The sequence below is a fragment of the Ixodes scapularis genome, unplaced genomic scaffold (genome assembly GCF_016920785.2).
Source record: "Ixodes scapularis isolate PalLabHiFi unplaced genomic scaffold, ASM1692078v2 PGA_scaffold4__175_contigs__length_147842914, whole genome shotgun sequence".
In the NCBI taxonomy this organism is placed as follows: domain Eukaryota; kingdom Metazoa; phylum Arthropoda; class Arachnida; order Ixodida; family Ixodidae; genus Ixodes; species Ixodes scapularis.
The window spans coordinates 68,080,921-68,153,009 of record NW_024609879.1 but is presented as its reverse complement, the minus strand read 5'-3'; the positions used below and the strand labels follow the sequence as shown (position 1 = coordinate 68,153,009).

General features: G+C 43.9%; 1 protein-coding gene across 1 annotated transcript; it reads right to left on the bottom strand.

The window, feature by feature from the left end:
• Positions 1-20,819: 20,819 nt before the first annotated feature.
• LOC8038530 (mite allergen Der p 3) lies at positions 20,820-69,132 on the bottom strand. Its single transcript, XM_040216660.3, has 7 exons — positions 68,986-69,132; positions 44,844-44,871; positions 34,250-34,341; positions 29,425-29,531; positions 25,941-26,212; positions 23,420-23,556; positions 20,820-21,545 (listed from the first exon to the last, which is right to left on the bottom strand). The coding sequence occupies exons 1-7, from the start codon at positions 69,085-69,087 to the stop codon at positions 21,282-21,284; spliced, it is 1,002 nt and encodes a 333-aa protein (XP_040072594.2). The 5' UTR covers positions 69,088-69,132; the 3' UTR covers positions 20,820-21,281.
• Positions 69,133-72,089: the final 2,957 nt, after the last annotated feature.

The window sequence follows — 72,089 nt, the reverse complement described above, 5'->3', positions numbered from 1 at the left end:
GTTCTTCACGTTTAGACTAGAAGACGGAATTACAGGCAACCTTCGCTGCCCCTGAAGCTCAATCAATTCAACAACTATTTATTAAACAACGTGCGCGACCTGCAAGAAAAACGAAACCGAATGAAGACGAGTCGGGAGGGCGAAAGCTTTCTCCCGTCTGCCTGGAGAAGGAGAAAAACATTTCGTTCCTCCCCTTTTCTCGTGTCCGCCTGGGGGCGCGTCAGTAGAAGGGAGGAAGACGCGCCGTTGCTACTTTCTTCCTTCATTTTTTCTTAGAGTGTATTTACTCGAGTAATAGCCGCACTATTTATGAATAAGGCCCTTGCGTTTACTTTTCCACAGAACACATATACAGCGAATCACTGCGTTGCGCATAAATAACATAGCGAATAACCAGATCGAGAACACGATTCTCCAAACAAGTGCAATATTCACACATCGAATCTTAGAGCGAAGACGTTATCTCTGTACTCTAAACAGCTGGAATCACGCTGTCGATCGCGGTGATTGGCAATCTGCGTCTTCCGCGGAAACGCGAACCCTCAGGGTTTTTTTTTTTTTTTTTTATATATATATAAGCAGTGCGGCGATTACTTGAGTAAAGGCGGAACCCTGCCTTGGTGTAACTTGGCAAAGGGTGAACAAAAAGCCTTACATTGCGCGCGTACGACTTCAATATCCGCTACGTATGCGAGTGGAACGCCCACATATTGCAGCATGGCATAGCCAAAAGCCTGAGAGTTCTTCGCAGTAAAAGCGCGCTCCGGTGATAAGTAGTCAGGTTCCGATTGGCCCACCAGGCCACAGCTTCCGCCGTACATGCATGGTATGCGATCACGGTTTCCTGGCCTACCCAGTATTTCTTGCTTCAGACATTAGGCTAAGCGGCGCCGCCAGAGTAATAGCTCACGTTTAAACAATGCAGCTGCCACTCCCAGGCATACCCAATGTTTCTTGTTTCAGTCGCTAGTTAGCGCCAAACCAAACAGCATTGCAGGTTGCCTATAAACCAGTGTCCGAAATCCTAAAGCGATGAAAATGTGAGATGATAATCTCAACCGCAGGCTCTTGTGAAGAGAGGGCTTGCCCATAAAACAAGTTTTTTTCTTTTTTTATTTCTACAGTCCCTGTGGCATTAGTGTTGTTGTTAGAGCCTCGTGACTATGCCTTTCCGACGTTTTTGTAATACGATATGTGCGAAGGTTAAAAAAAGAAACGGAGTCTCGCAAAAAACGCAGCCCCCCCCCCCCCCCCCCCCCCTTTGCTGTGCAATGGTGCCAACACAAACAAACATGACGGCGCCCTTGGAACAGAGCAGACACTGGTCTATAGCTATCCTTGTGTTTTGCCTAAACTTCACGCGTTGGTAATGCAGTGCTAGCTCAAAAAGCGGGGGAGTTGTGTGCTGCGAAAACAATTTTAAAGTTGGTGGGCCGCAACTACGGCGACAGTAGAACAATGCGCCACAACGCCCGCATTCCTGTAAATGAAGGCTTCTCCGTTTTCAAAAATGACAATGCAGCTTTACCCGTTTTATTTGAACAGCTCCTCGCTAATTTTTGTTCGTGCGTCTGTACCACCGAGATGACCCTGCTTTGTCTTGGGGAGGGGGGGGGGGGGGGGTTAATGCATTTAACCTTCCCCCGAAATAAAGTCCTGGATACGCCTCCGATTTCTCCTGTGAAGCCATGCAGTCGGCATCAAATACTGAAAAGAGCGTCATCACCCCAAACGAAAGGACGTTGAGGCACCGTAGTTCGTTTAGCTGTGAACGTATCCGACGCAAATGTGCGCGTCAGAAGTTAGTGTGTTGCCTAGATCGTGTTGAACAGAATCTAAATATTCACGTGAACCTTACATTGTGCGTTTATCAACGTTAATCTACGCGGCAGAAGGACAATAGGTCGCTCTCAGATCGCTTCCTCAAAGAACGCTAAGCCTCTGGAACCTCACTTGCGTCAAACTTGCCGCAGGTTTTGAACGCAGTAAGTAAAAATTGGGGCAAACATTGTTGAACCCAATACTTGTCTGCTTGAGAAAATATCACAGTAGAACAGCCCATGCATTTTCTATGGCAATTTTTTTTTGTCTTTTTTTATCAGAAACTACTGAGTCTATTGGCGTCGGAGCGGTTGTATTTCAAAGATCAAACAAATCTGAACAGCTTTGCGGAATTTTATTTTACGGTTTGGCGTTTACAGGGCCTTGAATTTTGAGGAGAAATGGACATTTTATTGGCTTCGTTTATAAACGTCCTAGAAGTTAAATTATAGGACAAATTCAAACTGTAGTGTTGCGTTGGAGTGGTATGTAACTACTACATATATCTAAATGTAGATTAACTACAACACATATGCAATTGTAGATTTAAATCTGCTAATAAAGTTCCTCATTGCCTTATCGATACAAAATTAATTGACGAAGTTCGCGCTTCCGCGAAATAAAACAAAATCGTTTGCTGAACACTCTTTTTTTAAGGGGGGGGGGGGGGGGGGGGGGGCGAAGGGCGGGGGGTTTGCGCACTGGCACTATCTCGTAATCGTGCTCGCCTAATTTCAAGTGGAAGGGATGAATGAGTCCGTGCAGTGCTGTATTAATTCGCCGCGGGAAATTCCGTGCGTCCGGGAGTGTGGTGCAATCATATTCAACAGCCTATGGTGTACATTTTCTATAGGTGTCTTTCTCTGCTTTCCGTTACAGGCAGGGCGAGCTCTGGGGTTTCCACGCCATCTCACGAACATCTGCAGTGATGACAAAGGCACGGGCGCTAGCGTGTGGCCTTGGAAAGTGTCTTTTATGAGCAAATTCTCGTACAAAGAAAAGGTTATCAAATCTAGGCTTATGCGCCTATTTCCTCCACCGTAGAGATTACTGTGGCTTTTTTTTTTTCTCAATTTATATGGAAGCGAAGTAGGAGCCACGAGCACAAGTATGTTGACCTGAACAATGCTCGCACTCCTCGGCAGGCAGGTTCATGTAGCCCCTGCTACGCTGATTACACTCGTTGCGCTCCCTTTTTTGGTTTTCTGAAGACGCATAGGATAACGTCGAGGACGACTTCCTAGATATCGACGCCAAGTACGGCGTCTACGACGACCACTAGGACGACGTCAAGGACAGCTTGAGGACGACCTCTTTAGTTGACCTCTAGGACGACGTGTAGTACGTCGTCGTGGACGACTTGTAGGATGACTTCTAGGACGTACGACCTCTAGAACGACCTTAAGGATGGCGTCTAGGACATCGTCGAGACCCACCCCTAGAGGACGACATATAGGACGACCTCTAGGACGACGTCAAGAACGACGCCAAGGACGACTTCTGGGACAACCTGAAGGACGACGTCAAGAATGACGTCTGGGACGACTTCTAGGACGAACCTCTAAGACGACCTCGAGGACGATGTCTAGGACAACGTCGAAAACGATGCATAGAGCACGACGCCTAGGACTACGTCGACAATGGCGCCTAGAGGAGGACGCTTAAGGAGGCTGTGGCGTATTTTCGTGGGCGGCTACGTTTTCATGTTAAAGCCGCCATAGATGTAGACGCTGTTGCCGATGTCAAGGCCGTAAATGTAGACTCGGTCGCCTCACTGGCCATTGCACGAAGCACACAACGAGCACAGATAAAGTCAGAGGTGTACCTTTTGCGCACGGCGCTCCCGCGGTGACATCACGCTGAGACGAGCTATGACGCTTGATGACTTCACGTTAATCACGGATGATAACGTATTTTTATTGCCATCTTTCGGTCACAACGCCGACGGACATCGCTTGTTTTTCACGTACTGTGAGAAGTGAGGCCGTCCTAGAGGTCTAAAACGATTTATAGAAAGACAGCAAGGACGATGGTCGTCTTTGAGCACACGATTGAGCGGAGCGAGCCGCTCAATCGTACTTTTAAGGACATTTACTCCGATTTGTCACTCAACAGGACAAGTAAATGCCTGTTATAACTCAGAGCGAAAATAAAAGTTTTCTCTCTCTCTCTCTCTCTCATGTAGCGCTGCTCACGTGTCGTTAGGTACTCACCGTATGCTATGAGCAACAGTTTTGACGGTGTGATAGAAAGCTGGTAAACGCTCCCGTCAGCATGCGCCCGGCACGAGGTCGCTGCTACGCTTCTAGCGCTCCGCTGCATGTGTGAACAGCCCTTAAAGCTTTCACCTTAAAATGGCATTTTGCACTTGCGTTCGTCAACACTTTATTTTGGTTATTTACTTCGTTATGCGGGTGTACCTTCATTCCCAGTATTCTCCTCGGTGCTTGGGTATTTTAGCAATAGGTATATTTCCAAACAAGATGTCCATGCTTCTGGCAAGGACGCACTATACTCCATTCACTGTTCAGCTGAGACTAGATGTTCCGCCTTCAGCGCGAGGTTTCTGCCCTTGGTAACACAAGTGTGTTACCCTTGGTAACACGCGCTACCAAAGCACTGCGGAAGCCAGCGAGTTCGCGCTGAAAGCTGAGCTTATAGTATCATCTTAGGAGTTAAAAGAGTATAGGTTGTCTTCGTGTGCGCTTTGCTTAGGGTGACGATATCTCAACATTTTGTACCCGACGCTTTTGTTTCTAGTTTGTTTTCGAGCGCAATGAAGCGCGTCATCCGGGCTGAGTTCATGGCCTTGAAAGTGCTACGGCGGTATTTCATTACCGGCTCTTACTTTTAAATTTTTTTCTTTTGAAAGCGCGTGCCGACCAGCATCGGTTGCTAGCAAGAATGTTATCACGCTAGACAAAACCCACATGAAGGCACCCTACTCCGTTTTCCCCCTTAAGCTGATACGTCAGCCAATGCCACAGGCACGAGAGCTCGAGGTCGCTGCTTGGAAGCGTTCATCCGTATAAATAGCACACGCGCTGGAAATGAACGTCTTAAAGCCATGAGCGCGGGCTATCGTGCGCTTGTAGCTTTGGCTGAAGTCTCAGCATAAAAGTATACAGAGTTTAGGACACACATTTGACGCAGCTTCTAAAGCCACATTTTCGTTTCTTTCCAGGCTCCCAATGGACTTGCACTGGAGTATCAACAACAGAAAACGTCTAACTTCCTGTTTTCTTTTTTAGTGCAAACACGTGTGAATTGCCTAATGCATCATAGCAAATCGGAAATAAGAGGAATTTTGTTCCCACAATACTACGTATGGCGCCCGATGTCAACGTAGCCGATAATAATTGGGCGACGGAATGAAGCACGACGTTTTGGTTACCCCCTCGTTCCGGGCTTGTAGAGCCAAAGTATCCGTTTGATTTAGATACATGTTCATATTTTAAAATTCTTAGTCGCTAATTTTTCTGTAAGTAGGCGGAACCAAAAAGACCGCAGTCTGCTTCTTAATATAGTTTTACTCATCGATACAAAACTCCCCAACGGTTGCCTCGGAAAAAGAATTTTTGGTCAGGTGTAAAAATGAAAACAAAAAAGGAAAATGTGCGGCAGTTTTTTTACTAAACAGTGCTGTAACACGTGCCAGTCATGGCACAAATAACATGAAATACCTACTATTAGTAAACTATACTCCATTTCACGTTATGTTCGACTTCAGCGGGCACAACGAGCCTTCCTAGCCAATCTAACTGTTTGAACATAGCATGTGATGCCCTCCGCATATCACTGCGCCCCCTATCCAAGGTCACCTGCCCCTCACACGACCTTGTATTCGCTTGAATGGCCTGAAGTATCCGCAGCGGCCGCACGTAAGATGGTAAGGCGTATAAAGCACCCTCACACAATCAAATTCTATTTAGTATGTATGGTTTATTTGATTAAAATCAAATTTGTTTTAAAAGGTAGCTGAAGTACTTTTCAAGAAATCTGTCTTAGAAGCGGAGTCCTATACCTTTTTGTCCCATGAATTCAGTTGGTGCACTTGTCGTGGACAGATATTAGCCTAAACCGCATTTATTTGTAGCAAGGTGGGAAGTGATTGCCGCCGGACATGGGGCAATCCATGCTTCCTGCAATCATTGAGAGACGTTAGGACTCACCACACCCTCGAACTAATGATGACTCGATCTCCTGTGCCAGAACCCGTTATTGAGAGAGTAAAGGATGTTGTTCTAGCATTTTACTGTTGTTCGAACATTTCATTTCGATATTTGAAACAATAAAATCCACCGATATACTACTATATTGCTGAGCTTTGAGCTTTCTGTATGTACATACGTGCATATCTTGCCTTGCTCGCTTTATGTTCAGTCGCTCCTTTCAAGGCCCTTTCACACACTTCCGTTCGACTGCGACCGACTTCGTCACGACCGGTTTTAGTCCTCTTCTGACGGCCTACGACCAGCTCCGCGGCAGTGCAGCCGTCACTAAGGGCTTAAAAACTGTTCTTTAACCTCTACAGACCTAAGAGGTCGCAAGTGTGTGAGCCAGCCTTTACGCCACCCTATACTTGTCCACTACGGGACAGCGAACTCCCGACTCGTCGCAGCATTTCTCTTCATTGACGAAGGAAAACATACCCGGATGTTAGCTCGAGCAGGCTCCAGTCTGCAGCCTCTATGGTGCTCTATTTGCGCAAGCTCATCCATGACCGGAGCAAGTGTGTTAATGCCAAATCGGCTAATCCCGCGATTATACTCACCCGACGTACAATCGACGCAAAGAGCTGCTAAACGTATGGACCCCGCGTCAGAACCAGCGAGTGACAATTCGGTTTGGCGACGCAAAGCGACATGCATATTCCGCGTTGGCTCAAAAGGCCGCTGTTTCTTCCGCTCGTGAAACGGGAAAGCGTGGAGAACTCACAGCAGCGACCGGCAAGAGATCCGAGCTCACCGCCTACAACATACTCCGTTTGACCTTACGATGAACCCGGAGAGCGCTCCGTAATCCGCCTCAAGACCTTGAACTATGCAGAGAAGGCTGGCGGCGCGCATGCGCAGCTGCGGTGTTTTCTTCGGGGGTACCGTAGCGGAGGAGAAAAACGATCTACTACAACTCCCTAATCTCATGCCGCGTTAGCGTCACGTTATCTTCGGAAGCGGCGCAGCAACGAACAGTGCGTGTAGTCACGTGATAGTTGGTGTTGGCTTGTAGCGCCCACTGTTTGCCACCGTAAAGTGAAAGGGTGCATAGTATGATCAAGGTTTGTGGGAGCCGAGGGTGAAAGACGAGGCAGAGGGCACGTGACAGGCGGCTGGCGGAGAAGACTCGAGCTGGCGCGAGACAGTGCGTGCGGAGCGAGGCTGGTTGCTCGAGAAGGAACGTCAAGGCCAAGCTGGCCTGGCCTGGCTTATGACGAACCCCGGAGCGGTCCACCAGCGAGGTCTGGAGCAAGACTGGTGGAAACGGCGAGCCCGGGCCATATGACCTGGGCTATGACGATCCCGGGGTGGTTCCAGAGCGAGACTCTGGCACTGATAGCCCGGGACAGCCAGCCTACGCAGCGCTGGCGTGCGAAAAGCGATCCGCAGGCCTGGACACTGACCCCGACTGTGAGCTCTGATCGACGGGCGACAACAAGGGTTGGCGGGCCCGGACTACCGGCTCTCGACGACGGGCAACCGGGAGGTACAGTAAACCCATTCGCTCTCTTCTCGTTGTGTTATGTCACTCCCTGGGTGACGGGCGGAGCGCATACCGATCGAGCGGTGATTATTAGTAGAGGGATCTCCGTAAAGAAACCCACATTAAAATGCATCACCCCTTTAAAATTAAAATAAAAAAAAAAAAAAACATTAAAACGTTGGGCGCCATTTTAATGTGGGTTTCTTTACGGAGATCCCTCTACTAATAATCGCCGCCCGATCGGTATGCGCTCCGCCCATCACCCATCACTCTAAAACCGGTCTCGCATAAAAAACGCTGTCCCTCTGATTTTAAAGGGGACAACGATGCATTCAGGGGGAAAGTTCTTTTTAAGAGGGAAATGGAAAAATAAAACAGCAACATTCAGAAGGACACCACCATATTAAGAGAGACCAAGGAATTCGTTTCCTTTGTCCCTCTGAGTAGGAAAGACGGACAGAAAAATGCATGCTTGTCTTTTCGTATTAAGAGGGGACTTGTCCCTCTTAACTGGACCAATGTAGTTCGGTCAAGAGGAGAGGTGCCGGCGCACTAATCCACGACAAAGAATTCAGACGGTGCTAAGGTTTGGCGCCAATTGACGGAGCTGGAAACGGTCGCGGCCGGAGAGTCGCAAGCGTCATGATGGTCATTTGACTTCCTTCGGGTGAGTAATCCTGTTATATTGACGCTTTGTTTTGAGTACATTGTGGGTGGGAATAACGAGCCATCAATATTTTCACTCTGGCTGTGAAATGCACGAGCTTTGCATGTAGAGTGAGAGTTTTCAGCTTGACTGCAGCAGTCCGCGGTTGCTTCCTGCATGGATCTGCTCGTTCAGCTAGGACAAAGCGTCGCCCGTAGTTGACCCTGCCGTGAGCCGCATGGCTGTCTTTCGCACAAAACACTTGTAGCGGTACTGTTCGGGCTAGGTTGTCCCAATGTGTATGCTTCCGCCTTAGGCTGATGGTAGCAGACCATTTTGTGTCCCACGCTTTTGTCTAGTTTTTTAATGTCGAGCGCGCGTTCGATCTTCTCCTAGCTCGAGCTGCAAGTTTTGGGACTGCTACCCCGCCATTTTATAACCGGCAATTTCTTTGCACTATCCGTGAGTGTGCACTGTCGGCATCGGGTACTACAAAGGATGGTATCAACCTCCCGAAGGCAAAGTGGAGATAAAAGTTACCCGCTCGTCGGGCAGTCAGTGTAGACATCGTTAGCGTTGAAGAGGGTATCAACTTTTGCTTCAAGTGGGAGGCGAGCCATAGTTTGTGTCTGCGTGTGCAAAGGGGGGGGGGGGGGGGGAGGTAAGAGGAAGAATGTAATTCAAATAAAAACAAAGAAAAGTTCTTTCGCGCGTTCGTCTTGCGTTGCCATGAGCGTCTAGCCGTCTAGTCCACAACGACGCGACCGTCTACGGAAAGAGGGGAAGAGGGCAGCGGTGGCCCGGGAGTCCACTTGTTTTTTTTTTTTTTTTCTTGGCGTGTTTTTCTGTTCGTTATATTTTGACGGTCGCGGCAGCAAAGCTACCGGTCTCTTTTTTTTTTTTTTTGGCGTTGACCATGCTTTTGTTTTTGGAGATTTTATGCATGTTATTTGTTTTCGGCTTTGTTTTCTGTGGCTGGTTGAATTTCTTTTTTCTGTGTTGCAGACGTGCGAAAAATATAGACGAGAGATTTCTTTTTTTTTTCTTCTTCTTCTTTTCTTTGTATTTCCCAGCGCTTTAGGGCTAGGTTGACAACGGCCGTTAAGTAACAGTTACAAATCTTGTTTTCAGATTGGGGCCATGACTGCGAACGTTGACATGAGGGGAATAAGTCGGGGGTTCTGCACGGAATGCTCGTGTAAAGAGTTTTACCGCGACCCTGTGCACTGTGGAACGCACCACCCGGAGTGGTGTGCTTATTGCGGCCACCCGCCCACCGCTCACAACGAACTCGGTGAGTATGAACCTTTTGTATTCTGGTGTGTAGGTCGGCTCCATTCACGTTCTGTTGGCATAAACGTTCTTTCTGAAAAAAAAAAAAAAGAATAAACGAATAAATTATTTAGTTGATTATGTTGCTTTCTAAAAAAATGCATCAGATCTTTTCTGCAGCTTCAAGCCGCAAATGAAATCCATGTTTTCCAAGGCACATGGGTCTTCTAATGTTCCGCTACTGTTCTCGTTTTGTCTTGGTAATACAAAAACAATTTTCGTAGAATACTTAAAATAGCAGTCAATTCTCGTGTCAAATACCTACAGTCGCAGAAGTTACGTCATGAGCTAATTTCACATGCTATTTCATCGTGTAAACTAAAGCTTAATTTGTTCGGGCTAGTGCTAGAATTTTGTTTAAAAATGTATTGCTTGTTTCCCAAAGGAATTACAACGTTTTTTGCGTTTTTTAAATGAAAAAAATATATATATACAGATATCGAACGTTATCTCTGCATAACGTAGCGCAAGTAGCCCTAACAACAGGTCAATATTTCACAACGAACTGTTACCATATTGGCATATTCAAAGGTATGTGATTGTCTGAAACCTTTAATGGGAAACTAGGGCCCTTGCGTGGGACTTGACACCATTCATCCCCACCTACTCATGGGCAGCGGCATAGCCAAGGGAAGGAATGGGGGGGGGGGGGGGGGGCGGTTGGTCTTGCGCCTCAGCATAGTGCCAATCCCCCCCCCCCCCCCCCCCCACGCACACACACACTTTGGTATCATGGAGGTTCCAAGCGTTTCAGCACACTCTCCCCTCCCTCCCGCCCTCGCCCTCCCCCCTCCATCCCCCCAAATTCGAAAACATTCCTTCCTACGCCACTGCTCGTGGGGCCTCGTCTGTCACCATTTCGCCATCGCAAATTTCTGGAAATCTCTTCTATGTTTTTAATCGAAGAACAGCAAGCTCTGACACTTTGGCATCTGGCGGAGACTTTATGTGGAGACGAAGCGTTGAGCAATGCGTAGTTTATTTCTGCGGTGAAACTAGCAATGTTTTTTTATGGACGTTCTTCGAATCCCCAATATTGAAGTTTCCTTTCCAGGAAAGCTTGACAACGTTCAGGAAGACCTACTTTTAATATTGAAAATTATTTTCTGTAATTTCATCTCCGTTATGATATTAACCGAACATGATCTCAGGTTTACTTAACACTTTAGATGATCGACTGACCTATATTTCACATTCTGATCTTGAAAATGCAACACCAAAATGGGGAGTGCGAAAGAGGAGTCCCGGACGCCTAAAACGCTTGTGCACTGAAACGTTCATTCCACCTAGCAGCGTTGACATGTTACCTCAGCCATTAGCATGCACAATTACGCAACCAACTCTTAAAAGCTTTCACAATATATTTTCAGAAACAATTGGTGAGGTGGCCATCGTTGACGTCCCAGGAGGTAGTGCAGAACACGCCCTTACTTCCGAAAAAAATGGATGAAGACAACGAGGGTAAGGGAACCTGAATATAACACATAATTGTGTTACTCTCTATGATGTTCCGCAATATGGCAACGATTAAATAATTGTTCGAAGGCCGTTATGACAAGTGGCATTACCGCTAAAAGCATAGAAGAGTATGCAGTGTTACCAAACTTGCTTATTTTTTGCTCATTCTTTTTTTTTTTTTTTTTTCAGATGCTCTGCCGGTTGCAACCTCCGAAATGGGAATGCCGAGATCCCCCGAAGGGACATCAAGAATTGAAATGCCCAGGGCTTCCACAACGCAAGTAATTCATCGTTGCACACCTTGAAAGTTCGAATCGAAATTTTATGCCAGATTTGCAGAGCACGTCCGACGAAATCATTTCAATGAACGCATACCATGTGGAATATGTCATTCTATGTTTTCAAACCTCACTCGCTATAAAGCGCACGTGAGTGTGTGCGCAGGCGCATTTGCACCTCAGCCGGAGCTCAGCCAAAATTGTCCTTTCCCCCAGAACTCATATGTTTCCGTGGATGAGCGACCAACCACTGCTGAGGCCAGCAAGGACAATGTACCGATATCGAACGAGGGGAAGCTCTCAGATCTGTGTAGAATGCTCGAGGGAAAACATAGGTGCACAAAAAAAAACTATTGACGATGTTGTCTCTTGGGTATCGGAGCTCTACACGTTGAATGACATTTCTTTAGACACATCTAGCTTGCACTGTGATAAAGCCAGGAAAGTGTACTTCGCACAGAAAGGAATCTACATCCCTCCGGTTGCTGTGAGCTTTCCAAGCGGCAGAAAAGGGTATTACATTCCATTGAAGAGTCTGATATCAAGCCTCATGAAGCACCCAGAGTTTCTACCTCATTGCAAAAGAGCGCAGACCGGCACGGTGCAGGGTGGTGTCTTGAGAGACATGAAGGACGGCATCAGGCCACGATCGCATCCCGTTCTAAAAAAGCACGCGTCAAATGTCCTCACCATGGTCATCTACAGTGATGACATCGAAATTGCAAATCCGTTAGGCATGAAACGGTGCAATATGGGGAAACTCACTGTCTTCTACATTATGTTTACAAACTTGCCACCATCTGAACGGTCTAATTTGCACAAAATCTTCTTACTGGGCGTGGGCCTTTCTAAAGACATAAAGACACTGGAAGGAAAAGCGGCCATTCTGCGTGACGTCATTGACACTACCAACACGCTTGCAGACGATGGAATTAGGTTTTACACTTGCGATAACGAAGAGTTATTTCATGGCTGCATTCTTGCCTTTGCTGGGGACGCCCTTGCATGCAACAATATCGCTGGATTTAAGGAGAGCTTCGCGCCGACAGTTCACCACAGTTGCCGCAGTTGTAATTTGGCTTCGGATGAGTTCCCCGGCTGCTCGTATCATGGAGAATGCCCACTACGTTCTGATGAACAAATAAGAGCTCAGGTCACGAAGCTTGAAAATGCGAGCTCTGCGGCGGAACGCAGTGCTCTGTCCACTATGACAGGCATCAATGGGCGGTCAGTGCTAACAGAACTGACACACTTTTCACTAACACGTGATCTTTTGTATGATCCATTTCACATTCTAATGGAGGGCATTATTCCCAAAGAAATTCACTTGTTTCTACTTTGCGCGATTCGCACAGAACGATGGTTTTCTAGGAAGCAATTAAATGAAGCTATCTTGCGTTTTGATTTTCATGAGTCAATAAGTAAGAGCGACTACCCACGTTTGTTCGAAGCCCAGCTGAATGTTGTGTCATCGGGGGGTGGATCCCTCATTCTCCTTCTCCACTTGCCGTTGATTTTAAGGGATCTTGTTCCCGCTGGTGACGTACCTCAGCTACGTTGCTTGGCTTTGCTGTGTCAGATAACGCTGATGGTTCTTTCTCTTTGTGTAACGGCGTAGAGTTTTACAGACGTGGAATGTCTAGTAGCTGAGCACCAGAAGCTGTACATGGAGTGTTATGGTAAGGGCGCATTCATTCCGAAGCTGCATATGCTTGTTCACCTGGTTGAACAAATTCGCCAATTTGGTACAGCTAGGCATCATTGGACAATGCGTTATGAGGGAAAAAACGCACTACCGAAGTCCAAAAAATTCTTTAACTTCCGAAACATCCCATTATCTGTTAGTGAAATGTACCAGCTTAACCAATCATATGGGCTTTGGAATGGAGATGGAACTGCAAAACTTCAAAGTGATGATTTGGCCGGTGAAAAACTTGGGTGCCAGGTAACACTTACCGAAGCGCATGTCGATGCTGGCTTGGAAGAGGAATGTGTTGGAGAGATTGCCCATGCTGTTAATTTTTCTGTGGTGGAGCACACTAAAATCAGAGTGTCTGATATCCTAATTACTGGGGAGTGTGGGAAATCACCAGTGTTTGTCAAGGTTCTGCAGATTGTCCTGTGGAGTGGAAATGTTTTCTTTTGTTGTAGACTGCTTTGTACCTTGCAATTTTCAGAAAAGTTAAATGCTTTTGTTGTTCGTGAAACGTGCCACCAAAAGGTTTTCCCATCTGCAAGTTTTCGCTTTCCGTGGCCATTGTATGCTTACAATACTTCTGACCACGGTTTATGTTGCATTGCCCGTTGTCTTGACTTCTGCCCTCTGAAGTAGTTCTGTGATGCCTATGTGTGCGTTTTGCTTGTTTAACATTACCATGCTTTGCCAAGAGAAAAATAAATAATGGTTCTTTCCTCACCTCTCTTCTATCCTTGTCTGGTTTTACTTTCAGCCATCTGGCGGAGCTTTGAAACCCTGGACGGACCTACCAGAGTTCTCACGTGTTGTAATGCCTCTCCTCACGGGAGAGTGTCTGACGGCAAAGGAACATAAGAGGCTGAGTGACCAGCTTCGGGATGAGATCATTGAATTTCTCGAGTAAGCATTTGTATATGAGCAATATGAACTGATCCAGGATACCTATTGTTTTACTTGTGTTGGTGCCTTATACGGTAAACAAATAATATATTTTTACAGAACTTGTTTTTGTTTTTTTTGTAAGTTTAAACTGTATCAAAATATAATGCTCGTTCACCCAAAATAGACTAAACGTTGAAAGAAATATATAAATTAAACATTGCATTAGCGCACGGGTCTTTATTTCCAATAACGTAGCTGGTGCAAATTGGTACCATGTTCAATAAATATTTACCTCCTGCAACCGGTATCGCAGTTGTCAAGAGCTGATCGTGGATGAGCATTCCACAGTGCTGAGGTGGAAGTACTGTGACATCGGCAAGGCATTGTCAGAGAGGTTCCCCGACATGCTGTGGGAAACCCCCTAGCCGGGAACAAAACAAAGTTTGACGCGGGGGAAGAACATTTGGGTAAGCCTAGCGAATTTGCTGCGAGAGTTAAACTTGTTAAGTTTAACTTGAGTTAAGTTTGTGTTTACCTACAATTGTAACAATATTAGGCTAGTGACGCACCTATTTTTTTGTTTTTCAGGCAGTGTTCATACACCGGCTGAGCATGACTCGCAAAAAAAGGAGACAAAAGAGAGCGACAAAAAAGGGAAAGGAGAGCAGCATTTTAAGAGAAGTGCCAGCAACTGCAGCCATCTCCACTGATGAGGCGTCTGCTGAGCTTGATGTACGTTCATTTTCTCGTGTGTTTCGTGTTTGTAAACCACAATTTTGATACAGGTCCTGAATGCCTTAGGCGAAAACCTTGGGGCCATCCATATAACAAGGGTGTTGCTGTTGCTGAAGGCGACAATCGAAAGAAGAAAATCAGTTGCACTTGACGTCTTGCCGAACTACTTTTGTCAAGAGGAAGTGGTAAGTCTGAAGGACACTTTAGTTAAGCAACGCTATATAGCGCATACAGGGGCTCCTCCTCCCGGATAAATTAAAGTCCCGCGTGCAAGGTTGAGCGTTCACTGGCAATCTAGATCCACGCACAATATGAGCAACATAACTTCATTTGGACTTCTTCTCTGTTGACTCCAAGTGGTTTAAATGCCAGAACCTATGTTTCGAATGCCAGCCCTAGTTTGACCCAGGGAGTATTTGAGCACTTTCAAGTGCTCCAAAGAAGCATAATCGGCTTTTAACTACCTTATTGTCCGCTGTAGGATACTTTAAGTTCGTTTTACTACAATTTTGAGCAAACCTCGATCTCCGCAAACTTTTAACTTTATGGCACCAACAACGTATGTCTGATTTTATATAATACTTTTCTTAAAATTAGTTTTACAAAATTACACTAAGCCCTAATGAAGGTCAAACTTCGTAAAATTGTTTTTCGTGCGAGTCAGTACTCGCACGAAAAATAATTTTACGGGTTTGGTCTTGACCTGGGCTTAATGTAATTTTTTAGAACTTTAATTTAGAAAATTTATATGAAAACAAACATACGTTTTGGTGCCATAAAGTTCAATAAAATCATACATTCTTGCTTTATACCTACAATATTTAATAGTTATGCTTTTTTAGATGATCTATTCAGTCACTACAGATTGGGTTTCAAATTTCCTAACTGTTTGCATTTTATTTTCGCACTTGTTTCCTACCGCCTGCTTGAAAAAAAAGTGAAAGCGCTTCATTACCTTAAATGTAATTCCCCCTCTTTGTATCTAAAAGAAAACACTATGGTTTCTCATTCAGCTGAAGGTGGAAGCGGAGCTTCGGTTCGAAAGCACTATGGGGACCATGCTGGCAAAACTGGAGGAGGTGAAAAAGGCCTTCTCCGGAGACGATCCATCAACGTTTTTGAACATTGAAGACCACCTCCGGTCTCGATTGGCCAGGAGTTCCCTCATCACCACGGTACGTGAAAAAGCAGATGCCAATATAAAAATGTAATTTTGACGCTGCCACAATTTTTGAACATTTTTGATTGCTGCTTGCAGGACGAGCGTACCCCAGACGAAGGAGTCCCAGGGCCGAAGATTTTCTTCGGCTCGGAAAAACAGATCGTTTTCGGGGATCAGTCAATAAAACTCGCCTCTAGCACGACTCTGGAGGAGGCACTAGTCATGTGCTTATGCATTTATTACATAAGGGGACTCTCCTACCCTGCGGCATATGGACAGACTCTTGGGCTCCTCCAGAGTCTGCTCGTTCAAAATGACGAGTTTCCGATTCAATCTATGTCGGAGAAGCTCAGAAAATTGCTCATGGCAGTTCAGAAACAACAGAAATTCTGAGCTTCTGCTGATTTCAAGAAACGCCGCGTAATTTATTTAAATGCTCTAAAGAATGTAACTATACTCTAAAAAAACCCATGAATCTACTTTCCCGAACAACACTTGGATAGCCAATCACCGTAACTCACGGAAGCAGCTCAGCGAATCACGATGCCGAAACATGATTAGACCAAAAAACGCAGTCTGAGTTGTGACATTACGTAATAGAAAAAGTCACGCTTGCATTGCTTAGTATCTCAAATCAGGCTGCATTTTTTTTTCTAAAATCATACGTTTGGGCATTGACATTCGCTGAGCTGCCGCCGTGCGTAATGGTGATTGGCTTTCCAAGTGTTGTATGGAAAAGTAGAGGCACAGGATGTCTTTTTTGTTTTTTTTAGAGTGTAGTGTTATTTTTTGCGTTATCCGCTGAAAAAAGGCAATTTCAGCATGGTCGCATTGTTATTGCTTAAGATAGCCAAAAAGAGTCACTTTGGAGCAGGAAATTTTTTCTGTGATAGTTCCTAAGAAACGCCAATTTCTGGCTTCGTTCTAACGTCTTTTTTATCTGTATAAGCTACCAGAACATCGTTATAAAATTACTATTTTTATATATATTGTATTGTGTCATGGCAAATAAAACACGTGTTTACTTTTAAAGATTGCTACTGTTTTATTTTTCATATTGATTTTGTTTATCAAACTTAATATACCGATCGATATTCAATTCTGCTAGGCAGCATCGAATAACTTTTTCTAAACAATATCAGCGAAAGTGCGCGAATTGCATCACTGCAGTGCAGCATGTCAGCTGGCAGTCAAAACACGAAGGAGCAGAAATTCTACAATAAAATAAAAGAGATAACCTAAAGCCGCGGTCAAACTGCTTATACATCACACAAAATACCCTGCGCAGACATGTTCCGAAACGAGTCACCGCGACATCCGTGCTTCGAATGTCATGTAACAAAGCTAGCTCTTGATTGGTGGCCTCGTGGCGTACGAGGCATGGATGTCGTGGTGACTCGTTTTTGAACACGTATGCGCAGGGTATTTTGTATGATGTAAAAGCAATGCGACCCCGACTTACCGCTCATTCACACTGGAAGCGGATCCGCGTTCGCAAAGCGGTTGCGAACGCGGTTGTATGAAGATCTAGTACAATTGCACGCGCACTTGATGTCATCGAGTGCGCGTGCAATTGTACTGGATCTTTATATAACCGCGTTCGCAACCGCTTTGCGAACGCGGATCCGCTTCCAGTGTGAATGATCGATTAAGGGGGACTATAGACCCCTGCATTTTAAGAGGGCTACCGTCCCTCTAAATTTAAGGGGGAAAATATCTCAAAAATGTCCCTCTTACTGAGTGGGACTGACCTCGAATTTAAGGGAGACGCCTTATCGCTTACTTTAAGAGGGGTGGTGTCTCACTTAATTAAGAGGGAGTATCAACATGTAATATTAAGAGGTCCGTCGCCCCCCTTAAAGTTAAGTGGGAAAAAATCGAAGAAATGTCCCTCTTACTAAGTGGGACCGGGCTTAGAGAGTGACATAACACAATGAGAAACAGCGAATGGGTTTACTGTACCTCCCGGTTGCCCGTCGTCGAGAATCGGTAGTCCGGGCCCGCCGACCCTTGTTCTCGCCCGTCGATCAGAGCTCACAGTCGGGGTCAGTGTCCAGGCCTGCGGATCGCTTTTCCCACGCCAGCGCTGCGTAGGCTGGCTGTCCCGGGCTATCAATGCCCGAGTCTCGCTGCGGAACCACCCCGGGATCGTCATAGCCCAGGTCATATGGCCCGGGCTCGCCGTTTCCAGCGGTCTTGCTCCAGACCTCGCTGGTGGACCGCTCCGGGGTTCGTCATAAGCCAGGCCAGGCCAGCTTGGCCTCGACGTTCCTTCTCCAGCCACCAGCCTCGCTCCGCACGCACTGTCTCGCGCCAGCTCGTGACTTCTCCGCCGGCCGCCTGTCACGCGCCCTCTGCCTCGTCTTTCACCCTCGGCTCCCATAGGTTACATCACATGTGGAGTCGAACGAATATTCCTCCTAAGGCTGTCACTTCTGGCACACTACACAGACTCAATGATTTTTACCCAAGACTCGTTTCCGGAAGTGAAAGATAATCTTTACGCTTTTTTCGGAGCAGCGTTCGACGTTAAAGATACCGAAAGCAACTACTGAAATCGTCCACCGCTCTCCCTAAGCCACTCTTAATATTGCATTTGTACGACATAGGCAGACACTAGCACATGCTAAAGCAGATTTTTTTTATTTGTTTATTCATATTTTTTATTATGTTGTTGAACAATTTTTCTCATGCATATGTGTATAGTATATTATAATTCTATACCGTCAGCCACGTAATGTACATTATTTGTTGATCTGAAGTTACAAACAATGCCATCGCAAAAAGACATTTGTTTTATTGCCAGTGGTTGCAACAGACGTGATCCGATATTCAAACTTCGAGGATGCTATTTTCTTTATCAACAATATAACGTAATGTGTTCTGTAGATATAGGTAACTATTTAATCGCATTTCTTAAAGCCTGCAATTTTGCTAGTGAGAAACATCGAGAACCGCTCTCCGATATGACAAACTCCATTTTTGGTCACAACAGCCATTATCAACGGTACGGATTGTTAAAACATGTTTCCCATTAGCACGGAGATGTTTCAGTGGCGTCCCTTTACGGCTTCCGTTCAACACGTCATGACCAGAATTTTCCTCACCGTGACGTAATGAGTAGTATTCTTTGAATACTGATCACCAGTTGCGAACGACAGTTTTCTTGTATCTGTAAAGATAACGACAGAAGCCAGGCACGTAGCCAGGGGGGGGGGGGGGGGGGCCCATGGGACCCGCCACCCCCCCCCCCCCCCTGAAATTTTCCATTTTGCTAAGACCTCCTCTCCCCTCTCCCCCTAATACAGCATTTTGTCATGCTGTATAAGCATGACAAAATGCTGTATACTCTACCCTACCTACTCAGCCCGCGTTTCAAAAATTCACTCATTTGTAAATAAGGATACCGACGTGTCACTTATACAATTCTTGTCTCTGGTCCTAATTTCATACGCCTCGTGTAATTCCCGCTACGCTTTATCTTTGTACCTAGCCAAAATCTTGGTGTCATTGAAGGCCGGGGTGCAAGAGCATCTATTGCAATGAATTGCAAGGTGCCCCGAAGGCGTCGTTCTTGTAGAGGCAGCGTGCTCTCGAGTGCGATCATTAAAGCACCTGCCCGTCTGGCCCACGTATGTCATCCCGCACGTCATGGGGATTTCATAGACGACGCCAGTGGCGCATTCGACGTACTTATTTCGATGTTTGGTAGTGCAGGGATCTGAAGATGGCTGTGGTGAATTGATCTGGCGACAAAGTCGCGCAATCTTATTGGGCGCTGAAAAAGCTACCGGTACATTGTAGCGCTGGGCTACCTTTTTCAGATTGTGCATTACATTGTGCATATATGGAATGACAACAGGCCTCGTGGTCGGTCTATCGCTGTTTGATTTCCGATTACCTTTAATCTTTTTGATTAAGCTTTCTGCCTCAATAAGATGGCGCGACTTTGTCGCCAGATCAATTCACCACAGCCATCTTCAGATCCCTGCACTACCAAACATCGAAATAAGTACGTCGAATGCGCCACTGGCGTCGTCTATGGAATCCCCATGACATGTGGGATGACATACGTGGGCCAGACGGGCAGGTGCGTTAATGATCGCACTCGAGAGCACGCTGCCTCTACAAGAACGACGCCTTCGGGGCACCTTGCAATTCATTGCAATAGATGCTCTTGCACCCCGGCCTTCAAAGACACCAAGATTTTGGCTAGGTACAAAGATAAAGTGTCGCGGGAATTACACGAGGCGTATGAAATAAGGACCAGAGACAAGAATTGTATAAGTGACACGTCGGTATCCTTATCTACAAATGAGTTTGAATTTTTGAAACGCGGGCTGAGTAGATAGAATAGAGTTTTTTTTTTGTGGTTATATAACGTGTGAATTTTCAATAAACATCGGTTGAGAGTGCGCCATGTCCTGTTTCCCTTCGTCTGTGTCCCTGTATATTTTCGGCGCTTTTTGCTTGCAATGAACCAACTGGCCCAAATCTCCACTTTACGGCGCCCTATTGTTTAGAGACCGGTGACCTCGCTGCGTTTCCATGGGAGTTAAGGCTTTTTCTTTTGTTACTTTTCCTGAAGGAAGTTCGCTCTTTGCAAATTTTATAGAAGAAATGCATCAGCTGTGGGCCACGCTGGACAAAATAGTACTGCGGTGAGTTAATACACCGATTCTTGCCGTCGATTAAAAAAATCTTGCCGCTATTTGAGTCACCCTGTAGATGTCGTCGTCAGCGAAAACCAACGCTGGGCACACCTTGGACACGACAGTTGCGCCGACGTTCGTCTCAAACTTGACTTGAAACCGAGCGCTCACGCAGCACTCCTTCCCCAGTCTGTGCCCAGTGATGACTTACGCTGGTGACACAAGAAATGTCAGCACTATGGTTTTGCTTTCTAGGCGGAGTTGCCTCGCGACTCGGCACGTTCCGCGCTTCTTGTGCTCTCAGTTACCGCGGTTACCGGCTAGGGGCGCTCAATCGTACGAAATGTTGCCAAAACGTGCAGTTCCAGCAGTTCCATAGCCAGCTTTTTACTCACAAAGCCTGGCAGTTCGATGACGGAGCCATAGAGTGCCCGGTCGCAGACTTGGAGCGCGAGGACCTGGTAGCACAGAGAATTTCTCGGGGAGTCTGGTATTCAGCGCACAGCTTTTGCAGCGGCGAGAACCCGAAACATGATTCTCAAACTCGACGAGAAAAGTAGCGGTATAATGAGGAGCGCCAGTAGCACGAGCGAACATTCCATCGCTCGGGACAAGCGTGTTTCGACGTCTCGCCGCAGCGGGGTGCCCGTTACATGACTCTTGTCCACTGCACTACCTTTCACTTTCGCCGGCCGCGTCACGTGACGATCTGCCACGCTTTGTCAGTATAGAGCAGGCTATGGCAGTTCACACGACTGCGAACTGGTTCTTTTTTTCACCTTCGTTTAATGAGATTAGATATTTACAAACATACTTAAGATGAAAACAGTTCTCCGAACTATTAACACGTGGCCCGTCCGTCGTGCTGACACCGGTAAAGGTATCCTCTTCCTGGTCTTAAAGCGCTTGTTTAACGCCCCTAAATGTTGTTATCGGAGATGTCTTCTGGCTGCTTGGGCTGACCGGTCGTTTCACTGACCGCGTCTGGGTAGTCCTCGTCGGTGTTGAAGGCTGGCTTGCACCCTGCATTGAGCGTGTTACTGTACACCCAGGGTCCGTAGAAACCCATGCGCGTGTAGATTCCGTAGACGTCTTTGAGAGCGCAGCTCTTGCCGAAAGACACGACTCCAGCAACCACCTTGTAGTTGCCCGCTTGCACTAGAAGAGGACCTCCGGAGTCGCCCTGCAAAGGGATATTTATGCGCTGTCATAAAGAAAAAACCGTCATAAAAAAATAAGTTCCTCCGCACAAATGTTTTCGTTCAATATATACTCTTAACAAAAAGTATAATATCACATTTCATTTACATTTTTAATAAGCATTACGAATATATGACACCATATTTTATGCGGAGCTCCGCTAAAATTGGGACGGTCATTGGTTTCCCTCAAAATGTTTCAACTCGTGAATAATTACGGCTGCGCTAATAATCATATAATGTTCAAATGTCTTTTTTTTAGGTAAGGTTATTGAATATAATGATTTGGTCGTTTGAGTTTTTCTCAAACTACAATGCTTTTACTGGCGACACTAAAACAGTGACGAGAAATTTTGTAATTTGGAACGTTGAACTTGTTCGCGACCGCATGTGAGAAGCGTGATGGCGACCAATGAATGCTAAGAAACCTCACTCAAACTAAACGAAAGGGTTTCCAGGCATGCTGCGATTTTAGGCAACTTGCTCAATTTCCCTGTTTCACGACATGTGGCATCACGCAACTGGAAAGCTTAAAAAAATGTGAATGTTCTTTTTGGCATTTTCTTTACTTGTCGTTTTTCTAATAGCTTATTTTAAATTGAGTTTTGGTGAAAGCATGCTGGGAATAATAAACCCAGGGCATCTGAAAATCTAAGTTAGCTAAGACAAAAAACACCAAACATTCTTTTAGATTCCATTTACATCACTATAGCCCATCAAACTAGCTATAGGCTGTAGCTTTAGTTCAAGGTATGAAATCTAAAAAAAAAAAAAAACATTCTTTAGAATCCCCCTTTTTAAATGTGTGTTTAAAAGGTGGCATTCCCGAGAAAATTTGGCGTGACATATTTAAAACCGTCATATCGTGACAAATCGTCTCTGCACAAAAGACCATAATGAAAAGCATTCACAAGCCGGCCGAATTTACCAACCTTGAGTCCCGCTAAATTTAGAAGGCGGTATTTAGACGAAACCGTGACGTTCATCGCCAGTTCATACCATGTAGCATGCACATGTGGTTTATGTCAAGCGACAACTTCGAATCACGCCAAAAACTTGATAAGCGTTTTAATACCTTTCAAACTCACAATGCTTCTTAGCTCTCATACGGGTTATGTACCCAGAATAATATGCCAGCAAAGGTACTATTCGAGTCCTTCCCATTTGTTTAGTATGTCGTTTGCCAATTAATACATGATGCCACGTCACTGGTGATATGTTGCGTGGTTTAGAAATTCATTTGAAAACTTCTACTCTGTCTCATTCATAGAAAATGCAGGCTATAATATTTAATTTACCAAGTGAGCGGGATGGTTCCGCATCTTGGTATGGCCGCTTTCCTCTTATGTAACATCAAACAAAGCACACAGTAAAGGATCAAACTACGGACCCTCGAATACTCTCACAGGATATGAGTTATCATTATTAAACGTTGGGCAACGAAATTGCTTTATATAATTATCTTCACTGCAATGAAATCATGAGTCTTGCTTCCAAACCGTAATTACAGTATATAAGTGCTATTAATTAGCGTCGTTCAAATTTAAATTTAATGTATTCGTAACCTAATTTTATTAACAAGTATTCTGCAATTCGTGTCCTTTAACGTTTCAGTTCTTCCCTATAGTTAGCGAAATAAGTATATTTTGTCTTATGAACTTTTTTAGACTGATATATATTTACCGTGAATTCTATTCACTTCAAGGGCTCACAAAGCGTTCGTCGATATTAACCCTTTTTGCGTAGTTTATACAAATATCTACTTCCTTGTGTTTATATTTATTTGTACAGCAGCGTGTAAGTCTCGCGACCTGTTTATTTAAGATACATTGAAATGCATGTATTAGAGAGCTCTTACAATGCACGCATCCTGGCCTTCGACGCCGCCGGCACAGATCATGACGTCATAAACAACATGCGTCAAAGGTTTTTGACACTCAGTTCTATTCACCACAGGAAGATCAACCTGTCGCAGCGTATCTGGCTTTGCCCCTCCTGTGAAATAAAAAGTAGGTTCTTTTTAAAGCCCGATCGGAAATATATTGGTTTCTTGAATATACACTTCAAAGCAATACAGTAAAGCAATCAGATTATAAGTAGTGGCATATATTTTCAAATTTTGTTTTTCATTTGGTGTATTGAAAGTTTTAAGCGGTCATTCGATTCGCAGAGATGAGCGAGAGAGTAATTTATTTTCAAGCCATTCTTCTTTGACATGTACGTAAATATTTTCATAAAGACGGTAAAGTCAAATTGCTACGCACAACTCTCTTCGAGAAAAAATGGCTCGTTAGGTGCCCTAGCTAATTTCTTTTAGATATCTTTACGTTATTTTGTGGAGCTAAAAGTATGTCTTTTCTCACGTATACTCTTCACACTTCTGGGGACACAGAAAAGCTACATTTGTTTGTTATCTTTTCAGCCGATAAAAAAACGGTGCGGCATCTCATAGCCGACCCGATAACACTGGAGCCGGATAATACTTAATCTTACTACAACAAATTTCAAGATTGACATACCGAGCTATTATCACTCTATCAGAACAATCGCTCCTACAGATACTCGGTTAGGAATTTTCAGATGCATAGTCGCAGTGTGAACAGAATTTGGTGCAAATTTACAAGTCATGAAATATCTTGTCAAAGAGTGATGCGCAGCTAAAAGGTGAAATGACGCGTACCTAGCCAGCTATATTATTCATTACTCGAGCAATACATGCCGTGCTGAGGAACGAAGACTGCTCGTCCATTTTCCTGGAGTACGTGCACAGTCATTCATCGCGATCCATTGAAGGAGACAAGCGACTCGTGGAACAGAGATAATGTCCTCACTGGAAAATGCTATCTGCAGAAATCCGAACATCACGAAATGTAGTTTTTTAGGGTCTTTTCTTTTCGGACACGTTTTTTGTTTGTTTTTTTCTATAAATTTTGAGCATGGCCTGACGGTTTCCTGTGTGCGTGCCCCGCGGTAAAATATGCGCGCGGATTTATTTCTACTTACCGTTGCTATTGGTCGAGTACATACGGCATTACAGAAGAACGATGTGTTCGCAACGTTTACTGCAGTCAGTGGCAGCTTAAAAGGGAGTGCGGAAATAGCCAGAAAAACAGAAAAGAGCGAATGACGAAGCATGATACCCGAACAAAATAAGCCAGGCGAACCACCCTTATGCCGTCAGAGACTATACGCGATTCTGCCCAAACTCTCTTTGAATTTATCCTCAAAGTGATGGAATTGTAGGCTTCGTCCATTATCGTGTTTAGCATAAAATCCGTACAAAACAAATCACCCCGGAAAACATTTCTTTTTGTTCATAGGCTTAAGTTCAATTATCCAGAAAATAGCGTTCAACAGTCATTCGGCATAAGGAAGCCCAAACTCTAAAACGCGACGCAGATGGTCGAACTGTCGTAATATAAGACGTACCTATACTTTGTTTCACCTTAAGTTCATGCGACGAATCAGCCAGCGTCAAAAGCGCACCGTCATTGTTTTCCTCGTGTTCCTGTACGTGTTGTATCATCGCTGAATCATTCATAAACAGAGAAGACCCAGTGTTTTGCGCATTGCAGGCTGCTTGATTTTGTTCCATTAGCTCGTAGCGTTTACTGCGTATGGACCTAAACTAAAACAAAGTATCGACCAACACACTGTTTACAAACAACCCTACGTTCGCCCACCGGGTGGAGGCACTGCGCGCGCGCAGAAACCAGATTCACCCGAGGCGAAGCATCTGCGCATGCTCAGTGCCGACAGCAGCACCACCGCATCGGCGTGACGTCAGAGAGTTGAGTTGGTCTATATTCGTGATAATCGTTTATTCTAGAATTCATTTAACACTGGCTCATGAGGGATACCACACCTTCAAAGTCGTGATTACATTTCACGAACCAATTAGACTCAGCACAAAGCTCATCAGAATCATAGTATTATCGTGCCGGATTGCACTACTCATCTCCAACATAATTTCTTGACTGATTTCAGAAATGAAAGAGGGAGTCTACACTCTACACTCCACGAAACCTACGTCTACTATACCGCAACGCCCTTTGCAGAGCCAGTCGCCGCAATTGTCGGAGGAAGCTCCGTGAATGACGAGGAAAACAATATGCTTAGGCTTAAGAAATCAGACCGCAATGTGACACGGAGCATGACGTGAGCACGTAAAACGTTGTGCTCAGTGTAACGTCAAAGACTGATTCTTTTAGGTCGAATCAAATCTTCAGATTTCCTCTTCCAAGTAGTTTACAAGAAATTAGATGCACCAGATTTTCTTAGTGCCAACGAAACAAGTAATCTCTGAATTGTTGTTTATCGATCATGAAAATACTCGTCGGCAAAGTACTTCAAGGACAAAAGCGTCGGTACGGGCTCACCGTATTTGAGCCTTCCCCATCCGGCCACGGTAGCTGTGGTTCCTGGTGTGACGTCGGAGTTAACGGGAGGTAAGATGGCAGCCAGGAACGGTGTTCCTTGCATTTTGATTGGCTCGCTCAGCGTCACCAGGGCCACGTCGTTTTTGTACGAGGGCTTGTCGTACTGCTCGTGCTGCAACAACTTCGACACGTCTCGAATCACGTTCTGGCGGTCGGACGTCGACGAGAAGTTGTAGTCAGCCACGTTCGCCGACAGCATGGACTCGGTCTTGCTGGAAACGGGCATGGCACCAACGCGTAATGAGCGAATTGGATTTTTGAGCGCACACGTGATAATGTACAACGAAAGGATCGCTTTGCCAGTCGAACAAACTGGGATCGTCGATGGCCACGCATTATTATATCGACGGGGAGGCACCGCGAAAGATATTTTATGCTGTGTCTAATGGTTCTTCATCTATCCGTAGCTAAGCGTCCCTTAAAACGAACAAAACATAAAATTTTATTTAGCCTACTTTTAATTCTTCTGTTGAGTCATAATAGAGTTCTGGACCCGGCTAATGAGTCAAGATTGTTTGGGAACTAATGGGAACCACCCACCCATTCGTAAGTTTAGAGTTTCTGCCTAGATAACTATGATCGCTTATTCCAATAGGGCCATAGAAGCTAGTTTAATTAAGATTAATGAATATTTTGTCTGCGGTTTTAAATAGAGAGAAAAATTTGTATTTTTAAAGTAGTCGTGCTGGGGCCTTCACTACACATTCCATAATGCGCTTATCAATGGCTCCCAAGAATGGCTCGCAAATATAGAAAATAAAATCATTGTGAACTGAAGGTGTAGATTTACATCGTGGCGGATACAATATTTGTGAATCAACAGGAAAAAAAATAACTTTAATCAAACATCAAATTTTTCGTGCGGGATATATTACTTTGTCTTTAGCCGGATAAGGTATGGAGAATGACCGACCCGCCCACACTCAAACCTCAATTTTTTTTCTCTTTCTTTGACATCCACGCGAAAATGCTAGAAGTATGAGCTCGTAGCTTTTGTAGTGGCTCCAGCTGCGGAATAGTTCAACTAGTCATTTCGCCAAATTACCCAAGCATCGAAGAGAATGCCGGGAACGAAGGTACACGCGCTGAGCGCGCTGGCGTCTGTAGTAGTAGCTGTCAAAATAAAAATAAAATATAAAAAATCTAAAACAAACTCTGTACGTGCGTTTCCCGACGCTTTATTTTTATTATTTACTTCAAATCTTTAATACAAGGAAGCGCGTGGAGAACGTCTACCCACGTTCGCAGCATTAATTTTTTTTTGGTGCTCATTTAATTCAGCTAAAAGTGTGCAGCCGACATTCGCTCAAGGGCCGCTTGTTTGTATTGTTCCCTGTGTTGCATGATAGCGTGGGAGGGAGCAAAACCCAGAATACGAGAGTACGAGAGGTCGACGCCCAGAGCGCGTATTCGTGGTAAATTAAAATAAACCACAACGTGAAAAAAAAAAACAAAAAAAAACATTACCTCGTTGAAATCTCAATTGAGTGTGACACCTGCTAGCAGCGGCAAATGTTTTGTTCGATGGACGTTTCATCATGCTCATCTCTCTTTGCATTTCCAGCCCACTTTCTCAGTCACATTATGCTTCGTCTATCAAGGGTCGCATTCAGAAACAACGAGGAAGATATTGTTTTAAACGTCGTGTTTTTTTTTCCTAGTCGCAACCGAAGCCAAATCTGAATATCATTTTGACATTTGGCCTTCCGCACTCTTCGTTTTCTTTGTACCCCTAGTCAAAGTCGTTACGGTGCATCAGGTCTATTTCAAGCATTCGTGTAACATGAAAAAAAAATAATTCCCCCTAACATTTACAACGAAAGCAACATTATTATTTTGCGCTATAATCGCAAAGATGTGTATAAATTTTCTCATCCGATCTTGAGCTCGAGCCCCATATTGATTGCGTTTCAGAAATAGGCAATGTGCTGGTGTTCCAATTGTCTTAAATATTTGACAGATACTCCAAAAAGTACAAACTAAATGTACTTTGTTCAATAGGCTTTTTTTATTATTAGCACATGATGCTTTCCACGATATAAAAGTATAAACGAAACTGAATTGGCGATTCGGACGAGTGTATTCATGCCTATGAAATACAAATACCGCGCACGAAAAATGCGCCCAGTTTACTTCTCTGAGCAGAACAGGCTTCATGTGTGCTAGCTTTCTATACGATATGTGTACGCGTTTGTTAAATTCTTGGAAGCGAGAAAAACCTGCCAAATGTACTAGTCCATCAAACTAGGAGTAAAAAATTATTTAAAACAAAAACAAAAACAACAAAAAAACTCGCTAATGGTTTGCTAGCCTTGGCTTAATTTTTGCCGTCTAGAGTTCCCAGCGTTTTGATGACCTCGTTCCATTGCCATATATAAGGGCCTCGTTTGACGCTACTTTGTGTCTGCCTGCCCTATTTACAACAGATGCTTACCAGCTAGTATTCTGTTTTATTCCTCCTCGTCATAGCGATCAGTTTTTTTCAACCCTGACTCGAATGAGCCCGAATTAAGTCCGGCTATCTGCCTGTGTGGATGATATACCTAGTATAACAACAACATGTAACCTACATGTATGATACATGTAATTTGGAGGGTAACCGTAAACCTTCTTTTGTGGTTTAAATAGTGGAACCTCAATGACTTTTAGAGTTTGGGGCTAGAAAGCTACACATTCCGAAATACTTAGAGCAAATTATATTTCTTCCCGTAGCCGAGATCTTGAAGTGACTGCGAAAGAATCATTTAGTGAAATATTCTTTGCTAAATTTATCTTCGTTGAGTCAGAAATATTTATCAATCTTACAAAAGTACATCACATAATTGTTACGTCAAGTCAGGTGAAAAGTTGACGTCAGGGACAACTTGTCAGGTTAAACCGAAGAGACGGCTGGCGCAGAACCCAAATCGACAACTGACTTGACCTCGTGGGAGTGTGAATAAAATAATGCCATTTCATTTTGCTCGCATAATTATGTGGCACGTATACGTTTTCAGAATCTGGCAAGACTTGTTTTTCTTGTAACTCAAGGAAGCCAAATGTGATCAATATTAAGTTGGATATCCACAACGCATCAGCACCAAATCACCCACTCCAGATATCCTCACATAAGCAGAGTATCCTCTAAATATTTTACTGATTAAGTCGCTTCGTTGAGTGAGTAAATTGTGGTAAATTAGTGAATAGATCATAACGCAATATTATATCAATACTTGCACTGCTCGACAGCAAAACAAAACAAGACATTGGAGGTTTACTTGTTTACTCTTTTTTTTTTATTTGAATGTCTTCACTTGAATTCCCAAAACGAGTCGTTTGTTTCTGCAAAAGCCAACGTTCCGCTTCCTATATCGAGGTGAGTGGTGATTTCAAGAAACCCGCTTAGAAGCTGGGTTGAAGATTCTAGATAGCATATTTTACGTACTCATTCAGGCAGTGTGCAGCTGTCAGGACATGGACGTCGGTGATCATGACGCCTCCGCAAAAGGGGAAAGGGGAAGCATACCCAGTCAGAAACTTTCGCAAGCTCACCTGCAATAGAGCCAGAAAGCATTTCTGGAACTGCGGCGCTCTGGCACACATGATAACACGCCCTCTACAGAGCTAGGACGTGACCGAAGCCAGCATTGAGAAAGCATACATTGGTCGTGTTGAAACGATTGAAACGCGTACAGCACACATTACGTCAAAATATCAACCATGTTGTCATTGACAGCGTAGAAGACGAAGGGTGTGACTTAAATTGTCCACGTATTGTGCCTGTAACGCTTCCCCAATTGATGTGTTTACCGCGTTCATTAAATGCGGTCCTTCAATTTCCACTTGATGACGTCATAGAAGTGCCGTGACGTCGCCGACCGCGATCCTGGCGGCGTCCCAACACCTGTGGTGAATGTAGCAGACGTCTGTTCTGCTGCAGGTAGGTCTGTAGTGTGACCATAGCCTCGTATATACTGACAAAGCCTGTCAGATCGCCACGAAAAGCGGCCGCCGAAATGAAAAAAGGTGGAGCGGCAGACAACAAAATGAGGAGAGCCACGTGGCTGGCATACCACTGCGGTGAGATGCGAGGACCCGAAAGTGTGTTTCGGGTCCCCTCCGCTGCAAAATCTGAGCGCTGACGTCCACGTTCCCCTAGAAATGACTGTTGGATGTTCTGTGGTACCAGCTCCTCGCGCTCCAAATCTGCGACCGGACACTCTATGGCTCCGTCGTCGAACTACCATGTTTTGTGAGTATAGAGGAGGCTACGATGTGGCAGTCCACGGAAGCTTCCGCAGCCGGGAGCTGGACTGCCGTGACGACAGCGACACTCACGTTCGCTCGTACTTTTCACCAGCATTTCTACGACCAGCGGCAAGGGTGGCGACATGCAACAGCCTGACACTCCGGTTTCTGTGACGTCATTCGTTGCCACTTCGGAACCACTTCCGATGTATGGGCGGGATACGACGCTAAGCACACCAGTCGGAGACACGCTCCAGGCAGCGTAGTTTCAAACTTCTTGCCTCCTGTTTTGGCGTTTTCATCGACCAATGCTGCCAAGGGTTTGGCAATGGAACGTCGATATGACGGTTTATTCAACTGCACAGGAACCTACTGAGCCAGTGGTAACTTTTGGCAAAAACAACAACAGAAGTAGTCTCGTGCCACAGAGTCGTCGCATTGGGTAGAAGGCCCATAGTTGTTGACATCGAATAACAAACACCAGCCCCACCACACTAAAAAACAGTAGAAAAAAAGATCGCTGATAATTGTGTCAAACAATGAATGGCGTATTAAGAAGATTAGTTATAGTTGAGTGTCACCAAGGGACCACTAGAGCACGTTTTTGTGAGCAAGTGATGCTCTTTGGGTGATCGCCCGTGCCTTGTAGGAGCTCCAGTTTTCACGTTGGTACAAACAAACCGGTGTTTGTTCTCGGGACCGAACTAGAATATAATCATTAGGCATTTTTATAACACGTTTTAAGCACCCGATTTCTTTTATTTCTTTAACATCTCGCGAGAGAGAGTACGTACATCAACCTGGATTTTAATTATGTTTGTACATAGAGGCCACTGCAGTACATCACGTAACGCTGGCAAGATTTCTTAATTTATTTATTATTACCATCGGCCTTTTCCTGAAGGCCATTGCAGAAGGGGATGATTTATAGTACACAAAATGGCACCAATCTTCTGACAAACAAAATACCCGAGGAAATTGAACGAAGTCATTCATTCTAAGAAGCAGATGAACGCAACACAAGGAAAGCATAACACAAATTCCGTTTAAGATTACACGTAAAGTCCCTAATAATTTTAAAATATACCCACCTGTTCCCCACAGTCAATCTCTCCGTCGCACACATTTTTCCCCTAAACAATCATTGAGGAGGGATATCGTTCCCTCCTCAGAGATTGATGGCGAATCCATGACAGAGAGCATTGCGGCCGAGCGTCTTTGATTTCTCTGTAGTCACTTGATCTTTAAATTCAGCGGGTGCCAGCTTCTTAAGTGCCCATGATTGTTTCTACTCAGAATTTCCCTCAGTCCGTGCCGCATTTACCGAGTTGCTAAAGCCGCGATCACACATGCTAATAAATCGTACAAAACACAGTCTGCAGCCTGTAGAGAGTTTTTGGGGAAACGTCTTTTGCACATCCGATACGGTACGGATTGCGCATGCGGGACTGCGCGCGTGCTACCGCAAAAGACTCCTGCATGCGCAGTCCGTAAGGAAAGGCCCACCGTGCCGTATCGGATGTGCTAAAAACGGTTCCCTAAAACTCTCTAATGTCTAAGGCATATCTCTTCCTTGCAGGACTGTCCCGGCACATTCGTCATACAGAAACCGTCTGAAGTCATGTTCCAATTAGGTTTACACAGGTTCAAAGCAACCGTGCTGATAACATTCTCTAGGTGTACCTGCAGATAATCCAGTCATCGCGTGTGCAGCAAACCCTGCGTATTTTTGGGGGATCCGCGAGCAGTGTGTTAAACAACAGCTCAGCGTTAAACTACAACTGAGAAATTAGCGCGCATTTATTGAAAGTGTTTCAAGTTGAGCTTGCGCAGGCATCGGCGACGCGTTCCTAAGTATAGCGTTAAGGCGTCTCAAGATTCTAAACAGGTGGCACGCGCGAATTCAAGGTCCGCTTTTGAACACAAAGCTGAAGCCTATCACAGTCAGCAAAACGACCACATTGGCCAAGGGTACTGGGTTTATAAAACACGAAACACTGAAGGAGGGAAACTGTCTAAACTAGTATTGACCATAATAAAATATTTGTTAAGGGAGGGAGACAGCCGCAAGGTAGACATGTAATGTCAGTTCCATTGACTGTCTTTGGGTCATCGTCCTATCAGCGCGCGCCACCTTTGGCGCATCGTAGTGCACGTGCGACGCTCGTAGTCAGAATCGTGAGCTTATTTGCCAGTCAAGTAATGTCAGCCGATGGAACTGACATTACATTGTACCGTGTCGCAGCGGTATATAGTGCGGTTTTCGTTTCACATTCCCGCCGCCCGGCCGCGAGTGCTTTGAAGTTTGAAGTATATTTGGATCCTCAAGGGCCAGGACCGGTAGGAAGGTAGAGACAAAAGTCATTTTGCTTGGTTGAGGCCTCTACCACCCGTAGTTTATAGCAAGTACGCGCCATTGTGAAACAAATAGAGATAGAAACATGAAAATAAGCTCGGGCACATTCCTGCGTACTAAATTTGAACAGATCTCTAAGACAAGATTAAAACTCTATACTCCGTTTCACCTTTTGTTGTAACGCAGAGAAGGCTAGAAGCGCGAGCACATAGCGTTGGGAGCCGCTCTTAAAGGGATGGTGAACTGAAATTGGTATTTAACGAAAAAATAAAAAAATGCAGGAGATGTAGGGGGGACGCTACTATCCCTACAATACTACTCGTAAGGTGATATCTCGAATGGACGGCCGCATTTTTGGAAAAAAAGGTCAAGATTGAACGAGGCCGACGAGGCGCGTGACGTCAAGGTATCTCGTTTCCTCCTCTCTTCACTTCGCCCCCTCAAGGCGGCGAGGCGGAGAAGACGCGAGGCCGTTGCCTCTCCTTCTCGGAGAAACAGGACGTAAACATATCTGTCAAATGCGCCTGCTCTTTTTTTTTTGAAAAATACGGTCATCCGTTCGAGATATCACTGTATGAGTGATGTTTTTGTTTGTAGCATCTCGTGGCACGCTTTTTCCGCCGTGTTTTGTGGAATCCAGAGTTCGGTTCAGCATCCCTTTAACGCATGAGAGCTTGTCCACCGAGATCTGCCCTGGAGCAAGAAGCTCGTGCTAGTAGCCTTTCTTGCGGTACATCATAAGGTGAAACAGAGTATAGAATTTGCTAAAAAAAGAAGACTTTGTAGCTGTTTTGCACATTTAAGGAAGATGACACAAATGATTAATTCCATAATCATTAGAATCAAAACAGTATATTATCTAATCATGTTCCAAATAGTTTTTTTATTATTTTACGAAGGAATTGACTCAGTAGCGAGTAAATGTTTTGGCCGGACGTGACGAGGTCAACGTGCCTAAAAATCACGTCTTTGACGCTGGAGGACGTCCCCTCTTCTGGAGTTCCGAACAGTCTGTTATTAAGCACAAACTGGAAGATAAACTCCCCGCATAGGAGACAACGGTAAAGCTTCTTTATGTTTCAAAAGTATCACAAGGTGCGTCGATGCACGAGGCGCGTGCAATGTGCAGCCCTTGGGAAGATCATGGCGGCACAGCACAGCCCTGAGCTAGATTTCAGATGCCATGCTCTTCCCAGAAGTGGCGCGTGGCACATGCCTCGAGGATTTCCACAACAGTGAATGACGCCACTTTTCTCAGGATAGAGGGGCTTTAGACAAAGCTACACCGCCCTGGCGCGTTGCTCATTAGGCAGATGGTTGTTTGCTTCTCGCTATCGCCAATGAAGAAAAAAAAATAAGTTGCACTGGCAGAAAAAAGTTTTTGTTTCTAGGGCGGAAAATATATATTAATTTTTTTAGTTATTGGTGTAGTTACGCCGTTCCTCTCGCGGATTGGGGGGTCACACCTGCTGTTGCAAATTTCTGGTTCAATGTGCTGTACGAGCCATTTCATATTTAAAACCTGTTTCTTTATATATATGGGACATTCAGTTCCATTCATTCTTCTGAAGAAAGACTTGCAAACACGTTTACTCAGGTCCGTAAATTCACGTAATGACGTAAAACAATGCTTCGAAGTGAAAGAAAAAAATCAAACCGCACCAACCATGTAACCAAAGTCATCCGGTTCAGCGCTCCTCCCTCCGACGATTCTCCTTCGTCGATGCAACTGGGATGCCTCTGTCTGACACACGGGGCCTAGAAATCACATAAGTTCAGCCAGAGTCAGGTCTCGTAATGCGAGTTTCAATCAATTGTTTCGTATTGTTTAAACATTTTCAGCACAATTGTTACTGTCTGTATCGGTCTTTCTATAATCATGGCAGCGTAAATCTCGGTGCTTTCAGCTTTTTCTTGCCATATCGAAAATTCAATTAAAATATAATAACCTACACAATAATCAAAAAAGTATACCGTTACACTGAATGGTTCAAGGAATCGGAGAGCCAATACCCGACTTCATTTAGATAGAAAGAGAGTGTGCTGAATTTTCCATGTCAGCGTTGTGGGCCAGCGCCGGTAACAAATTGGACAGGAGTGCTACGTCGGAATTCGGCCGGAACCTGAGTTCAAATAAATAAGAACACGAATCCCGGCTGAACGTTGACACTGCACCCGTGTCTAATCTGGAAAAAATTCAGCATTACGATTTTGTATCTAAGTGGTACGTATCGCCATACCCCTCCCTACAAATAAAAGGCAAAACGACGGCAGATTAACTACATGTAATTACGTCATGACTACCACCAACAAATTCAAGACAACCTTCACCTTTCCGGTTTGAGTTGGGCTAGTTTGTACGTGTAATGAAGGGTGAGGAAACAACTTGAACACTACACCATTACACAGAGGACACGACACACATAAGCTTTGTGTGTGTGTGTGTGTCATGTCATGCCTTTGTGCAATCGTTTAGTGTTCAAGCACTTTCCTCACCTTCACCTTACTTTAGGTCCTTGGCATCCCAGTGAACGTCTAATATGCCTGCGGTGTTTGACGTTACATTAAAATGGCCACCCAGGCGCTGCTACTACACAACGCCGTTCACGTAGCGCCGGCCAAACTTCCCATTTCAAAAACCTTGATACTCATTTTTACGTTGAGAGGAGCAAGAGAACGTGCAGTCAAGTGGGACTCAAATGTTTCACACCATTTTTTTAGACAGCTCTAACTCTATCCAGTTGCTTCACCAAGTCTAGAAAATTGACTGTCTCCGGCATTTACCAAAGGTTCACTAAACGTACAGAACGTACAGAACTAACAGCAACACCCTCTTCGCGGTGCGCATTTTAGAGGCACAGTAAGTGGCCACTCAAGGACACAATGCGAGGGTTTGGTGAATATATTTTGATGGAGGAAAAAACGACGAGCGGAAGAGGACCACTAGCCAGCTCCCGAGGCAGACATTTCGACAGGCCAACCTCTGCAACACCTTAAATACAGTCATTTATCCTGCATAGTAAGACGACATTTAATCATCTCACACTAAAAAGTCACGTGACGACATAAAGCCATGTGAGATAAGGATGCAGCCCTAGGTAATGAATTCAAATGACTCACGAAGTCACGCGGCGTCACAGTATCACGTGACATCATAGTCAGACGTGACGTCATAATGCCTAGTGATACTTTGACTTCATGGCGCTGCAAGGCGCGGACACAAAATCCTACAGGCTGGCCCTAAACATTCTATGAATTTAAAACTACAAGTGATAAAAAATGACCATCTCACATTTATTTTTTTTTTTAATATTGAGCACTACGGTTTTCGTTCGCTCCTTTATTGTAGAAGCGGGCGAGCATACTGATAACTTAATAATAATAATAATAATAATAATAATAATAATAATAATAATAATAATAATAATAATAATAATAATAATAATATTGAGTTTATTTCCATCAAACGTTGATGGTGGCGATCAAGTAAAAAAGCTGTATGGCACAGCTTGACAAGTCCTTGACCGCCTACAAGGCACAGTAGCAGCAACTAAAAAAAACTAAAACAAAAAAAAACATTCACAAATTTTGATTACCGCAATTTAACAAAGCGTGTTCCAGATTATATATTTTATCATCGGCTATAACAGAAAAGTGACCTATTCGCAGACAGAAGTTATAAGACCCCAAACGCGTAATTCATACTCAGATTCATTTGTGGAGAAAATTAGTCTAATTTCTCTAAGGGACAATGCACTGAATTCTAATCCTTTATCTTCAAGTAAGCTAAGTATTCTTGGGATAGTATGTTTGTGCATTTCTGTGCCATAGTTCGTTCTTGCAGTGACCACCTCCCAACATTCTGCACGACGGGTAGAATACGCGTGAATATTTTCAGAGAGCTGCCCTTGTGATTTTTAGACTACGCCAAGCGGGTGTATCAAGTTCAAGTGATAGAACTGCACTTAAAGTAAAGAAAACTCTTTCGTGCGCCTTTTAAAGGAAAAATTATCGATAAAGATATAAATGTCACCAAATCATAGAAATGCTAGAACACTTTTGAAGAAAAAAAAAGGCCTCTACGGAGGGCTGTCTGTAGTTAATGTTTTTTGTTGTTTCATTTTGCTTCACCACAATCCAAATATCGCAATAAAATTGGACGTGTTAGTGACCGCCGACGCACGCCACCGCTGGATGCGCTGCAAAGCCGGAAAAAGTATGACAACCCGCGAGGCACACTCGAGGAGGCGGCCACATATGGTTATTTAAATGAACGTCAAACTTTTATGACATCCCTTTAAAGTAACCTTTTTTCTTCGAGAAAAAAAAAAAAAAACTCAAAGTTACTTCATTTTAAGTTGCTAAAACACACAAAGGTAAAGCGATTTTGCACTTCCTTTATGAAGGGTGCAAGGAGGTCCGCCGAAGGTGCCCTGCTATCTTTGATTGGTCACGACGTCGTGACATCGTCCCTCGTTTCGCGAGCCAGCTGTCGGGGCTCCGCTACAAAAACATGCAAGTGGCGTGTATTTCGCAGCACAAAGAATGACATATATGTCATACTCTGTACATGTTACGTCGAACTCCTGGATGAGGATCCCACCATCCTGCCGTCGGGTTTGGCACGACGTATGTTAGCGACCCCAGACTAGCAGAGGTATTGCACTGGCTAAATGACTGATATACGCCGGGGACAGTAGTCACCCATTGGGGCTATCAACTTCGCGTTGACTGAACACGCACACAACGAACTTATTTTCGGCACTGAGGCAACGAAAAAGAAAACAACTTGGAAAATGATTTGCAAACCGTGGTGACCAGTGGTGCTGTAATGCACTCTATTACTCGACCAGGGTGTCTAGCTGAACGTCATTTGGATTTTATGTCAAATATTTGTTAGGGGATAGGTATCAAAGGGAAGAAAATTTTTTACTGCATGCATAATCAAAGCAAAATTTTTTTTACCATATACCAACATCAGAAACTTTTTGCTATTTCTTTTTTTTTTATTAGACTAATACCCCCAAGCAGCAGTTCTTGGTCGTCCCTCAAAGTCAAGCAAAAACTTTGGAAACATTCTGGACACAAAGTACTCTATTTTTACATGAACGCACAAAGACGGAGGTAGGAATTCCATCAGCGTGCACCTGAAAATTCCACTTAACCAACACAAAATGATCAACGTCTACAGAACCGCTAAACGCGCTGAAACTCCGATATCAAAAAAAAAGAAAAAAAAAAGGTAATACCCTGACCGTAGCCTAGTCGAACAGTTTGTGTTCAAAATCTATGCAGCGAATGCTGCAAAGACCTAGAATAGACTGGCGCCCACGGACGAAAAGCAGCATAACTAAACGCTTAGCGAGCTTGAGGAACAAGGATGGGACATTCGTAGGAAAAAGCTTTAACAGAAATAGAACTGTGATTTGTAGATGAGCAAAATCCTGGCGTGCGCTGCAACACGCAATCCCCGTGCAGGACCATCCCCGAACCCTCCCCGCGCAAAACCCATCAAACGCACAGAAGGCGGACGTGCACGAAGCAAAACTGAAAACTCGCCGTTCCCCCTATGGTCGTTGTCGACAAATGCCTGGTCGTTTGATGCAGCTTTACTCGCAAAATACCTCTTTTGACAATTCCTCTTTCACGACGATGTATTGGTAGCGAGGGTCCGTAATTACAATTTTACGACCGAGGCACAGGTGCTTACGGCCGAGCCGAGGCCGTGGGCCACAGGGGCGGAGCGCTTTCAGATGAGTAAGGACTGCGGTTTACCGGAATAAACATTTCCATTCGCTCGTTTTCCGCGAGATTTCAGTAGAATTCCGAAATGCCTAAAATTGAGCGGAAAAGCAACTCGGTAAGATTTCCAAAGGCAAGTTCACACACTTGCAACGGCTTACGACTGTGGGCCTTGATACTTTTTTTTTTAATCTCTTACGACAAGAGTAATCACTGGCGCCATCTATCGGGTAGTCGTGGAGCGCTCATTGTAGATACATGGCCTCCGAGATCCCGAAGCGCGCCCGCGAAGGCTTCTCCAGCCGTCCCATTCGAGTTCCTCCCCAGCCGAAGAGTGTAATTGCGCTAACTCCGTCGCCCGCCGGGAGGTAGCGCTGTCTGCCCAGTCCTGACAGAGGGGCGAGCGGTCAGCGTCGCAGGTAGAGATCTGCACTGGTACCGGCCAGAGCGCGGGCCACGGGCCGGGCTCGGGCTTCACGGCTATACATTCATGAGGGGCCCGGGCCGGGTACGGGCCTTGCATTCAAGTCTACAAGGGGGGGTGGAAGCAAAGCCAGCCAAACCGGCCATTACTTTATTTTAGCAGTATGTTCTTCGGAAGCGTCTTCGGAGATTGGGAGAGGAATCACAGTGGGGGGGGATAAACAGATGTTGCAGAATGTGTGTGTGGGTGTATGTTTTTGTACGGTTTGGTGTGTGCAGCGAATGCTTTTCCAGGGGTATGACGGCGTGGCGTTCCTTTTCGTCCCCGGCGGCCCCGCCAGCAGACGATCGCTTCTCACCACAAACACGCACATACACCGTCGCCGGCGCAAACCATCTGTACGCGGGAGTGCTTGCATCCCCAATAGGGTTGAAGAGGTTCCCCTGAGGGGTACTTTTCCTGAACAATTTCTCGCAGGCCACCGCTAAAAAGGACGACATCGCTGTTTTTTTTTTTTTTTTTTACGGTTGTGCGCAACGAAAGTGGCTAATTTAGAACTGTGCCCGTCTTTTGTCCAAACCCGTGGTAATGTTTCCCGTCCTTTCCAACTGTGACACGTGGTGTTGTTACTTCTGCTTATCATTTTTGTTTTCCCACCCTTTCTGTGGGTGTTTGGACACAAAAAAAGAAGATCGTATGATTTTTCTTAACAAGCTGCCTAGGCCTGCAGACTGGTTCAACTAATAATAGCAGCAAAAAAAAATATATGCTTACAGTATTTACTATTGGGCATCGTAATCAGCTTATGTGTAGCAGTTGCAAGCGAGCACATGCCGCGCAATTCGTTAGCTATTGATACTGGGCTAAAATAAAGTGCAGATGGCCAATGAAAATTAGCTTCGGGCAGGGTCGGGCCGGCTGTCGGAAATAGATAGCTGGCCGCAGGTAAGTCCGGGCCCAATAGACAACGGGCCGGGCTGGGGCGGGCTTCGAAATATCGGCCCGTGCAGACTTTTAGTCGGAGTCGACTTTTAGTTGCTGCATGAGGGGGAGGTGTGAAAGGAAGGTCGTAGCAAAAAGCAAGATTTCGCGGGGGGGGGGGGGGGGGGGGCATCTCCATGCCTCCCCCCCCCCCCCCCCCCCCTGGATACGTGCCAGGTAGATGCATTTACCTTTTTTCGCGATATTCTTTCTTTCTTGGGTCGAAACGCTTTTAGGCAATTTCAGAATTCATAAACGACAATTTTCCATAGATAGCACAATCCATTGATTTCGCAAATCCGGCAAAAACTTCGCTGTAGTGAAACAAAGTTTCAGGGTCACCTCCCAGATGACGCCAGCGTGCCAGTGTGTTTTTTTTTCGTCGTAAGGCATCACAAGAACTCGACCCGTGTCCTAAACAAACACAAGTGTGAAGATTATGTTAGCTTGTGTCAGAGCCTACCTTTTTTTGTACAAACGTAGCCATTTTGTATCAGGATGTGTCCACTTACCCATATCCCCCCAAAAAAAACAAAAAAAAAATTTGACATAACCTACATTGACGGTTCACGGAGAAATCGCGAGAAACATCGCGATTCTGCATACATTTTGTGATGAGATGCAGGTTTTTTTTTTTTATTACAAAAAGGCGGCTTTAATGAAGTGTTAAATAATTTTCACTGCGTTTTATTTAACATATACCACTGCTACAATAGAAGTGAATCGCCCGGAAAAGTATCCACGCTATATGAAGCATAAGTTAAAGTGGGATGACACAAAGGCCGTGTTCCAAAATTTATTCGATCTTACTCCAGCGTAGAGGTTTTGTACCTTGGCGTTCTCAAACCTACTGGCGTCCAGCTTTTTTAAATCTTTGTTGTCACGTGACAGGACCCGCCGGTGTAACTCGGATCCAATTAAGTGAGATTTGTAACACAGCCTATATTCCATTCCACGTCACACTGTGCTCTAAGGGACGTCAGGTGCCATCCTAGCCAATTCAACGCGCGCGACGTGATTGCACAAACCGCACTTCGCTCCGCCCAGCCGGAAGGCCACGTGTCAAGCTACGGGGCTCGAGCTATAAATTGGCTCCTGTAGCTCTTAGCGTCCGCTGCGGTACATTACGAATCATGCCTCGGCATTGTATGCGTAGTCGTCGCCATCTTGAAACGTGGAGCTTCAAGATTGGGGTAAAATATTGTTTTGCCCTCGCCGTGCAACTGAAAGAGGTTCACGGTATTATCGCAATTCTCAATGTCTGTTTTTCTTTCTTCTTTTCTTTTGTATATGTTTTACTTCTTCTAGGTTACAATGTATCATTTGATTTTTTTTCCTTCAAACATACCGGATGTAAGAGCTACATGGCCGAAGACCTAGGTGAACTGAAAGGGTATATGTATATGTTATTCCGATGAAGAGAAGCACTGCCGTGAGCTTTCGTGGCGATATAATCTAAGGTATCTTTTTTCTCCGCACAAGACAGCAAAAAAAAAAAAAAAAAAAAAACTCAATCACTTTTTTTTAATAAACAATGGTTTCCTTAGTTTTTTAGTTATTAAGGTGTCCTAAGTTAAGTTCCTGCACTTTTATTACATCTACCCTGACAAACATAAAATATGTTAAGCGCTCTTTCCTGTCTCTTCTCTCTTCTCCATACTTGTGCGCTAATACCGTTCAAATGGATAAAATATGTTCACTGAATTAACTCCGGTTTAACCTCAATCGGTCAAATTTTTAGTGAAAAAAAAGGAATCATACAATGTCACAGTAGATGTGTAGAAATGCGTCGAATCCAACAAACTGTCTATTTAATACATTCCCGTTACGTAAGCAGGCTGGGGCAGCCTGCTAAAAAACTTCCAGATCCCTATTTTGCTTCTATGAATGAACATTAAAAAAAATTGAACGACGTTTACAAATCTTTGTAACGCGAAATTAAAGCGCAGCTCTTGAGGTATTTTGATTTTGCGATACACCATGACGGGAGCGTACGCACGAGGAGCAGAAGAGTATCAAAAGTGGAGGGGAGAGAGAAGGAGAAGGAGGAGGGATGGTACGGACGACCCTCCGCTCCTCCTCCTCTCCTCTTCCTCCCCTCCCCTTCCTCCCCTACCTCGCCCTCCTCCCCTGCCCCTCCTTAATATTCTCCGCTCGGCCCACAGTTTTTCCGCTAAATTTAGCTGGAAAATCGACGCCACGCGACCTCAACACCAATTCAGTTTCCTCGCTAAATTTAACAGAGAAAGTATGACGTCACGTGACTTCCTGTCACGTAACACATGAACAAATTCAGTTTCTCCGCTAGATTTTGGGGGAAAATTGAGGTCACGCGATCTCAACACCAATACAATTTCTTCGCAAAATTTAGCGTGGAAACTGGATTCGTGTTGAGAAAATGTGACGCCAGTTTTACCGCTAAATTTAGCTGAAAAACTGAATTCGCGGTGTTTCATTATGAGGCGTCACAGACCTACACACCAATTCAGTTTCTTGGCAAAATTTAGCGGGGAATTGAATTGGTGTATAGGCATGTGACGTCCCGTAATGCAACGCGCGCGGTTATGCCGATGGCGACGGCGACGCCACAAAACACGGGATCTAGCGCGTAAGAGCCGCGCTCCCCAAAAAACAACAACAAATATGGTTGTATGTATGGCACCACCAATGTTTTACACGTTTATAGCAAAAACCAAACATCATTCATTGCAGCTGCGCTAGTGAATCTAGCGCAAACGTACAGGGTGGTTGATAGTTAGTAAAACAAATTCATCGCAAAAAAACCGCGAAGGACACAGTAATCCGGTCTATGTAGATGGGTTGTACGGCCAGGGGACGAAATAGAGTGAGCTAATGTTCACAATAAGTGGAATAAATAACAAAGCTTGGTGTATAATTTCTTCATTATTGAAAATAATCACATTGTTTCAATCAGAAACTTGCTGAGTATATCAAAAATCACCAAATTGGTAATTTTTTAAATAATCTACGCGCTTGGGAAGCGACCGGTTGCCGTGAAGTTACCACTCGTACAACAAGCGCAAGGCCGGCAGTGCGGAAACGCGCATGACAAGATTATCACCCAAATTTTCCAAGAGCTAGTCTTGCGACTGTTGTACGAGTCTACGTAACTTAGCGCACCTATCTGTTTCCCAGGGCGCTTCACAAGTTTCTAAAATTGACTGATTTAATGTTTTCTGGTAAAACTCAGCACGTTTCAAATTCAGCAATATGTTTATTTCTCTTAATTAGAAGGCCAATTATCAGATCTAAGTTAATGATCTAACGGTCTAACCAATCATGGCGATTCGCCCCTTATATTAGTTAGTTGCGCATGCGAGCAACAGCTAGCACTTTGCGCTTCGGTTAGCGTTGCGTGTTTTATACTTTTCTATACGTTTGCTCCCATACGCGATACTAAAACTCTCTATTATGTTCCCCTGGGCGTATAAATCACCAGCACAGAAAGAATTTTTGAACCGTTTCAGGATTTGTTTCCTTTAATACATATGTTCGCAATTGAATCAAACTTCCTGCATAAGTCCTAGATATTTCCTAGGCGTGACCAGCCAGCGGTCTGTTCGATTGAAACCCTACATTTTTTTATAAACAAACTTATTTTGTTCTAAACGAAAAAGAGCATGCATCTTCTTTTTTAAACTTGATGTTGCAATAATTTTGTCGTAGGACACGGGAATAGCGAGTGACTGCCACCAATGAGAAAAGGCCAAGCTATGCGAAAAAAAAAACCCACTAAAAATCAATCTGGCAAAAAACAACAAAAGAAAAAAACAGTTGGATGTGCCAGAAAGGGAAAACATGTCAAACGTCCTGTCAGCGTTCTTAAGGGAATACCCCCGTATCAGAACGCCGTTTTGCCTTTCCAATTTTTTATTTATTGCAGACAATTCTGCTTACAACGGATTTTGCGGGAAGGTCGAACCATGCATGGGAATAATTAGCCAACTTCTTATCAAGCGCATATTATCATAAACTATTTTGGGAGCTTGAGGGAAAAGAGTCCCTTGTTTTCGTAAATAAACCACACAGCCCAAAACGCCAAGTCTTCGCCAAAAATGGAGCAGCAGCGCTAGCGGCCAGATGTCAAAGCTTCCTCACCTAGCCTCATCTGATAAAAATACAATAATGATAATATCATAGTTATAATGCCCAGAGACTAGGGTGGAAGAAGAAAAAAAAAGTTTAAAGAATTAAGAAAAGAAATGGCGACAAACAACATCTCGATAGGCGTTGAGACATCATCTGTCCTTTTTTACCACCGCAAATGTCTTCCTCACACTGGCCAAATCTCCGTTTAAAATATCCTTGTAAAACTTACACAAGCCCGCCTGAAGACTAGCCCTAGTTTCGATGAGGACATTATTCTTATTCCTTACCACGACGGTCACGATCACAGGAAAAGCTTGTAAGGCATCATTTTACGAGTCTTCGCCACCTCTAGGAGCGAGACACCAAGTAAAGAATGGTTCACACATCTCTGCTAGTGTTAGGGTGCACATCTTACTTGCCAGTCTGGGTCGACACGCGGACCCCACCATTAAAACACGATGTTCGTAAAGCGTATACTAAAAGGATGCTTCAGATATTGACAGATCGACAAAACAACTTTAAAAGTTTTTTTTTTTTTTTTTTTTTTTTTTTTTTTTTATAAAGCGGATTTTGGTATATGAGGCGTTCATAGTACCGCGCCCGTCTATGTTTCGTCCTTGTTCTGTTATTGTTTTCTGCTAGAAGTATACTTCTTCCTACATGAAAGTAGTACAAAATAAGTTTACATATATTGTGTTGCTTCGATCGAGTGTTCCTTCATTGAGTAATACGAGGGCTGTAGTCGAAACATGGAATAACCAGTTCCCAGTATGCGAAACACGACCGGATATGCGCTAGGAGTAAGGGCATCGGGAGAAGGAGAGGACGCGGGGCAGGGATTCAATCACTCCTTCAATTATCCACAAATGCGTTCGAGCCTCGGCGATTATATGAAGAAAAGAAACTCCCCGGTAATCATAGGGACGTAAAAACCCACTGCAGCAGAATAAAAGACACTCATTTTCCTAAGACGTTTCGTGAGCAAGGCGATGTGGTAACTTACGTTTGTCATTTTCGTAACTCTTGAGGAACTGAAAAGAAAAAAAGAAAAGAAATAAGAGTATATCAGTAATTGATCTTGAAAAATGATGTAGGCGATCTTTTCCCTCAAAATCAATATGATGTTTTAAACGCAGTATTCAAAGTGAGAGGGTTCAAAATTACCTCGAAGACTTCAAACAGTAATCTCAGAGACTAAAGAATTTTTTTCATTTTTATTTTATGTTTTTCAATTTTATTGTTACATTCAGGGGGAAACTAAATGTATAGTCCACGTGGTGTAATGTTTCCTGCTAGGTTTAGTGGGGAAATTGTATCAGTACGCCACACGCACTCATTGTCAGGTCACGTGAAGTCAATTTCCCCTCTAAATTTAGCGGGAAAAGCGAATATGTTAAGCCCACGTGGCAAATATTTCACCGCACAAGTTCAGCGGGCAAACTGAATTGGTGCAGATGTCACTTGGCGTCACGTAAAGTTAATTTTCCCGCTAAATTTAGGGGGAACTGATTGGTCTTACAGGTCACGTAACATGAACTTCCCCACCGAACCTTGCGGAGAAACTGAATCGGTGTAGACGTCACGCGAGGTCACGTTAGGTCATTTTTTCCGCTAAATTTACCGGGGAAACTGATTGGTGTTTCAGGTAACGAGACATAGATTTTTCCGACGATTTTTGCTGGGAAACTTAATCGGTGTGTAGATCACGCGACGCCAGGTAACTTGACATCAATTGACGTCAAGGGACCCAATTCCCAATTTAGTTTCCCCAGTTAATTTAGCGGGGAATGCAAGGACGGGCGCACGGACAGATAATACTTTGTGAACGGAAGGCAGTTCCGTTAAAAAAAGATAAAAAAACATTTGTTGCATTATCAACTATCGTTAATGGCATCTTAGGAAGCACAGGAGCTTGACGAGTACTCAGAAGGACGAAACCAGGGTGCAAGAAACGCAAACCTTATCAAGTGCCACCCGGCTATTCTTAGTAAGCCGTAAGGTACCTCTCGCATAGTAGCCACCCCCAGGTGCACAATACCAATTCATAGCAATACCTGGCCACATCGTTATCGCGCCGCAGCCAACGGCAGCGCGGATGGCGTAAACGTTGTCCCGTGACCATCGGCCCGGGCGGGAGAGGAGGTGCTGGGAAGCGGATGTGAGCTGTGCGTCGCGCGGACCGTCGACGTAGTTCAGTCAACCTTCTGGGATCGACCGAGATCGTGGAGATCCGAATATACCCCGTTTCACATTATACGATGGGCAGCGGCGGACGCCACGATCCAACCTAATTCCGTGCGAAGGTCATGTGACCTCCGGAAGTGACGTAACAATGCGCGGAGTGCGTAGGTACGTGATTGGGGCGGCGGAGAAAAGCTCACCGGAGAAAAGCTCACCGGAGATAAGCTCACCGGAGAAAAGCTCACCGATAAACCGGCAGATGCGGAGAAAAGCTCACCGATATTTTTTTAGCTCAGCTTGATTCTGCGTAAAACGTGGCGATTTAACACAATTCGCATTCGTTACTTCATTAAAATATGTCCTCGTTTTTGTAATATTCTTGAAGTTCATTGGGCATATTTACTAATTTTTTAGAAATTAGTAATCACCCATTCTGTAAATTAATGAAGCCGCAAGTATAAAATCAGAACATCGTACACCGGTAAAAAAGGCAACAATTTATTGACAGCTGAGAATGCGCCGTTGGCAGCTCTGTCAGATAAAGAGGTTTGTTTTTTGCGAGCTGATATGAATAGCGGTGTGTGAATCGCTAGAGGTCCAAATATTGCGTAGTGCCTAATAGATAAGTAGATGTTTGTTAATGTAATCAGTGTCGGCTATGCTGTTTTCCTTCTGTTAATTTCACTAACAAAACTTTAGTTGCGAGAACAGCTTCGTCGTGTCGTGTTTGTTGTCTTCACTCCGTCGTCGTCGCTTGAACGGTTTTCATCATGTATAACGTTTACCTACTCGCCCAATTCGCTACCTACCTTACAAATAACTAGTTCTTATATAGCTCACGAATAACAACGGAGACAGTGTGCATCTCTGAAGGTCGTGGCTGGCGCACCGTAGAAGGACACTATTACACAAAGGGAACGTGTGGAAACGCCAGCACGAACGGTTAGAAAACGTGCATGTCCGTGGAAGAAAGAAGCCTCGATATCCTATTGACTGTTTTATCCTGTTTTCAAATGTTAACAAAAGCTACAAAGAGAATTTCAGGCACCGCGGTGCAGCGCGTGCACTTTTGAATTTTCGGCATTTACACCTTTGATTTTTAGCTTTTAGGCAGTCATCATTACGTTTTTTTTTTTTTTTTAACTTTTTCCTGTTCTTCAAGTTCATAAAGATTTTAGTTAGGCTTTCGTTGCCTAAAGAGTAAGCCACAAAAAACACTGGCCCGCAATTATTAATTTGGGAGCAACATACCCATTAAGCTTAACAAATATTACAAAAGAGAACATTTCATTTTTTACAAAGCTGACGAATTTTATGATAATAAATTGATATATGTTACGCACGAACCAACAGCCTCCATATAAAAAGAAGAAAAAAATATCGGTGAGCTTTTCTGCGCATACGCTGAATGGCCGGTGAGCTTTTCTCCGCATCCGCCGGTTTTGCGGTGAGCTTTTCTCCGGTGAGCTTATCTCCGGTGAGCTTTTCTCCGGTGAGCTTTTCTCCGGGATTCACGTGATTGTACGCAGTGCTCGCTTCGCTGGGATAACTACTAAAGTACGCTGCGGTCTATCGTAATTAATGAGGTTGAGCAAAAGAAAAAAAAAACAAAGTCACCCTACTTAAAATATTTAGACATGCACAAAGCTTTAGTGGAATACAATAAAAAATATTGTGTTCGTTTTGAGGTCAGGAAAACATCGAAGGGCGAGAGGAGGAATAACATTTTTTGGGGGTTTCTAGGAGAGTTGGTGTTAGCTACCACCGGCTATGAATACAGCCTTTAGCATCCATTCATCCGTCCGGTGGAGGGATATCCGGATCTGGGCAGAGATGAACGAAACGACGCGTTGGAAGCATGAGTCTCGAACTGTTGTGTGCGTCGAGTCGGAGCAGCCTATTCTCCGATGATTCGTACGTAGGATCGGATAGGCCCTGTCACCCATGTGTCTCGCGTTTTAGCTCATAAAAACGCCAAGAAACGATCCCTAAAGCAGGAAAAAGAACATCATAAGTTAGGCCAGGCCCGAGTTCTCTCAAACTGTGAGTGGGGGCAGTGAGACCTTTCTTCCTCAACGGGTTAAAAATGACGGGGCCTGAGAAACACCAATGGTATCATTGTGAGTGCGTAGAGAACACGACTGCAGCATTTGCACGGTCTCGAAACTCCCAAAGAGTATGGGTTCAGCCGATCAATGACCAACACCGTCATAGTAACTCCTGTGTACAGACATTGAGTTTGGGTCACTCAGAGCTTAACTCTTTCCTTACCACGAGAAAACTGCCCGATTTGGAGAAGTCCCAGTAGTCCCCCTTTTTTTTTTTTTGTAAAATATTGGCTTTTTTAAATTTTTCTTTGAGGATATTAACAGTGGGGTATGTTAACATTTTTCATCATAAAATAATATTTTCATGACACAAGTATAGAATGAGAGTCGAATAAATTGTGCTGAATTTGGTTTCGTAATACCAAAATTATTGTGGCTAAAACAACAAAAATGAAAAATATATGCGGATATCTCGGCAAAAACGACAGCTAAACTTGTCAGAACATACCAAATATGCCAAAATTTATTAGCAAGACAGCTTGCAAATTGCAGTGTCTAGATGAGAAACTTAAGTTTTTCCACACCGTGGCTATGCATGCCACTCAGTGGATCCATTTCTGAATGACGTGAAACGCAGGTTATTGCAGCAGCTACTGCAAAATACATTTGGCTCGTGCTCAATTTCCCAGTTCTGTAACACATCTTGCAGTTAATTCGCTTCTCCATTTTTTATATTTTTTAGAGGAATTGCGATGCAGTTGTTCATTATGTTCAGTTCTCATCATGTCTGCGGCGCGTCGTTCTTTCCATTGAAGATATATTACTTTTTGGTGGTGTAGACACGGGACGTCCACGTCTGTTTGCCTTATTCTCCTATCCGAAATTCCTCAACTAAAATGGGAATCTTTTAAGATATTTTTGTGCAGACGCCTTATACGTAACGCTTAGCGCTACATATATATTTATATACTTCTAGCACTATCTCCTCGGCTGCGTGTTCGTTCATAATAAATCGTAATCTCGTGGGGAAAAAGTAACAATACAGAAACCCAAACAATAATGTCTGATCTAACCACAAGATGAATTGACAACACGTACAAAGTGCTAGAACCTGATCGAGAAAGAAGCAAAGAACATGAAAATCAAAACCATAACAAGCCTCACCGACGCGCAGTTGTCGATGCTCCCTGGAATTATTCAACAAATCATTACAGTCCGAAATAAAATATGATGGTCTCACATCACCTTCCGACTCAGTAGGGCTATTATCAAAGCAATTAACGGCACAATCTTTCGAATCACGAGACTTCAAACACTACCAAAGAGGCGCGCCACGCGGAGTGCGCTCTTCCTCAGCTGATAATTTGAATATGGTAAATTGACAGGATAGCCGCCAGAGCCGTCCTTTTTATAATGTTCCGTGTACATTTTGATCAATCATTCATCGTACGCTGTATTCTGTTATCTATCACCGATGTCGGTTTTTGTTTACCCCTGTCCCCAGTTGACAAATCCGGTATGCGGGTTGACAAAAAAAAAATCGGTCGGTGCATAAGTTTACTATGCTGCATAAATTGCCGTAGAACTACGGCCGCAGCTAAAGAAAACGTCGCCGGACTCCTGTCGCAGGACGACCTCGGTTGCGCCAGAAGCGGATGCCCCTGCCTCGGAGTCAGAGTCCGCTACAGGCAAATGTGTAGCTCCCAACACCGTCATCTCCGAGCCGCATATGCGGAAACGGCACGTGCCAAATATTAGAAGGGGGGAACCACTGCACAATGGCGGAACAGTTACATCGAGGAACTTGCAAGCAGCTCAATATTATAGCAAACATCGGAGCCTGGCCAACACTACAAGCCGTCGGGCCAATCGTACAGCGTCAAATGGAAACGTCACTCCGCCCATCCCCTTCCGTAAAACAAAACGGGGTTCTAGGTTCTTTGTGGGTCTTATTAAAATGTTCGGGTTAAATGGTTCAGGTTCAATCGAGCTTCTGTCGGCTTGGTGGCAAGTCCTTTGTGTAAAAGGTGTTCTCAGTTTCCTTCTCTTTTCGTTTGGTTTGTGAGGAAGGAAAAGCCCAGTATAAGCACAAACGTCTGTGAAATAAATTTCAGCTGTGTTTGAGACTCTGTGCGTTGTGTTGTCCTTCGTATTTTCCCTAGTCTCGGGGGTTTGTCTAAAATAATGTTAAACCTTTACCAGCGCGTTAGCGCCCTAAACTTTTTGTATCTTTTTCTGTCGGCGTGTTTCTTTCCAGTGTGCCTAGACGTTGACGTTTTAGTCCGTCATTATGCAGCGATTTCATATCTGATAACAAAGGGCAGTATTTTGGAAGGGGTCTATAACGAGCGATTGTTTTTAACGGTTCGACGAGTGGCGCGAGAGAGTAGTTTGAGCTGCCCGTGCGAGGGCGAGCTCGGCCGCTCGGCCGCTGTCCAGAGCGACGAGAGACGATTGTGGAATCACGGTACCGGAGTGGCGTCTTCAATCAGGCAGGAACGCGTCGCGTTGCGAAGCGAGCAAACAAGCAAGCCAACAGCTAAGAAAGGACGCTAGTGCGCGCTGCGCGCTTCTCGGTCTGTGTGACGTCACTTCCGTGACCAAGTTTTTGTGACATCCACCTCCCGACTTTGCACCCCCTTCCAAGTGCGGAGAAAGACGTAGTTCTACGTCAAAACAAGCAAGGCACTACAACCTGGGACAACTCAAAGCGTATAGAAAAGGCAAAACAAGAATGATGGGCACTCCCTATTAAGATGGCGGCACCTCCGCAGAGAATGCCCATACTACCCTGACTGGCCCGAGAAACTCAGAGCGCTTTGATCTTAGAAGTTGAGATCGGTGGAATAGGATACCATGTAGCTGTGGCGGCGAGGAGGGAGCGCTCTATTGAATCAAGGTTAGAGGAGGGATACGAATTCGCCACAAGACAGCCAGGAGCTCCTAAGGTGGGATTTGTGCCGTTTTTGCTAGTCCCCGCCCATATATATATATATATATATATATATATATATATATATATATATATATATATATATATATATATATATATATATATATATATATATCTTTTTGTTTTTGCCAGGCGATGTAATATTGTGTCAGAAAAGTACCATACTCCTATACTTTAATACAGCGTCACGTGCATTTTAATAAAGTAAAGAATAAAAAAAGATAAAAGTGACTGCTCAAAACCGAAAGCGAAATTAGACTGGTGAAGAAAAAAAATGTAGAGAAGTAGAGGGTTTCCGAAAATCACGTGACCACATCCGACCGCGTTTTCCTTTTCTTTCTTCGTTTTCCCGGCCGTGCGAGGCAGATAAAAAATTGCTCGTCGCACAAAAAACGTTTGCGTGTTTTTCAAGCTCTTACCAATTCGTGTTCGTAAGTCGAGCGACGTCTTCGGTGCGAATCAGTTTGGTGGTGGGGTGTGCCGTAAAGAATCAATGGCAATTGTTTTGATCGTTAAACAATTTCTCTTTCGAGGCTAGCCAGACTCGTCGGTACCGCGAACAACAGTTCTGGTCCCCCGCCCGTCGGCCGCCAGCTTCGGTTAGTACGCTTCGTTCAGCCGCTCAGCCCGCGAAAGTCGCAAATACGACGCCATTTTGGAACTTACGCAGAGAAGGCACCGAATAATTCAAATTCTCTGTCCAATTATTTTTTTAACATTTGCACCCTCTTAAAATCACAAAAGTGGCGTTATATATATATATATATATATATATATATATATATATATATATATATATATATATACATATATATATATATATTTTTTTTTTTTTTTGGGGGGGGGGGGAATATTGAGCTTGTGTTTTTGATGACACGACTGATTATAGTCGGCGTGTGGGTCTGAACCTTAGAAAACAGCACGTGACATATGAGAAGAGAGTGAGTGCAGCTCAAACCGGCCAGTTATTGATCGGCGGTTTTCGGGCGGAACGAAAACGAACTTCAATCTACAAATTGTCTTCTGGGTAGTTGGGCTACCCAGAAGCTATCCATGTCGCTATACATCGCGAAACATGCAAGCAAGAAACATTGGGTACGCCTAGAAGCGACGGCTGCATTGTTCAAACGTGCGCCATTACCCTGTTAGCGTCGCCTATCGTAGTGTCTGCCACTAGAACTGCTGAGTGGGCCAGGAAGCCCTGGGCGTATAACATACCAGTACGGCGGAAGCTACGGCCCCTGCGGGCCAATCGGAACAACGGAGCGAGGCACGTGACCACGTATCGCCGGACTGCGCGTGTACTGCGTAGAAGTGTCAGGCGTTTCGTTGCGTCATGCTGCAATATCTGTGCGCCCCGAAGCCGTCGGAACGCAATGTAAGGCGTAGCGGTCGCCCGTTGTCAAGTTACCACGAAACAGGGAGTAACCGTGGGCCCTCACTCTGCGGGCTGCGCCTGGTCGTAGCCGGTTGGCAATAGCTGAACAAAGTCGCGACCAGTTATACACGCGAGTGAGAAAAGAAGAAAATAATATTAAAGAAAACACGTAATTAATTTTAGCGCTTTGCTTAGAGTGGAAATAAACGTCAAGGCGATATCAATAAAATTGCAATTTAAATCACACCGCATTTACGATGATGATTTTAATCGAACCTCACCTGGCATGAAAAATTCCTAAATTATTTAATAGTATTTACAGTTTATCTATCGTTTTATGCTTTCTGCGTCAATTTGTTATATGCCTCATTCAAATAATCATCATGCAAGAAAGATTGCACCTGGCTGATCACGAGCAAACAGCGGTGCCCTTGAGGAAATAGCAGGTTTTAGCTTTATTCCCAAATTGTCTCTTCCACTTAGTACGTCAGTGATGTGTCGTCTTATTGCAAGCGAAAGATCACGAGAAAAAAATTGAGAAAAACAAGTAGAAAAATAATGCGATTTGCGAGAAAACCAAAACACACAACAGAGCTATTTGAACTTTTGGGTGAACTAAAACAAAACCGGCTGCTTTTGTTCTGGCCGATCAAATTAGACAATAAGAAAATATATTGAAGCTTTTGCACTACCTGAAACAAAATCAAGGTTCTTTTGTCCTAGGATGGCGTGATTTTTGTAAATGAAATATTGTTATATAAAGTATGTCCTGAATTTAGAGTAACTTTTGCGTTGATTGCTTTGGAGATTCGAAGGATCGATATGCCATATCTAAAAATAAATCAGTGATACAGAAGCGCTTCTTAGCTACTGTAATTTGATCTAAATATTTTTATTTAAAATAAAGAAATATGAATAATTTCAAGCGTAAAATACGGCAAAGAATATAAAAAAAAGCTCAGATTAAAAAAAAAAATATTGTATCTATTCGTGCATTTACTTCTTCACTCATTCATCCATTCGTTTAGCCACTTATTCATTGTATCCTTCAAAGCCAAATTTAAGACCTTTAAAATTTGAAAAGTGGGGTGAAGTGTTGGGCTGATTATCCCATCTTCCCTCTGCAATGTTTTTTTTTCACCACACGGGTGGCGAATATTAATGTTCAACCGATAAAGACCGCACATTAATTAACTTGGATGAACGATTGCGAACCAGCCAGAAACTGTCTGAAAACAAAAGGAAACAATGTTTAATTAGAGACAGAAAGCTGCGACAACCTTCTTCTTTTGGCTCGCTGCTTTCTCTTTTTAGAGTCTTCGCGCAGTCACCTCGATATCTGATTTCCCACGTAATCGCAGGTGTCACCAAAATGTCACAAGAAGGATATTTTGTTTTATTCCATGAGATCTTTTTCCACGCAGCGAGAACAGCGCTTTGTGGTGCACATCGTTCTTACAATAGTCGTACGCCAATGTACCACCAACTCGCCCAAGTGGATACCCTTCCACAAACGCCCGCCTGCGTATACAACCGCCGCTGCTGGCCCCTATAATTGCTCCGTCGTGTCGAACCCGGCGAACGCGACGCAGGTGGTTTTTCGAAGTTGCTGGAAAACATGCCAGTTGTTTTCGCGGCCACGCAGAACGAACCACACCAGCTATACTTTTTTTTTTTTTTTTGTTACATCATTTTTTATGTTTTGATGCAAGTGTTATGTTTTGCAGCGCGAAGGCACTGTACGCCTCCAAAATATGAGGGCCTCCGCGGAAACGTTTCTGGGATGTGGATGGTAGTTAAAGTAGCCTTTTGTGTGTGGTCTGCGTATGGGCTTTGTTATTTTAACTGCCGTGGCCATGATTTAAGGCGAACAGAGCAAACAATGCGCAGCTGCAAAGTGCACTCACATCCGCGTGTCATCGCTCTACAAAAAAAAAAAAAAAAACATGTTTGGTGCGTGACACATGCTTCGATGAATCCAACTAAGCAGAGTGAAATGTGCATTGTCATGGATTTCATCTTTTTAGTTAGTTCGCTATCGTCATCCACAGACAGCGCACAAAATAGAGCGCAAGGTTATGTGAACTATAATGTACGTTGTTTATATATTTATTGTTTATTTTTTATATTTTTATTTGCATCAGGTACAACGTACGGGATACTGGAGGTCTGCGGACAAAGCTGTCCCAAGTCCAGCCTGACAAAGGCCCAGGAATGTATGCAGCACAAAAGAAATAATCAACATACATTGCAGTTCAGAGCATTAAAAGAAACAACAAAAAATAAAGCGAAGTAACAATGGGCACAGTCAAATTACGTCCCAACCACGCAAGCGAAGGATATCTGGAAACGCGTTAACAAGAAAAAACTAAATCGCGTACATGCGCCACAGCTCTCAAGGTTTAATATTTTTACGTGGCATTTTTTTACATGAGAAATGTCGACGGGGGGCTGAATTAACACGCAATGATTTAAACGCGATATCTAAAAGCTCGCTATTCTCGGCAGCTAATCTATGTAGTAGCTTGTTTTTCGACGTATGTTGTCTGTAGATTATTCTCAGTGCTACTTTTCCAGGGCTCACTATGGAGCATTGTGTAGGTCGTAGTATTACTTCGTAAGGTAGCTTTTTTTAACGTTGATTTAGTTTTGACCACGTATTTAAATGCTTTAAAAAGCCGATAATTGTAATTTTTTTCCTTGGTAATACATTATAGTTTACGAACAACTAATATCTGCGAATGTAAGACAAAATATTTCAAGAGCCCTAAGGAACCATTTTTGTAACACATGTATTTTATGTGGATTTTCTCTAGGTGGTGGATGCCCAGACCAAATTACAGCAATTATGCCTAGATGGAAACGAACTGTTATATATTAAAATCATACTATCTCGTGGCAGCATATGTCGATTACGAAATGCAAGTCCAACTATTTGGAACAGCTTAGCCACTACGGAATCAATATGTGTATCCCACGACAAAGTTTCTTCAAATGCAACCCCTACTACCTTAAAATTAGATACAACTGCAATGGGAGTCGAATTTAGCACCACTGGCTGACTTAACACTACAGTTTTAGTTTTGCTACGAAATAACACTGCTTTTGTTCTGTTTATAGTTGTTTTAAGCCATTTTGGCACGTCCATTTCTCTAGTTTTTGTAACGTTAAATTTGTTTTATCGACTATTTTATTAGAGAGATTTCCAGTTATACAAATGCCGGTATCGTCATTGAGTTAGGCCGAGATATGAAGCGCCGTAGCGTCGGCTGAGTTCGAACTTGTAATTGCGCCGCGTAACGTTTCCGCCCTATTTGATGTGCGCTAGGGGCAACGTCATTGGGGTGTGCGAGGACAAGTACCCAGCGTCAGCAGCATCGCCGACGGCCAGCCTTAATCGCCGCACTAACTGTTTCGGAATGCAAGAGGAGGCCTATCCATACGGGATCGTAGTATCGACGTATTGTAGGAGGTTTCATGTTTAAATGAAAACGACAACGGCACTGTATTTCTCAGAAAAAAAACACAAAAAAAACACAACGTAATTCGTCCTGATTTGGCCGTCAGCATCACGATCATCGAGATTATTTTTCAATTTGGAGCACGCTGGCTCTAGAAAATATTCTTCAGAAATCCTTCCTTCCCTCAGCGTGACATCATATAGAAAGTTTCCGAAATCTCCGCTCTCGTGCCTCTTCAGCTCCTATCAAAGCTATGACCGCGCACTCTTGCTATTTTAGAAAAAAAATAAGGTCAAAAATTACGTCAGGACTGGTACCAGTGCCAAGGAAAATAGACAAGTGTCAGCTATGTTTTATGGGCGCCGCCATGTTTGTTTATGCTGACGCCATGACACAGTAGGGGGGCTGAGCTTTTTTGCAAAACTCCGTTTTTCTAGAAACCTTCGCACATGCCGTAGTGCAGGAACGTCAGAAATGCATAGTTACGAAGCTTCAAGAAAAACGCCGATGCCAAGAGCGCTGTAAAAATCCAAAAGCTTATTTTATGCGAAGTCCCTCATTTCAAAAGAGCCTAAGCTTGAGATTAATATTTCCCATTGTTATCGCTGGAGGCTAGGATTTCGGACACTGGTCTGTACATGGCAAGTTTCCAATTGCTCGCGCTCTCCACACGAATGACACGCCCTTGGCGGTCCAAAGTTTTGCGTATGACGTAAGGACTGGTCGGAGGGCTTTCATGTTTTCTAGCGTTTAGTTTCATCTTCAAGAAATAAACGAACGTAATATTCATAGTCACGTAATTAAAATACTTTAAAAATCACCTCTAACTGTTTTTTTTTTTCAAGAACCTCTTTAGCTTTTTTTAAAGGTTGGACCTGACTTCATACTGATCGCAGCCTATGTTCCAGCACGTCGTGGAAGCCAGGGCAGTCGCGAGCGCAGCCATTGTTGATGCAATGGCCATGCGGCTTCTGGAGCATTCTGATAGGCGCCTTAAGATTAGATTTTTTTTTTTCATTTGTATTTTTCACTGGTTTAGGTGTACTTTTAATTTGGCTACGCTGTTTCGCGGTCAAAAGCAACCTCTATGATTAAAAATAATTTCTTAGTTACCCCCTGCGCTCAATGGTGTATGCTTCCGGAATAGACGCTTGGCAACATTAAACGACAAGCAGCGACCGTCCTGGCTGTGGGGTAGCTCGGCTTCACCTAAGCACGCGTTTCGAGGTTGAGCCGAGACCTCACCTACAATGGTGTATAGAATTGGTGTACTGGCACAAAACTACTGTTGGCGTACGTATAATAACAGGTTTCAATCGATTAGTATTTTAAAATACATAGCCCCGGTGCCAACACTGTCTTTTTTTATTCATTTCATGTTAGAATGGGTGAATGAATTAATGAACCAATGAATCAATCAATCGATCAAAACGTTTTGTCCATATCTGCTAAAGACGCACTGGCCATCGTCCGAATTCGCTCGTCGACTTTCGGCGACTACAACGAGAGCTTCCGCTGCACTTAAATACATTTTCACGAGCGCCTCTTTCATTGGGCGGTCCTGGCTCCATAGACCTTATTCGCATAGCCTCCTACCAGCGCGCTACTGATGCACCGGGATTGCCCGCTGACATAGGCTATGCAACCGCAAATTGCATGGGCCAGAAAGCTTAGAGACGGGCGTCATATACTTGAGCTAGTTCCAGGTTTTTTTTTTTTTTGTTTTTGTTTTTTTCCTAATTTTTAGTGTTTTAGAATTTTCGAAAATATGCGGTCGTCTCTGCGTCATCTATGGCTGCACAACTAATTTTAATAAGTATAATAACAATCGCGGAATGTGCGTTGAGCATAAGAAGCTTCAGTGCAAAGGTGGCTGCAATATAATTGATCTTTCTATGTTGGCGAAGCACTATTCCTTATAAAGTCATTCGATTGCGTGCGCGATTCGTTAGAGTTTTACACCAGACACTTCGTCACGTTTATGCTCAAGAATTCTTCGTCTAAGAAAAGCTGACCACTTCCAACCCACCGCCGGTGCTCCCATTAGGTTATCACTGCAAGGTAATGCCGTTGCTCCGTGGCATGTGAAGGGTATGAACATTTCTACGTGCCACCACTCAGGATGCAACTATCAAAAGGCCGAGAGCTAACTTGCCTAGACTAGATCAGACTACTCATATATATCCCTTCCCTGTGGAAACTAAATCTAAACACTCCATCGCCTTTGTCCCAAGTCTTTCGAGGAGTCAAGGTGGCGGACTATCTATCATTAGTCAGCTCGATTCAACCGGCCAAGTTACACCAACACCCACCACTCCCAACTCTAGCCAAATTCCACCCTGTTACGAAACCGTTGCCTACCAGAGAGCCGTGCCGCCACAACCAGCGGTATTTTAAATTCTAAACCGCTGAACCGCTACGGAGGCGTCGAGCCGCAATTTCCAAAACAGCAATGACCTAAAAAAAAAAAAAAAAAAAAAACTTTTTTGGTTATTGACAGAGTGAAAATGGCAGGGTGGCGTGCTTTTGAACGACAGGTCTCGAGCGCGCGCTTCATGCCTTTCGCCATGCTTTGACTGAACACGCACGCTCGAGATGCGCTACATGCCAAAGCGTTATGGAAGGTGGGAATCTAGCCCTGAACGTAGAACAACTTAAGCTCCTCCTTGCCCCTCTCACCTTGTCAGTCAACAGATATGTGTTAGCTGCTTTTGGTAACCCCTGTCGCTCTAAGATTGTGAGCTCAGACGAAGCTACAGTAAGCTTATCCCTACAGCCGCGCTCTGCAGTGTGATATAAAGTGCGTAATATTAAAGAAATTGAGCAGTGATATCAGGAAGTTAATACATTTAGGAGCTGGTCACGTAGAGAGAGCCTAAATATAGTCAAGCGTTGCTTTTGGTAACCCCTGTCGCTCTAAGATTGTGAGCTCAGACGAAGCTACAGTAAGCTTATCCCTACAGCCTCGCTCTGCAGTGTGATATAAAGTGCGTAATATTAAAGAAATTGAGCAGTGATATCAGGAAGTTAATACATTTAGGAGCTGGTCACGTAGAGAGAGCCTAAATATAGTCAAGCGTGATGTTGATTTAATGAAATGACGCCTCAATATTCGTTAAATAAATTATAAAGGTCAATACGAAACTTCACGCAAAATGTCGCCAATATGCATTGCTCGTGGTGTCGCGACGTCACATCCTGCATGTTTACCCAACCAGCTAGCTTCTTTGTTTAAGTATTGTTGAATTATTCCCGGTTTTGATCAACATGGTTCATAGTGCGTACAGAGATTATCGTGGAAGAATTGAGCTTCCTTCAATACCGTAAGTCTTCCCTTTCTGACAATTTTACTGAGGAAGCAGTCAAGAGGTAGTGGCTCTTTGCAGATTGATATATTTAAACTTCAGGTGTTGTCAACAAAAACGCTGTTTGTTCTGCGGGTGCAATCAGAGCGGTTGGGCTCTGTTTAAAATCAATTTGCTTGCGCCGTGGAGGATTAAACATTTGCATATTCTGCGTATGATATTCCTAAAAGCAATGAAAATATAATAGAATTGTTTTCTGAAATAAAATATTTTACCGGGCAATCACTTCAAGCTATGCCGATATAATCCACATAATCAAGGAACAATAAAAAATAACGTAAAGGGGGAACAAGAACTCCGGAAACAACGACTGTAAGTACTGTTCACGTTTAATCTGACGTCAATTTTATTTCACAGATCGCTCTTGTGGGTAGTGTCCTCTTATTTCAAATATCTCCTGTCGGAAAGGATATTGGACGATCGTTTACAGTTTCAATTAGCATCCTTACGGTCAGCGAAGGGGCGACAGAATCATAGGGGGCGGCATTTGCAGTTGCAACAAAATGTGACGTCCATAAACAAATTTTCTTCCTTATTTTGATAGAACTGCGAAAAGTAGAAACTTTTCTCCCGTGGCAAACATGCGCTCTGGGGCCGTTACCGCTTGCCAAAGCGTAGATTCCGCCCACTTCTCAATGGGTGGAATCTACGCTTTGGCATTCCAACATTCCTCAGGTTAACCTCGCATACCTCGAAAAAGCACTTACTCTACTACCTAGTTTTACGTACGATAGTGTAAATGGCGTTTTATTAGAGAGCTTTGTATTGCGTAGAGGAGCAATCGCAAGCTCTGTGCGTTTGCTTTGAACTTGCTGCTCTGCTATAAGAATTCGCGTTGTTGCCATGCGCCAAGTGAAGACGCAGTTTCGGGCTAGGCTCGTGCGCAGCGGCGACGATGCTAGTTCTTTGCGTACGCGAATGTTTTGTGCTAGCTATATTAAAACTCACTTTTGACCTCTTAGCGACGAAGTTCTTTTATGTCAATTGTGTTTCTCAAATTTTATGTCTTTATTTGGTGCCACCACCAGCGCCCATTGTACCACGGACTGCCTAAATACTCATAGCGTTAGGAGCGCGCACTTTCCTTGTAGCACGGGCTTGCGAATGAGACGTACCCTAGTGATAGGCAGGAATGCGTGCCACGGGTTACATCAAAGGTTACAAAAGTAGAAATAACCATTTTCCCTTAAGATCGACACGATTACGTCTAAGACATGTCATGCATTTTCGGGTGCATGGATTCTGGCACTAGAAAAAATATTGAAGATCCCACTAATCTCCGAGAACCAGGCATTGACTGGCGTTGAGTGTTGACATTAAATAGGGCTACAACCGAAGTATTCCCCGCTCCAATTTAGCAAGGAACGGTCGTTCGTTTCGTTCGTTCATGTCATATCTATTCGTGGTTTTACATATCTATTAATTGTTTGTTCGTTTGATTAATTACACAATCTTGGCCACCCCTCCCCCACCCTCCCCCCCCCCCCCAAAGCCCCCCAAAAAAGAAAAGAAAACCAGTTTTTTTTGCATCTTCCTTTTTTTTCCCCTAACATACCGGTTTTGTAGTACGCTGTCTTCTTTAGACACCGTTCTCTGTACTATGTTTTACGCTTCTATGAACTGCAGAGGACACCGCGAGCAAACGAAACAGACTTTATGCCGTGCGAGTATCACATAACCTTCGGTAAGAGAAGAAAAGGGGGGGGGGGGGGGGGGGGTCACGTGACGCGTTCCCTGAGCTGCATTGCGTGGGATCGTCCGTAGCGTCCGCAGCGCACCATTGTAACTTGCAAAGGAAAATTGACTTTTTACAACAAGCCATATTACAGCCGCCATTGTTTCCCTTCTCTTGCGTTAAGGTCCATTTACACTGGCGTTCCTATTGTAACCGCGAAGCGGATTCGCTCCTTTTAATGCACATACGCGCGAAAAATTGTATTGGATCTTTAAGCAATGGCGTTCGCAACCAGTTTGCTAATGCGGTTCGACCGCCAGTGTGAATGTTGTGTGACCGGGATGCTGAGTTGATAAAGCGGACGTTCATAAGCCTCCACAAAGTCCAATGCTGGAGAGGAGAACACAGCAGAATCTGAACTGGCAATAATTTGTTTTGATGTGGCAATGATAAAGCAAAGCAAACCGAATTGTAGTGAACGAAACTAAAGGGCGGTTATGGCGGCGTCCATGCACTGCTGCTGTAAAGCGTCTATAGACTAGATATCATATTAGACACTCCATCTCGTAGAATTTAAGGTTTTTGGTGCTACCCTTCCGACGCAAATACATAGCCGTCTACGGAATGCAAATGAGAATCGCTCTGAGCCCCGCTCATCCTAAAGCGGGAAGGAAAAAAGCGTGTCTATAGCAGAACGGAGTGTGAATGACTTCCCTTACGTGCTACCGAGGAAACTGCTTCGTACCTGAACGGCCGTAAAGAATGCCGTTCAATATTTCGCCCTGTGTCACGGGGGCTCTCGATGGAGGCTAGTTGCACTTCTGAAAGCTTACAACCCCAGGCCGTTACGGTGCAAGGTGACAATTGCTTATTTAAATATTATCCGTAGCTGTTTAACATGCATTGAAGTGGAAATTTCGCACTGTGCGGAATGTCTACAGGTGAGGACCATATGGTATATTTTTCTAATATTGTTCATAGTGACCAGATATAACCCATTTTATTAATGACGAAAGTCGTAATTACGATTTTTATAATACAATCATGTCTCGCTAATACAGACCCAGTTAATATAAACAAAACGTCTGGTGACAAATTGGGTAAATACATGCATTTTGGTCTTGTTTCCATGAACGACTCATATTATGGACCATTTTAGGGATGAACGTGTGTGCCCATATTAATGAAACATGAATGTGCAAGTTGTTTTGCCCGCAAATGAATCAAATTAGGTAGAAGGAGTGGTGTCTATTAGAATTTTGTTTTTACGTGCTAATTTTTCGCCTGGTGGGAAATATGAATCGAAAACGTTTCAATCTGCGGATGCGCACTATCTGAACAAACACTATTTTTTCGCGCTTAAATATTCCCTGCGGACTATACACCACACCTTTCCCAAGCGCTCCTTAATCCCCGCGATGTTGCTGACGATGATGCAACTGGTGCTACTTTTGCGCTACCTATCAGCTAGAAATGATCTGACACTTTGGTTGACAGTTGAAACCTATTCAGAGCTATTCTCTAATTATGTTTGCGGTTTTGCAGTGCAAGCTCTCCGGCCTCTCTCGCAAGTTTTCCCTTTATTTTTCTTATGGATGTTGCGTTCCCTTTTTGTCTTATCTGCAACTGTGACAAATAAGACTGGAAAGTACGCGCCGCTCAAGCCTTGCTCCTCGACATTCACTGGAAACGAAGGAAAAGATGAACGTCGAACCATCCTGGACGCGATTTTGAGATCAGTCACATCTGTCCCCCCCCCCCCCCCCCCCCCCCCCCTCCCAGAGATAATCTGCGTGGGCTCCTTCTCAGTCATTGCCAAGAATTGTTTTTCGAGTTTAGGTCAGTAACGGATCAGTCAGGTCCTTTCCTTTGACTTGGTGCAGGTGTTGGGAAAAACAAACGCTCTCCCCAAAATGTGCCCCCTCAAAGAGGTTCTCAAGGATTCCCTTCGATTGGCTAGATTTGATGGTCGTTGATACTGCAGTGATCTGTTATTCGAGATATTTTTTCAATAAACCCTTTTCGCATAACGCGGCACTGTGTGGTAAGTACTATGTATTGCTCAAATGATAGCACGTGCTAAACTTGATGTCCTAGTCATTTCATGTACATCGATAAACATGTTATTTCTGCGCGTGAAATATGCCGGCCTTTCCGCTGTCTTCTGTTGTAAATTATTTTCAATAGACCCTTTCCGGAATTCAGTGCCATCTGGTGACTGAAATGGCGGTTAATTTTTTACTATACTAATGGCGGCAATGAACCTGTGGTCTGCAGTATTTAATGGGGCACCATCACTTAAAGGGCAACGGTAAACGAGAATGTGCACTTTACTACAATTATTTTCAATCTCTTTTAGTGTCAATGGCGAAACAAATGCAGCCAGTCGGAACGAAGCGCCAGCCCATATAGACGCCTTGATAGAGTTCTATACATCAAGGGGCTTTGGAGGCCGAGTGAGTGCTACTAACAGATTGACTGGACCGAGTTAGAAACGAACGCTTACGCAGCTCTTACGTCCAATTCCTGCTTCACGCCGCGCTAACATCGAGAATGTATAGGCCTCGAATTATCTGCTTAGGAGCATCTTCAACTTCTTCCTTCATCAGTAAACAGAAGGCCGCCATTAGTATAGCACATATGCCATTTTCAGATGATGATGATAGTGATCAAAGTGGCCAGACTGAATTCCGGAAAGGGTCTATAGCTGAGCGCTTTGTCGATTGACATATATGAGCGAGCAACGAATCAAAACTCATTGTAAAAAAACAAACAAAAAAAAAAACATTCCAGTTGCACTCGTTCTGTCGAGCGCGTACCCAACAAAAATAGTTTACAGTGTTTTCTTTTTTTGTTTTTTTTTTGTTTCAAATGTGGCACAATGCTTTCTTAATGTTGCCGGGAAAATGCATACACCACGAAACGCAAACGAGTGGGAAAAACCGAGAACTTGACCGCCAGAAATGTTTCAAATTACGCTTACGCAGGCTGTGCCTATCGAAATCAACAGTGCAGTTGGTTAGGGTTAGCAGCAATGTCGGTGAGAGACTAGCCTCAAAACCAGTGAATAAGCTCAAAAAGGATTGTGGTCTCTTGGGCGGAGTGTCTCTTGGAAGAGTGTATGGCCCAGAAGGAAGGCTGGATGAACCAGTAGCGCACAAATCGACATTCAGTCAGTCAAGAGGAGAGTACGCGCGGGCAAGGACAGCTGCCACAGGTATTGATACGGGACCTAACGCGGGCACTAGGACAAGTAAGGTGGAGACCACTTATGCTCGCAGACATCTTTGACTAATCACGATATGATTAATAAAATAAGTTGGGTATAATTGAAAATTAGAAATTATTCTCCCTCTCTTAACTCAAAAACTATCTCAGTGTTTGGAGCCGTTCTGCTCGAAAAGTTCAATGAGAGCTCCAAGCCTCATATTTGAGTTTACCCATCGATGCATTGTTAGTTCATTAATCAAATTAAAACTTATATAATTGGTCTGAGTGTAGTACAAAACGTACTAAAAATGCATCTTTAGAAAGCTGTAAAGGCGTGGTTGGAAGACCCTTTATGGTAACGGAAACATGGGAAGGACAAGTATTTTTGTCATACTCAATTTATTTGAGGTTCATGCATTGCCATGACCTTTCTAAGATTTAATAAAGGGCTACTTTTGAAGAAAAAAATTGTATCCTTCTCGATACGTTTCCAGTATACACCGCATAATTGAAGAAAAATTTGTAGCCTTCAAACTGTACGTTGTTGTTAGAGTTTCAGTACACTTAAATGTAACTCTTTATTACAGCACACGGAAGACAATCATTTTCTAGTGCTTTATTTACAAATACGTTTGGTAAAGCGTGTCTTCTTGAGATAAAGCATCACTCAATCTGGTTGATCTTTTTTGAAGGGAATAATTTCTCCACATACTTAAATACAATTGCACACCGATAATAGAATGCAACGTAACACAATCTACGACTAATTTGTCATAAACTTCGAATATAATTGGGCGCCACTAAAGAAACAAACAAATTAATCTGGTCTTGACATTGCAGGAAAGTTCAGCAGAACTTTCGAAAGAGTTGTTCTGTCTCAAGTGCGAGGTTCTCTGAATAAGGGGGGAGATTGAACGGGGTTGTTATTAAAGGGATGCTGAATCGAAACTTGTAGTTGACAAAACAAGGCTGGAGAGATAGGCCGGACGCTGCAAAATCAATAAAAAAAATCACTCATGCAGGAAATTTCAAACGGTTGATCGTATTTTTGTAAAACTGCGCGACTGAACACGGCCGAAGGGGCGACGTGACATGTCACGTCACGATTCTCACTTTCTCTCCTCTTCGCTTCGTCCCCTCGAACAGTTTAACCGAAGCGAGGAGGAGAGGAGCAAGACCGCTTCCCCTCATTCTCAAGTGGTGCAGGACGATCGGGACCTAATAGACCTTGCTTGATCGGGCCTCTTCTTTAGAAAACAAACAAATACGACCATCTGTTTGAGATATCGCTATATGAGTGATATTCGGAGTTCGCAGCGTGCCGTTCAACGCTTCTGCGGCCTTCTCCGAAACTCAAATTTCAGTTCAGTATTCCTTTAATGAGTTTTTCTTGGGGTTCCAGTCACTCTTCGTTATAGTTTAGTAAAGTCGCGGGGGCAGTAATAACGTGAATCTGTTGGAACCTGTGTAAAAAAAATGCATATTCGCAAACCAATGAGTGTGTGCTTTTCTATAATATCCTCTGAAACGCCTGTGCGTCTACTTACCCGCAAAACACTCGAAGTGCCAATTTCTGCGATTTACGAAATCAGCTCAGTGAATAATGAGGCCGAACATCTTTTTAGACCTCAAAATTGTCTGCGCTGTGGCATTACACCATGCAAGCATGACGTTTTGCATTGCGTAATTCCACAGCGCAGACTTCACTTTTAGGTCTAAAGGGATGTTCCGCCTCATTATTCGCTGAGCTGATTTCGTAGATCGCAGCGATTAACTCTTTGAGGGTTTTGCGGGTAAGTAGATGCGCAGGCATTTCTTAGAATGTACAGGCACAAAAATTTCAGTTGAAATAATATTCGTGTACCAAATTCGGGATTGACATTTAATTGTTTATTTTATAAAGATCATCAATCTACCGATTATAAAATGAACATTATTTCATTTTACACGACTGATCATTATTTCACGGCACTAGTTTGGCGTTAAAGATTATGAGATGTGTATATCAGGTCAGTCGAAAAAAATATCAGATCTATTAGGAAGCATTTCGAAACAAGGATAGTAGGAGTAAAGTTTCAAGAAAATACTATCATAGTATGTATACACACTTTTCAAGATAATTGGATATTTTTTTATATTTATTTTTGATGGCGATAGCTCTTTAATTGATCCAAATATGATCGAGTAACCAATGGAATAAAATAAGGCACCCTGGTAACTTAACTGCATTGCAATTTAATACAAACCAGAAGTGTTAAATATATGCTCAAAAGTACTTAAAAAGCTAGAAATTTCGCAAGACAAAAGATTCTTAAAATCGTACAAAAAACAAAAGGAAAGTACGTATTGTTAGTGTCGCGGAGCGTCCGATTATGTTGGTGTGTCTTTAACGTTTGTTCACCAAATATATTTTCAAGAATAGTTCATCTTCCACTCTTTTAACATTCCACATTTGCTATCAAAAATTTTTTTTTCCGTTTATTCACGGTGGAGCAAATCAGCAATACATGCTGGTTAACCTCATTGTTTAATACGCGACAACTTACCTTATAAGTCAAGGGCTGGTTGCTTTCTTGAAATAGCATGCAACCTCTTATGCATAAGAAACACTGGGATGCTACGTACCGTTTTTTATTGTCGCCCCCCCCCCTCCTCTTCCCTTAAAACGGTCGTTTTATCGTAAATATGTTAGTATAGAAGTCGCACTTACATTATAATAGTAATAATACTAAGTATAATAATAATATTAATAATAATAATGAGTAAATTTCTTTCTATTGGAAGTGGATGGAAATATATATATATATATATATGCTCGGCGCAGCAAAACTCCGTAGATAAGCCCGCATATGTATATTGTGATTGGGGTATATGCACAGCCGGGAGCCAGTTTCAGTATGCTCGCCAATGCACTGAAAGGTTAATATGACCCCCGCGTCTACTCAGTGCACTTTAGCCTGCGTGATTTATAAAAAAAGACCGCATACAAGTCGCGTTTTCTTACACTATGCACAGACTGAATTTTTATTTAAAAAAGCGCACCGGGAAATAGGGTAGTTGTCATTATTTCCCCTTTCCGGAGTGCCGCTAGAAAGGGCCTAACTACCGATTCGCTTTATCCGGAATAGACACCGAGAAACGATTTCCGACCTTGACTAGAAATGCGCTACAAGATGCGGAAGTCTCAATACGAAAGCGGATTACAAAGGAGTAAGTGGGTTGAATCTACAGTTCCTCTATACTTGCTTCGTGACCCTCTTTGACACATCGTTTCTCACAACCCGCAAACTGGAACAACTGGCGACCAAGCTAGCGTGCGTAGCATCGCGATCGGCTCCCAGGTGAATGAAACAAACTGGTCAGGCGAATTCAAAAGGTTTCGCGTGGATTCTTAAACAAGTCAGCAGGGGGTACTGGAGATCAGAGGTCAGATTCCTAGTACCCCTGGCACTTTGTTACAGGACTCGTGAAAACAAGTTAACGGTTATGCCGGTCGCATTCTCAGAAATCATCTTCAATCTTAGCGTGCTTGAATGAGTATTTTCTAATGCAGCTGTCTCAAATTTACGCGCTGTTATGTTCAAAAAAGGAACTTAAATGCTTCTTTGTTCTACTGATCAGATCCGGATTTACAGAATGTGCGGCGCGTTCTAAACAACGCTGGGTGTTTGTTTGTTATTTGTTTCTTTTTCAGCTCGCAAGGTCCTTTAAGTTCCGCTAATATAAGCCGAATTTAGCGAGACAATTTAGGTTTCCGCGGTATTTAGTGCAATTTAGCAATACAAATCAGGTTCCCCACTGAATTCAGAGGATAAGGCTTCCTGTCAAACGTAGTGGGACGGGCGTCCACTACATTTTGCGTGTTACGATTTTGCGTTACACTTTTTTGTGACGTTCTGTTTATGAAACTCGAAAGCTTAACACAAACTGTTTGACACAAAAAATAGCTCAATAAAGTTAAAATTGCAGTGAGTAATTAGCTCACTACGATTTTCACTTTATTAACTATATTTTTGTCAATATTTTTGTGTTATGACTTGCCTAAGAATAGTAATTATCTAATCTTAGGCAAGTGATGTCGATCATTTCTTGAGCTTAAGTGCTGGGGGTATGCGGCAGTATAATGCTAAAATAATTCTCAACTTATATCTGTACACCCTAGTAGCACCGACTGATTGTAATTCTTTCGACCAGTTGTGCAAGTCCCTTAAATGCAGCTGCATTGACTCGATCAAATATTTACGATACCGTTACTTAGTTTGTATGCAGCGAGGTAATCCAAGTGACGTATATTCAGAAAGCATTTTACCTACACGAATTAATATTATTCTAGGTATGAGATTACTTGCCTCCCCTACAAACTAATCTTCAAGAGTTAGCCAAAGCGTAAACATCTTTCAGACCACCCGCCTCAGAATTGCCAGCCGTCGGCCTCTAACTTTCAAACTTGCAAACAAATATAATATACAGTTGTTTTTGTAGAACAGGTACGAGAAGCTCAGTGCGTCACGCTTACATCCGCTCTATAAAAAAGTCGACGGAGGATCGAGTCACCAATTCTAGAATCATTACATTTTTGTTTTTATCATGCCAGCCTTTTCGAACCGTAATGAAGTCTGCACAAATATTTTGTTTATATATTAAATTTTTCTAGTACCAACATTATAATGGACCTATCAGCAAACACTGTTGATAGCCCAACATCTGATGTATATTACACAAGCATTCGATGATTTGCATAGTACATTTTCGAATATCGCGTGTTCGCAGGTGTGAGTGTGATTGTGTAATTCGCTCCCGCTGGGGCCTTAGAGTGGCCTGTAGAAATGTGAACTAGATTTTTAAACAAACCGAGCAAGGTACCGACGTCTCACCTCCTGGACTTGGTCTTCCGGAAGGGCTCCGGCCGCGACAGACGCCAAGACCCCGAGGCCCAGGATGAAGAGCCCGGCGGCGAAACCCGTCGGTCGTGGCATGAGCTCGCGCCGGCGCTTCGTCTGCGGACGAGTACCCTGGGCGGCTGACTCGCGCAGCCAGGCATAGGTAGGAAGGAGCACAGATGCGCTTGGAAATGACGCGGACGACGAGGAGGGCTCGTGGGGAAGGGCTCTCACAGATGCGTCCCGACTCCCCGCCGCCGTCCCTGCACGGTCTACGCACGCGCACTACGAATCAAAGCCCAGGATTACAGCGTCGGGCCCGCAGCAGACCCCGAGGGTCAGTAGACTCGACAAAAAGACACGCACACTGTCCGACCCCTCAGGGTGCTAACGCCGTGAGATATTGGCTGCATTCGAAGAATGCCACTGTGTCTTGAGCCACCAGATCAAATCTATTTCTTCCGACGACGAAATGCAAAGCCAATAAAATATCGTGCGATTGTCGCGTGATCCTTTGGAAGAGGCCCGCAGCGACGCGTGAGGAGCGTAGTCACGTGATTATATTGGCAACGTTGTATTGGCTGGCATGCCTCGCATAAGATCCCGACGCGGTTGATCGTAAGGCAGAATGAAGGATAGCAATTTGGAGACGGTAATTCGACATAGGGAAAGTACTCGGAAGACGGTGGTTTTCGGCGCCATGTATCGACGATTCCGGCATGATGGCTGCGTCGCCGGATGAAAAGAGGGGGAGGCGTGGCGGACCTTGGGGTAGTTTGTCGCTTGTTCCGGAATGCTGGGGCACAAGGGGGGCTCTCCTCAGCCCTGAGACGGACTCATCTTGGTATAAAATACCGATGGAATTCACGAACCGAGGTAAATATCAGTGGGGCAAATTCGCCAGGCTGGGGGTAAGAGAATACGTTTACGACATTACGCTTTTTGTTTTGAATCATCCAGTGGGAATAAAAATTACTTAAACCCAAAATGCATCTTTCTGCAGCAACCGAATGCTGATCATAAAAAAAATTAAATCCGTAGTTTATGTAGCTAGTTTTAAATAAAAGCCTCGTGGAGTGATTAACTCTACGCTACTCAGAATCAAACGTATTTAGTGGCTGCTCTTTTCAATAACTCATTTTGCTGAAACACGCAAAATGTTAGGAATGAAATTATGTTATTTCAATGACACAATTGTTTGCCTAATATTAGAGTATGTTCATTAAATGATTAAGCCATCAGGTTTCCTTGTTTTCTTTATAGAGTATATGGAGTAACTAAAAGAAAAGATGCTGGACTTTATATGTGAAACCGTTTCATTGTGACGGCAAGGTGCTACGCTATTCCCTCAAAATGAGTTCACCGATAGACCAGTTGCGTTAATTGTACGGCGTACGCAAATCACACGGAAATGACGCACAGTTTAAAGCGTGGGCTGTGGAAATTAGCCATTACTCGTGGCTGTCATGGCAGCACTACTGTGAACCACGAACGAGCTCTTGCTGAAGGAGCACAGAGGCGATTGGAAGTGACGCGAACATCGAGGAGGGGTGGTGGGGAAGGGCTGTCACAGATCCGTCCCGACTTCACTCTAAGCTTTACTATATTTCACACTTAAGAGTTTTTTTTTTTATCTTTTCGATACCTTTCACGTTGAATAAGATTGAAGACACAACACAGATACGCAAATGAATAAACCGCAACCATCAAAGAAATATGTGAACAAATATGTGCTGATGCCTAGATTCGAACCAAGGCCAAATAATCATCGTTCAAATGCGTAATCGCAACTAACTAGGAAGTGCAGGTTTGGTTCTCCAGACAGAGCCATACTATTAGAATAGAGTAGGTAAAGGTGTGTGGCATGCGCTGAAATATACATGGATGACGAGAAATGAGCACTGCTGTCTCATTATTTTTTTTGTATTTTGTCCTTTTTACGTCGCTTTGTTGATTGTTTTTGTTTTTAATATAACGAACATAGCCACTAACCAAATTATGAAGTGGTTGGAAATAGTCATTACCGTGAGAAGGCATTTGTTGGATTTCGCCTCTTGTCAAGTGACCAAAGTTAAAATCCCGGCCCCACGTCTTCAGATAGGCTATTTTTCATAGACGAATGACTACTTCCACAAACAAGCCATAACATGCTACCGAAACAACGCATCCTTTGGTATTGTGTGCTACCGAAGAAGACGCTACGTAATATAGCATTATCCCCAATATCCAAGCAAACATAAACCAGAAAGGACGAAACTATCGCAGTAATTTTTTCACAAATGTTTTGTGTACTGTTTACCTGCACCTGACACCTATGAGCCGCGTTGTGACTTAATTATTAGCAATATACAAAATGAAATAAGTGGCGTAAAAACTACGCGAGCAAATTGTGGTTAGAATTTTCTAACTAAACCAAGAGTGCAAATGAGGAGCGGCTGTGTCGATGCAATTTATAAAGCAATTAAATACAACCAAATATACTTTCTCCAAGATATAAACTGAACACCATTCATACTTACACCAATTAACAACAAAAAAAAAACTTGATGTCGGGATACCTCGTTAAGAATCATTTTATGCCATTGCCCCCAAAAGCGCCGTTTAATGCCCCTCAAGGACGCGACTTCTCGATCAAGCTGTTTTCTTTTTTATAATAATTAAAACTAAAAATGCTGTCTCGCTCTGGCATATTATTCTAAGGAATCCAACACCTGCGCACTCTGTGAGAACATGGAAGATCTAGCCGAAAGAAGCAGCCTTAGGGTACCAGGGCTGCCGATTCACAAGGTTAGCGGACACGGTGATGCAACGAGTCTGTCTCGCTGACGGCTATAAATTGTATTTTGTGGTGCGCGAGGAAGCAAGGACCGTGTCTGACCGTCTACGCGGAGAGCAAGACGTTTGCTTCTTGCGCAGGAGTTACGGTGACGTCAGGACGACGCCGAGCTCTGATTGGCTTTGATTGAAAGGATAGTGGGTAGACGTCGATGCTAGATGCCTCAAGTTCTACCCACTATTTTTTCAATTAACCAATAAGAGCTCGGCGTTCTGACATCGTCGCAACCCTTCTGCAAAAAAGCAGACGAGCTTGCGCTCCG

Excerpts from the sequence above, each read along its gene's own strand:
- LOC8038530 (XM_040216660.3), bottom strand. The coding sequence starts at position 69,087 with ATGCCACGACCGACGGGTTTCGCCGCCGGGCTCTTCATCCTGGGCCTC. Across the intron at positions 34,342-44,843 it reads GAGTTACGAAAATGACAAAC|GCCCCGTGTGTCAGACAGAG; the intron begins GTAAGTTACCAC and ends TGTGATTTCTAG. Across the intron at positions 23,557-25,940 it reads ATGGGGAAGGCTCAAATACG|GAGGGGCAAAGCCAGATACG; the intron begins GTGAGCCCGTAC and ends TTTATTTCACAG.